Genomic DNA, 72,089 nt, shown 5'->3' with positions numbered 1-72,089 from the left:
GATACATTTAGAGTACCTTATTGTTGCTGTGAGTTATTGGAAGTTGATTGGGAATCTTTTTTGGTTGTTTTAGGCGGAGAAATCTCTGTAGGTGACTTTTCACATCGTTGAAGTGGCCTATCAATTTATTTACACAAGGCACGTACATATCTGTGTGTTTGTGGATGTGTGCTATTATTGAAACCATGTTGAATATGTCTATGAACTTGGTTGTGTTGAAATTTACATATTTAATGTCGTTGGATGAACATGTTGAATATAGAGTTTACACAAGGCATGGATGATTAATGCAAGCATGTCTGTTGGGAACTTTATATTATTTTATATATATTGGTTTAGATCGATTGATCGGTGTTCCCTTTTAGCATTTCACTTCTTTATGAGGGCCGATGACCTTATTTAGTAAGTTGATACTTTACACCTATATAAAGGTGGTTAACCATTGTTAAAGGAAAGGTTGAATTAATTGGAATGAGTTCTTGATTGATAACTTTATGATCGCTTACTTAATTCCAAGATAAAAACAATTGTGAATACTTGTTGATTATGTGATTTATGTGATTGACGAGTCATAATAAAGTATTAATTGGTAAATCATGTAAAGTGAAACTGAATAGCGATTGCTTTAGACTGTGCACGTCTGAAATTGAAGGACAAACAGGAGTTAGGGTTCATGGTGGTAGCCCATCTGGGACCGGATTGATCACCGTGTTCTATTTTTCTTCAAAAGTTCCTCGATATCGCAGGTCACTGAGGTTACGGAGTCGCGCCTGTACCTCGTCTTCCTTAGTGAAGAATTATGGTTAGACAACTCGGTCCATTGAATATTTCAATTAAAATAATATTAATGATATAAACGTCTAGTCTAGTCAAATGTGGTTTTCAAGTTAATATGTTTCGGTCGTCCTTACTTATGCTTTATTAGTATCATGCTAGGAATATCTATTCATTGATTTAGTATGTAGTACTCAGCTTTGCTGATTACGTGCTTTTTTTGTGGGTGTTGATCATGGCTATGCCTTATTGATCATGTGATGACCCATTTTGGTGAACAGTCTCTAAGGATTAATAAGCGTTTCCCATCTACAAGTTTGATGATGATGCATCATTGGGTTCGGGACTAGAGAGCTTGTATTTAGTTTTGATTTGCTAATTTGACTTTGCTTTGTTTAATTGGACTTTAAAACTTGTTGAACTAGCTACATTTACTTTATTTTAGTTGATTGGTTTTGGAATTAACTCTGTAGTTGATTATTTATAAACTTAAAGTTAGTTTAATATTTTCCGCTGCAAAATTCTGAATAACCGTTACGTTTTCATACGGGCGATAATACTTTGATAATTCTCTATATTTGTAAATATTAAAAAGATTATTCTAGAAAAGGGAGAATTGTCGGGGTGTTACACTTAAGTCAAATGTTATCACTCGGGGGCTCGTGAGACCCTCGGTTGGACTTGATCCTAACCAGACTAGGTTCTAGACGCACTCCGTCTACCAATACTTTGATTATCGTCGTTTGCCCAGACTCAATCAAAGTGGGGTCTAACTGTAGACGCCTACATTTGTCCCTAGGCCCGATACGGTGTGTTCGATGATGAAACCAAACACCGCTTGACTAAGTTTTCCTAAATATGCCACGAACGAATCATGACTAACTGATGATCTCGTAAACCGTATTTCCATTTTTAGAAACTACTATTTATAGTAACTGTTATGCCTGAACGCTGCCCAAAATGGTAACTGTACAAGATAAAATATCCGAGTGTTTAAGTTGCATTACGATTTATCGTTGGACAAAGGGTAAGAGTTGCATCTCAACTCATATTCTAAAGGATAGAAACCGTGAGTGAGATTCAGGTAAAAAGCGATAAAACTGGAAAATTGAAGTAAAACACCAACGCTAGAAAATCCTAGCGCTGGCAACGTACGCGCCACAATATTCCAGCGCCCAAATCTAAAGCTCCATTATTTTCCGGCACTGCAATTTTTTTCTCACACGATCACGCAAAGATACAGTTTAATCCAACTGTTACAAAACACATCTGGCGCTGAGGATGTGAAGCGCTAGAAAATAACAGTGCTCCTGATCCAAGCGCTGGAAATTTCTAGCGCTGCACAGATCTAAGTCGAAAAACTCACATTTCTTAGATTTATCTTATTCTGGCCTATTTTACTATAAATAGGGGCTCTAAATTCCGAAAAATAACACATATTCCTAGCCTAAAACCCTAAGCTTGAGTATTGACCGAAGCTTTTCTCTGTCCCGTATTCGTGTTGTCTGCCGCTGATAAGGCGATTTTTCGTCGTGGAAAAGAAAACCACCTAACCAAACAAAATTTATAAACTCCTAACTAACCGGCTATATGGACTATAGCCGCAAGCATAGGGATCGTCCCAAGAGAGTGAATATGTTTGACTTTTCAATCTAATGCGTTCAAAAGCTAGTTCGGATGGAAAATGAGTTTTTGAATTAATCTAATGAAAGCAAGAAAAGCACGAAATACAAACAAATAAAGAAATTCTAGAGATTTTGGGAATCGGCTATGGAAATTGAATTAATGGAAGAACAAGGTCAAAACAATCATGATTATTCAACGACTTAGTGCATAGGGGAATAGAAACTAATGACGTGCTCGTCACCTCTCGGATGGAGCACGCGAAGCATCTAATCTATGGAAAAGCTTTCGCCTAATCCTAAACTAGATAACTTGCATATAGGAACCACTATTCACTTGCATAAAATAGGCTCACAATGTCTTGGCAAACCTAGACTATGCAATCCAATCAATTCCAATCAAATAGCATTTGCAACTGCTACTCAATTAGTCATGGATATCCTATCACCAAATCACATTTAATCACAACATCAATCATGAATTTCCCTAAAATTTCCCAAATTCAATCCCAAGGCTTCAACGCTAACCTCTACACTAAAACTACTCAATTAGCATGATTAACATCAAAATTATACTAAAATTAATCCTAATAATGAGTCTAATTGAATTAAAGAAACTAATTGAATCAAGAAAATTCAGAAAATTCAAACCTCCAAAAATTGGGGGAAAATCAATGAAATTCAAAGAATGAAACTAATTCTAGAATTCAACAATAAAATCAAAGCAAGAACGAAATTAACGAAGCATGAAAGAATTGAAAGAACAAATCAAAAGAAGAATTATAATTATACCTTGAATTGTAGAAATTGCATCAAACTTGAAGAACAAAATTGAAGAACAAAACTCAAATGAAAGAGAAAAAAAATCTGAAATTTAGAGTTTGAATCAACTAAGAATTAAGAATTTGATGCTAAGAATCCTAATCCTAACCACTAATCTAAGCCCTAATCTAGTTCTCTATCTAGAATTCTAATTTTGAAATCCTAAAATGAAATCTAAAAATAATTACGTAATTTTTCGAACTAATGAACTTCGCTGCGATTTAAGTTTTTATAACATCAGTCCCGCGCACTTGTGTGATCGAACAAGGGTATGTTCTGTCGCACAAGAGCTGGTCGCTCGCACAGCAAATTATGTTCGGTCGCACAAAAAAATTCACGAGCTTCTGTTTGTAAACTGCAGTTTGTGCGCTCGAGCACTGTTAAACGATCGCATCAGGTCTTGTGCGACCAGACAGACAAGCTGTGCAATCGCACATCACTGCAGCTGGCAGTTCTACTGCTGTTCTTCTCACGTTGTTGCTGTTCTGATTGCTGCGTGTTGCTGCGCTGTTCTGCTCAAGCTATAGCTTCTGCAAGGTTCTCAAGTGAGCACTAAGGGCTGCTGTAAAGAGCTCGAATTTGGGCTGCAACGAAGCTGAGTGCACAGCTACTGTAATTGCGGTGTTGTTGCTGCACTGTTCTGCTCGAGCTGTTGTTGTGATGCTGCTATTAAGGTACTTCCATGGAGCTAATGTGAGCACAAGAGGCTGCTCGTGTGGCAGTACTGTCGTGATGCTACAAGGCCTGAATCAAGGCACTAAAATGGGCAGCAACGAAGCTCAAACAACAGCATAGCAACTGTTCTTGTGCACAGCTCGAGTGTACCACTTGGGCCGTTGATCGTGAGGTAGCTCGAGTGTTGTTGGCCTGCTTGCGTGTAGTTGTTGTTGTGTTGGTCGTGTGGGCAGAAGCTAAGTTAATTACTTCGTCGCTACACATAGAAATCGTAAAGCATTTTATTAACAATCGAAAATCAAAATATTAATTCGTTAATCATTTTTACAAATTGTAAAACATATAACTCGTCGACAAGCATAATGACACAATATTAACACGTTAATACTCAAAATGACTCTTACGCAATCAGAATGCGCACAAAAGGCACATTTAGAGCAAAAACGATTAAAATATACGCAAGACGAGAAAATGTTACGATAAATGCAAAAATGCAATAAACGAACTAAAAACGATAAAACTAAGCAAAAATAATAATAAAATGCTAATAAAATGAACAAAAATCCTAAGCTAAGAGCGACATAAATGTCGCTCATCAGCCGCATTAACACCTCGTTAAGCAGACCTTGCCCGCACGACCACCTTAAATAGTCTGAATACTGCCGAAGCACTGCCGAAGTTTTAAGCTAATCCTTAAGCCTAAAACATACAAAACTCTGGAAGAATCCCGTCTCGAAGTCTGTCAGTCGTTGGAAAGTTCGAAGGTCAAGCGGAAAGCTAGTAAAGTCAAGTGGTAGGTGTTCCTGAGAACCGTAGTATAGTCTACGCCATACTGTAACTTGCGTCTATATTTTACAGCTTTCATCACCATATAAATCTGTTCACTTTAATATGTTATATTATTCACGCCTAAATCAGATAACTCTTGGAAAAACCGGTTTTTTGCTAAGCACCTTAAATTACCTAAATCAGCGTTTTCACATCTATTTAATAATATCTGTGCATTAAATCAATCCAAAGTAGTAGAGTAGCATAATTCATGTCCCATCGTCATCACAATTGAACTAGTAAGGACCGCACTGCGTGGGCTAATGTTGGGCACTCCCCGTATTAGTAAACGTCCCCCCGAATTCCCAATCTCTGCTACGCTGTGTACGTTGAGGGATCTCCACACCAGGGATCACAAGGGAACCTATGGCCGTTGTGAGTCAAATATGTTTGCACTCCAGGAATACCACAAAAACCTGAATGACGACTCCTATATACTAGTAAAAGAGGCTAACGCCCACAGTTAGTTCCTATTTACCTAATATGCTTGCCACATCCAGAGGGGAAAAGTCGTGCGGGCCGTATACTCTCTTTAAAGGCGCCACGTCGTGTTTTTTGATCCCCACACATATGGTTTTATAATTCAGTTGTTAATGTGGAATAAAAACAATATACAAAAGCAAAAAGTCATAAAATTAATGCACTTGTTAATTTCCATCTTACAGTTTTTGTCCAAAATTTGTCAACAATCAAATATTCGCGCTATCCTTCAAAATAAATGTATAAAATAATCAAGTACATGACCTTTCAAGAGATCATCGTTCTAAAATAAGTCATAACTCCATACCTGGGAACTTAATCACACTTGTAAAGAAGCACCTACTGGGATAAAGCGAATGCTCTTTTATAAGAAAAACTAAGGGATTTTTTAATATGGATTACAAGTTCGAAACTTCATGATGCAAGATTTAACTGCCAACACGTCCTAAAAAGATACATAACCCTTGCATATTGAAGCCATGGTATGCAAGGCTAGAGCTCTAGTAATCAATTAAGCTCAAGCTCTTAGTAGTATCATGGTAGCTGAACTCGTGCTTGAGAAAACCACTCCTTTATGATTAAATTTTCTTTATTTTATTTTTCTAAAATACACAATCTCGTAAGTCATGGAATCTCTTAGGCGAGGCTAACCTGAACATAGCACAAGCAGTTAAAACGACATATTGGTTCATTATCAGAAAAGAGAACTAACAGAAACATACATAAATACAAAAAAGTTCAACGACTCAAATAACCAGTCGATACAAAACTACAAACACTTGTATTTAGGTTCTTTCCAACACTATGACAAAACCATACTACAAATAAAATAAATAAATTCCCCTGCCAGATTTATCATTTTATCCATCATCTTGATCAAACTGGACAAAAACATAATTTTAGGCCTTCAAGGATTTCTCAACTGCATCAACACCGTACTCAAACATTAGTTTGCAAAAGTAAAATTGGCTTTGGCCAATTAGTCCATGAACTTCAAATAAATTGCCCAGTATTCCCAAACATTAATTGATAATAAAAAAATGATACATTTGACACTAAAATCAACACAAGTTATTCAAATTTACCCTTACTCCAAACTAAAACTGAAATCTCAGGAGATTCTCTCTCTCCTTGACCCCTCTCCCTCACATCATGTGATTTCGCCACATCAATCCCTAACATAGTTTTATCCATTGCACAAAACCTAATTTAATTCAGAATCAAACAATTCAAGAAATTCAAACAAATACCCACAAAACCAATTCCCAAAACAGCATTAACCAATCAAATAAAAAAAAACCACAAATCAAATATAGGCATGCCGATTATGGAACAAAATAACCATTAAGTTCCTGTTAGGTTATGATTCATATGACAGTTCATAAATCATGCGGAAAAACCATAAAGCCAGGAAACATATTATTTACACATAATCATTTAGCATAGTTTAGATGCATACTCTTTGTTGCGTGCCTTCCCTAGCTGCGCCCGAACCGAACAAGAACAAGTCTTTAGGACTCCAAGTGTCGTCCCTCCGTAGATAGTCCACAGCACGTCCGGATCCGCCTTAAGATTGACCAACTAGAATCGCCCTTAAGGTTCTAATATTTTCGGTTAGGTAGGCAAGAATATTGGCTGATTTTTCTGCTTAAAAATCTTAGTTTTTGAATACTTAAAACTTGTTGTATAAATAATGACCCCTAGGCCTTTATTTATAGAGTTATGGAAAAGGAATCGTAATCCTAGTAGGATACGAATTAATTGAAATTAGAATCCTACATGAATTCTATTTAATTAATTTATCCAATTAGGAATAGAAATTTAATCATACACTGACTCTTGTAGATTTAGGAATCACGCATGAGCACAAACTTGAAGGAAATAATGCCCTTGGTCCAAGTATGCATTCTATGTTAAATAAATGCGGTTCAGTATTAATTAACAAGTTAATAATTCAGTGAGATCAAGTGAGCTGAATGCCTAGCTAGAGGCCGCTTCAGTTCAAGTGGAATTAATGATATTAATCCACAGCTTACTCTTGACTGAACCCGTAGGGTCACACAAATAGTACGTAAACGGATCAAGTATTTAATGGCATTAAATACTCCATCTATGAATATTCGGAACCGACGGATCTTGGTTTCAGTGGGAGCTAAGATCGTCACAGGCAAGAAATGAATACTCCGGAAACGATGATATTGCCGGAAACGGAAATATGGATCGTATCGGAAATATGAATATTATCCAAGTCGTAGATGTTACCGGAAACGGAAACATGGTACGTATCGGAAAATATTATTGGAAATGGAAATATTACCAGAATCGGAAATATTGCCGGAAACGGAAATATTGTCAGAATCGGAAATATTGCCGGAATCGGAAAATAATTCCGGAAACGGAAATATTAAATATTTGTTCGAAACGGAAATTAATTCCGGAATCGGAAATATTAAATATTGTTCGTATCGGAAATAGATTCCGGAAATGGAAATTTAATCGGAAGCGTATCGTACGAATTAGCATCGGACGAGGCCTGCCGGACGAAGGCCCAGCACGAAGCCAGGCCGTCGCCCAGCAAGCACGCACAAGCCCAGCGCGCGCCAAGGCCACGGATGCGTGGGCCTTGCTGCGTGGGCTACAGCTCGCACGCATGGGCAGTCCTTGTGGCTGTCGTGTGTGTGTGAGTTTGTGCTCATGCGTGATTCCTGAATCAGCAAGAGTCAGTGTATGATTAAATGTCTATTCCTAATTGGATAAATTAATTAAATAGAATTCATGTAGGATTCTAATTCCAATTAATTCGCATCCTACTAGGATTACGATTCCTTTTCCATAACTCTATAAATAAAGGCCTAGGGGTCATAATTTATACACAAGTTTCAAAGTATTCAAAAGTGAGTTTTTTGAGAGAAAATCAAACACACATCTTGCTCAAAAGTGCCGAAATTTTCTAGTACCTTAAGGGCGATTCTAGTTGGTCAATCTTAAGGCGGATCCGGACGTGCTGTGGACTATCTACGGAGGGACGACACTTGGAGTCCTAAAAGACTTGTTCTTGTTCGGTTCGGGCGCAGCTAGGGAGGGCACGCAACAAAGAGTATGCATCTAATTATGCTATATGATTATGTGTAAATAATATGTTTCCTGGGTTAATGGTTGTTTCCGCATGATCTATGTAAATGTCATATGTATCATAACCTAACAGTGGTATCACGAGCCCCTTATTATTTTCATAATCTAAATTGCATGAACATGGTTAAATATTACAAATTTGCAAGAATTAAAAGGGGTGATTAATTTTCGTAATTGTTAATTAATTGCAAATTGCGTTTATTTAATTATATGTACGCAGTTTTTCGGCAGTTTCTTCATTACTCATCCGAATTGAGTGATTTTTGTGTCAATTCCGCATGTAAAAGGCATTCTAAAATTTTGACAAAAAAAGTATTTTTCTGCCGAACCCAGAATTCTCAAATTCGAAGCCTAACTATGACTTTTCGAAGGTTTTAGTTTTTCGGATGCAAAATTTCGTAAATTTAAGATGTTAAATTAAATATTTGCGATTCCTGTTGATAAATCTTGAATTTTTGATTGACCTACTGCATATGTTTAACAAGTTTGAATGCCTAGTCTTGTTAATTATGCAATCTAATTTGTAATTATGATTAATTTGTTGAAAATTAGAATAATTTAGAATTAATTTGATTTTCATAATTAATTGTAATTTAATTAGAAACCTATGATTAAAAACCACCATAAAAATTGTAAATTTACGATAAATTTTAAATTTTTATGACCTAGACTTGAATCCATATCAATCGGAAATCAATTGGATAATAAATTTTCGATTTTTCGCCCTAAAATTATGAAATTAATAATATTTATTAATTTGTCATTAATTTTAAATATAAATTTTAAATTTTTATGCGATTCGTTCAAATAACTTGCACGCACGAAGCAATGGACGCTTCGTGTTACCCTTAAGGGGTGTTGTATAATGCGGGCATGCGACGACGAGCAAGGGAGCTCGTCGCCCGTGCGGCACGAATGCAATGAGCAAGGGCGTAGTGCACGAGCGCAAGGCAACAGCCTTGCCTTGTGTCGTGTGCCACGAGCAATGAACGTATGGGCATGGGCGAGGGGCGAGCCAAGGCAGTCGCGTGTGGGCAGCAAGCGAGCTGCGCCACAACGCGCGCTGCCTCGCACAAGTGCGCGCAGCCTCGCGCGCAGCGAGCGCAAGCTCGCGTGCCACGAGCGCTGCGCACAGCATCACTCGCGCGCACAGCGCGCGACGTCGCCCGCCCAGCGAGCGATGTCGCGCACCAGCGAGCGATGGCTCGCGCGCGCGCAGCGAGCGATCGCGCGCGCGCAGCGAGCGATCTCGCGCGCCAGCGAGCGATCTCGCGCGCCAGCGAGCGATCTCGCGCGCCAGCGAGCGATCTCGCGCGCCAGCGAGCGAGCCAGCGCGCCCAGCGAGCGATCTCGCGCGCGCACTGCGAGCGATAGCTCGCGTGCGATGGGGCGCTGTGCGGAGGCTTGCGTTGGGACAGCAGCAGCTATGCTACGAGCGCATGGGCTGCGCGCACATGGCCAGCAATGGCTGTGTGCGTACGGCCCATGGGCGTGCAACGCGTAGGGTGTTTGCGTTACGATTAGATCGTTTTGAATGTTTAATTTGAAAATTTCAGTTCACGTAATTTTAATTAATTTTAAAATTAATAATTTGAATTAATTTCTTGGATTTTAATTTTGAATATTATAATTATAATAAATGGAATTTATTCTAATTATTTTACTAAAATTAAAATCATGAATTAATTTAAATGCGACTGAAATTAAATTAAATTTTTGGATTCAATTATAAATTTATATGAGCTTTAAATTTTAATTAAATTTGTATGTTTCCGGTTAGACTAGAAATACAATTTTATGTTTAAAATTAGTAAAGCATATGAATTTATTGGTTTGAGTGGGAGCGCTTTTTAGTCATAAACTCTTGATTAGGTCTACAAATCCTTAAGGTTAAAACAACTCGATTAGAATTAATAAGGACTGAATAATTGGTAGATTATTGGTGACCTTGATTAATTGCTGCAAATGTTTACGTGATGCATAATGTGTTTTACTAACCAGCTATGTGGGCCATTCATGATAATGAATGGGTGAATGGTATATATTGTATATGTACTGTTTTGCAGGTTATGAAGTGACTAGTATGGCCCAAATAGGATAGAAAATATGGTCTGCGTACCATTAATTTGAATGTAATTGGTCTAAAGCACCAAAGTTATTTTTCAATACAAATATGGTCTGCGTACCATCAAATAGTTGTAATTAGTTATAGCTTATCCTATTTGAAGAAAATGGTGCCTCCCACGGAGATTTTCAAGACGGACTTTGAAGTCAAAGCTTCAAGATGAAGTCGGGCCATACTAGATCACAAATATCTTATGCATGTTTTAAGTTATTTATTGCTTTAAATATGTCTTAAAATGCATGAGATCAAAAGCTTGATTATGTTGCATGATTAAGGATTTTAGTTCACTTAAAATCTAACCAACATAGTAAGAGCCTTAAGTTCCAAACTTAAAAATTGAGTTAAAAGGTGCCATGCCAAAATATACACTTGCTTGGATATCCTTTACATCAATCTAGTAATAGTTTTCGCTCAGCGAGGTGTTACTTATTGGTCCTAAAGGGGCAAGGTACACAAATAATTGTGAGTACATGTTAGTTTTGGTGAAACTCAACGATATAAGTAAGGAGTCCTTTTATGTCGTGGCAAATTCGATAGGTTTACCTAATAAGTTCTTAGACGTACCTATCAACCAAGAATAGTTTCTAGACTATTAGCAAAAGGCTTTTGCTTACCTAAGATGTTCTAGGATTAAGTCGACAAACTGTGCTTAGTTCTTCAATGATTTTAGGATCTTGGAATCATTTTATTCACACCTGCCGGAACACATAACTTGAATAAAATGCTTAATAAACATTGAATTATGCATGTATGCTAGAATTTAAGTTTATTAAGAGAAACTGTGAATGGTTATTTATTTGTTTATTCTTTTCAATTGTAGTTTTAATATGGCAAACAACAATCAAAACATCATCATGGGTTCTGAGCTTATGGTCAAGCTGAACCTGACAAATTTTCTTGAATGGGAAGCTAAGCTAGTTGAAATAGTCAAACTCAATGGACTTGAGTATGTACTATCACATCCCATGCCAAGCTACTATGCCAGAGACATGACCCCTGAGAGATTTTACGCCTGGGATGCGGATCTCAAAAAGGTTATGAGTCTCATGCTGAACAATATCCCTGATGATTGGGCTAGAAGGTTTGTAGCCTATGAACCTTTTACGCTCATCAAGAATCTGAGGGATATCTGTCGTGGAAGTACGGAGGACAGGGACCTGAACGTCCATGAGTTGATTGAATCAATGTCTGGGCTAAAGGTTAGTTCTCCCAACAGGTGTTATAGGATGGAGGTCCAAGAAACACATGTTCAGCTCCTTCGCACTAAACAGAGGGTAGGCGTCCCACTGAGGTTCCATGTGGATCTTATGTGTTCATATTTTGATCGCCTAAGTCTACTAGGAACACCAATAAGCGAAAGGATGGCAGTCTCTGTCTTGCTCAATTCACTACACAGTGGGTTTGGTCGCTTCAAGCAACAATACCTAAGTGAACCAAGAGAAGAAACAGTTGCAGAATTTATTCACCTTGTCAGAAAGGCTGAAATAGTACTGGACTGTGAAGCCAAAGATTTACTCAAGGCTAGAAAGAGACCATTCAAGAAAGGTGGAAAGTCCAAGGGCAATGCTAAATCAAAGCAGGACAAGTCCACATCAAGCTGTCTTTATTGTGATGGAATAGGCCATTACAAAAGAGAATGTCCAAAGCTAAAGGAAGATCAGAAGAACGGAACAGTCGTTCCATCTTCAGGTATTTTCGTTATAGACTGTATACTTGCTAATTCAACTTCTTGGGTATTAGATACAGGTTGTGGCTCACACTTATGTTCCAATCCACAGGGACTAAGAAGAAGTAGAAAGTTAAGCAAGGGTGAAGTCGACCTACGAGTGGGAAATGGAGCACGGATTGCTGCATTAGCCGTAGGAACTTACTATTTGTCGTTGCCCTCCGGGCTAGTTTTGGAACTGGAAGAATGTTTCCATGTTCCAAGTCTTACTAAAAACATCATTTCAGTTTCTTGCTTAGATGCTAAGGGATTTTCCTTTATAATAAAAGACAATAGTTGTTCGTTTTATTTTAAAGAGATGTTTTATGGATCTGCTAGATTAGTCAATGGACTTTATTTATTAGATCACGACAAACAAGTATATAACATAAATACCAAAAAGGCCAAAAAGGATGATTCAGATCTCACCTATCTGTGGCATTGTCGATTAGGCCATATAAACTTGAAACGCTTAGAAAGACTTCAAAGGGAAGGAATTCTAGAACCATTTGACTTAGAGGATTATGGTAAATGCGAATCATGTTTACTTGGCAAAATGACAAAGCAACCTTTCTCTAAAGTTGGAGAAAGAGCAAATGAACTATTGGGTTTAATCCATACAGATGTATGTGGACCAATGAGTACAAATGCTAGAGGTGGTTTCAGCTACTTTATCACTTTCACTGATGACTTCAGTAGGTATGGTTATGTCTACCTAATGAAGCATAAGTCTGAATCCTTTGACAAATTCAAGGAATTTCAGAGTGAAGTAGAGAATCAATTAGGCAAGAAGATTAAGGCGCTGCGGTCTGATAGAGGCGGTGAATATCTGAGCTATGAATTTGATGACCATCTGAAAGAATGTGGAATTCTATCAGAATTGACTCCTCCTGGAACACCACAATGGAACGGTGTGTCAGAACGGAGGAACAGAACCTTGCTAGACATGGTCAGGTCAATGATGGGTCAGGCCGAACTTCCATTAGAATTTTGGGGACATGCACTAAATACAGCTGCACTCACTATAAATAGAGCTCCGTCTAAAGCTGTCGAAAAGACTCCATACGAATTATGGTTTGGAAAGCCTCCAAATGTGTCTTTTCTTAAGATTTGGGGATGTGAAGTATACGTCAAACGATTAATTTCAGACAAACTTCATCCAAAATCTGACAAATGTATCCTTGTGGGCTATCCAAAGGAAACAAAGGGGTATTACTTCTACAATACATCTGAGAACAAAGTGTTTGTTGCTCGAGATGGTGTCTTTTTGGAGAAGGATCACATTTCCAAAATGACAAGTGGGAGAAAAGTAGACCTCGAAGAAATTCGAGTCGAACAACAAACTCTAGAGAATGCTCAAGATGACATTCAGGATGAAACTCAGAGATCTTTAGAAGAATCTGGTGAGAATCATGGTCAATCTAGAAATGTTACCCCGCGTAGATCGCAAAGATATAGATCTCAACCGGAAAGGTACTTAGGTATTTTGACGAACGAGAGCTATGACGTTCTATTACTTGAAAGTGATGAACCTGCGACTTACAAGCAAGCTATGACGAGCCCTAGCTCCAAGCAATGGCAAGAAGCCATGCAATCTGAATTAGACTCCATGTCTGAAAACCAAGTATGGGATTTGGTCGATTTGCCAGATGGCTACCAAGCCATTGGAAGCAAATGGGTTTTCAAACTGAAAAAGGACAAGGATGGGAAACTTGAAGTTTTCAAAGCTAGATTGGTTGCAAAAGGTTACAGGCAAGTCCACGGTGTGGATTACGATGAAACCTTTTCACCAGTTGCAATGCTAAAGTCTATTCGAATAATGTTAGCAATCGCTGCATATTACGATTACGAAATATGGCAGATGGATGTCAAAACTGCTTTCTTAAACGGCGTTTTAACAGAAACTGTGTTTATGACACAGCCTGAAGGTTTTGAGGATCCAAAGAATGCTAAAAAGGTATGCAAGCTAAAGAAATCAATCTACGGATTGAAGCAGGCATCCAGGAGCTGGAATATACGTTTTGATGAAGCAGTCAGTGACTTTGGTTTCATCAAGAACGCGGACGAATCTTGTGTATACAAGAAGGTCAGTGGGAGCAAAATTGCTTTCCTAGTATTATATGTCGACGACATATTGCTTATCGGAAATGACATTCCTATGTTGAACTCTGTCAAGATTTGGCTTGGGAAATGTTTTTCGATGAAGGATCTAGGAGAAGCACAGTACATATTGGGCATCAAGATTTACAGAGATAGATCTAAAAGGATGATTGGACTTAGTCAAAGCACTTATATCAATAAGGTGCTTGATAGGTTCAAGATGGCGGACTCCAAGCGAGGCTACCTACCCATGTCTCATGGAATGACTCTAAGCAAGACTCAGTGCCCAAAAACACTTGATGAGCGTAGACGAATGAATGGGATTCCATATGCATCATTGATTGGTTCAATAATGTATGCTATGATATGTACACGCCCGGATGTTGCGTACGCACTCAGTGCTACGAGCAGATACCAGTCAGACCCAAGAGAGGCGCATTGGACTGCTGCCAAGAACATTCTGAAGTACCTGAAAAGGCACAAAGATGACTTCCTGGTCTATGGTGGAGATGATGAATTAATTGTTAAAGGCTATACGGACGCAAGTTTCCAAACCGACAAAGATGATTTCAGATCACAGTCTGGGTTTGTCTTCTGCCTCAACGGAGGAGCAGTAAGCTGGAAAAGTGCTAAGCAAAGCACCATTGCGGATTCTACAACTGAAGCGGAGTACATTGCTGCACATGAAGCAGCAAAGGAAGCTATATGGCTAAGGAAGTTCATAGGAGAACTTGGTGTAGTCCCCTCCATTAAAGGACCAATAGCCCTGTATTGTGATAATAACGGAGCTATTGCACAGGCAAAAGAGCCTAGACACCACCAGAGAGTCAAGCATGTACTTCGTAGATTTCACCTTCTACGAGAGTTCGTTGAAAGAAAAGAAGTCGAGATAAGCAAAATTGGAACTGATGACAACATATCAGATCCATTAACTAAACCTCTGCCGCAAGCGAAGCACAACTCGCACACTGCAGCTATGGGAATCAAGCATATTGGAGAATGGCTTTGATGTCTCTGTTTAATGTTTTAAAGTTTTAGAGTTTAAATCTTTGTAAAACATTATTGGTTAATCATTCACAATAAATGAAAGAAATTCATTTTTCCATTTAATTTGTGGTTTATTAAATGATGAGTCCCTTCAACTTGACGATATATTCAAGATAGACTGTCAGGACCAGTCCTGTGACTAAGAAATGTCTATCAAGTGAACTTGAATGTCAAAGGTTGAAAATGGTCCCTAATCGGAGTTTTCTATAAAATTGGACGCATAGAAAACGTTAGACGATTAGAATGCAAGATGACTAGTAGTTCTGTTTCTTGAACTATGTGGACATGGCAATGTCATAATCATTTGCATAGATACTTACTTTGGGAAGACTAGTATCGGACAAGACCTATGAAACTTTACTGTAAGAGATGAAAGTCTGTCATAAGTAAATTTCATTAAATTATTAGACACTAAATCCTCAATACCTGAGTGATTTGAGATTACTTGTTTGAGAACTGGTTGCTTTGACGTTGACCAACCGTCGCACCGTAAAAGGAGGCTATAAAGGCAACGCTCAGGTAATCACCTATCAAACGAAGTCTAATCTCAAGATCGCAAGATTGGGATTGTCCTCCCATAAATCGGGATGAGATGCTTAAAAGTTGTACAAGGCCACTCGGAGAGCTAGAAACTGTGAAATGCATGGCCGTGCTCGGATGAATCATAGGCTATGATTATCTGTTTATTTGATCAGTTGAACTCTGAAACCGAGGAACACCTCTGGACATAATAAGGATGACAACTCTTACCTTATGTTCAAGAGCAAGCATCGAGCGACAAAGGAATTAGGAAATGCACACTTGTCCCTAAGGACAAGTGGGAGACTGAAGGAAATAATGCCCTTGGTCCAAGTATGCATTCTATGTTAAATAAATGCGGTTCAGTATTAATTAACAAGTTAATAATTCAGTGAGATCAAGTGAGCTAAATATGAATATTATCCAAGTCGTAGATGTTACCGGAAACGGAAACATGGTACGTATCGGAAAATATTATTGGAAATGGAAATATTACCAGAATCGGAAATATTGCCGGAAACGGAAATATTGTCAGAATCGGAAATATTTTCCGATTCCGGCAATATTTCCGATTCTGACAATATTTCCGATTCTGACAATATTTCCGTTTCCGGCAATATTTCCGATTCTGGTAATATTTCCATTTCCAATAATATTTTCCGATACGTACCATGTTTCCGTTTCCGGTAACATCTACGACTTGGATAATATTCATATTTAGCTCACTTGATCTCACTGAATTATTAACTTGTTAATTAATACTGAACCGCATTTATTAGACTTAACATAGAATGCATACTTGGACCAAGGGCATTATTTCCTTCAGTCTCCCACTTGTCCTTAGGGACAAGTGTGCATTTCCTAATTCCTTTGTCGCTCGATGCTTGCTCTTGAACATAAGGTAAGAGTTGTCATCCTTATTATGTCCAGAGGTGTTCCTCGGTTTCAGAGTTCAACTGATCAAATAAACAGATAATCATAGCCTATGATTCATCCGAGCACGGCCATGCATTTCACAGTTTCTAGCTCTCCGAGTGGCCTTGTACAACTTTTAAGCATCTCATCCCGATTTATGGGAGGACAATCCCAATCTTGCGATCTTGAGATTAGACTTCGTTTGATAGGTGATTACCTGAGCGTTGCCTTTATAGCCTCCTTTTACGGTGCGACGGTTGGTCAACGTCAAAGCAACCAGTTCTCAAACAAGTAATCTCAAATCACTCAGGTATTGAGGATTTAGTGTCTAATAATTTAATGAAATTTACTTATGACAGACTTTCATCTCTTACAGTAAAGTTTCATAGGTCTTGTCCGATACTAGTCTTCCCAAAGTAAGTATCTATGCAAATGATTATGACATTTCCATGTCCACATAGTTCAAGAAACAGAACTACTAGTCATCTTGCATTCTAATCGTCTAACGTTTTCTATGCGTCCAATTTTATAGAAAACTCCGATTAGGGACCATTTTCAACCTTTGACATTCAAGTTCACTTGATAGACATTTCTTAGTCACAGGACTGGTCCTGACAGTCTATCTTGAATATATCGTCAAGTTGAAGGGACTCATCATTTAATAAACCACAAATTAAATGGAAAAATGAATTCCTTTCATTTATTGTGAATGATTAACCAATAATGTTTTACAAAGATTTAAACTCTAAAACTTTAAAACATTAAACAGAGACATCAAAGCCATTCTCCAATATGCTTGATTCCCATAGCTGCAGTGTGCGAGTTGTGCTTCGCTTGCGGCAGAGGTTTAGTTAATGGATCTGATATGTTGTCATCAGTTCCAATTTTGCTTATCTCGACTTCTTTTCTTTCAACGAACTCTCGTAGAAGGTGAAATCTACGAAGTACATGCTTGACTCTCTGGTGGTGTCTAGGCTCTTTTGCCTGTGCAATAGCTCCGTTATTATCACAATACAGGGCTATTGGTCCTTTAATGGAGGGGACTACACCAAGTTCTCCTATGAACTTCCTTAGCCATATAGCTTCCTTTGCTGCTTCATGTGCAGCAATGTACTCCGCTTCAGTTGTAGAATCCGCAATGGTGCTTTGCTTAGCACTTTTCCAGCTTACTGCTCCTCCGTTGAGGCAGAAGACAAACCCAGACTGTGATCTGAAATCATCTTTGTCGGTTTGGAAACTTGCGTCCGTATAGCCTTTAACAATTAATTCATCATCTCCACCATAGACCAGGAAGTCATCTTTGTGCCTTTTCAGGTACTTCAGAATATTCTTAGCAGCAGTCCAATGCGCCTCTCCTGGGTCTGACTGGTATCTGCTCGTAGCACTGAGTGCGTACGCAACATCCGGGCGTGTACATATCATAGCATACATTATTGAACCAATCAATGATGCATATGGAATCCCATTCATTCGTCTACGCTCATCAAGTGTTTTTGGGCACTGAGTCTTGCTTAGAGTCATTCCATGAGACATGGGTAGGTAGCCTCGCTTGGAGTCCGCCATCTTGAACCTATCAAGCACCTTATTGATATAAGTGCTTTGACTAAGTCCAATCATCTTTTTAGATCTATCTCTGTAAATCTTGATGCCCAATATGTACTGTGCTTCTCCTAGATCCTTCATCGAAAAACATTTCCCAAGCCAAATCTTGACAGAGTTCAACATAGGAATGTCATTTCCGATAAGCAATATGTCGTCGACATATAATACTAGGAAAGCAATTTTGCTCCCACTGACCTTCTTGTATACACAAGATTCGTCCGCGTTCTTGATGAAACCAAAGTCACTGACTGCTTCATCAAAACGTATATTCCAGCTCCTGGATGCCTGCTTCAATCCGTAGATTGACTTCTTTAGCTTGCATACCTTTTTAGCATTCTTTGGATCCTCAAAACCTTCAGGCTGTGTCATAAACACAGTTTCTGTTAAAACGCCGTTTAAGAAAGCAGTTTTGACATCCATCTGCCATATTTCGTAATCGTAATATGCAGCGATTGCTAACATTATTCGAATAGACTTTAGCATTGCAACTGGTGAAAAGGTTTCATCGTAATCCACACCGTGGACTTGCCTGTAACCTTTTGCAACCAATCTAGCTTTGAAAACTTCAAGTTTCCCATCCTTGTCCTTTTTCAGTTTGAAAACCCATTTGCTTCCAATGGCTTGGTAGCCATCTGGCAAATCGACCAAATCCCATACTTGGTTTTCAGACATGGAGTCTAATTCAGATTGCATGGCTTCTTGCCATTGCTTGGAGCTAGGGCTCGTCATAGCTTGCTTGTAAGTCGCAGGTTCATCACTTTCAAGTAATAGAACGTCATAGCTCTCGTTCGTCAAAATACCTAAGTACCTTTCCGGTTGAGATCTATATCTTTGCGATCTACGCGGGGTAACATTTCTAGATTGACCATGATTCTCACCAGATTCTTCTAAAGATCTCTGAGTTTCATCCTGAATGTCATCTTGAGCATTCTCTAGAGTTTGTTGTTCGACTCGAATTTCTTCGAGGTCTACTTTTCTCCCACTTGTCATTTTGGAAATGTGATCCTTCTCCAAAAAGACACCATCTCGAGCAACAAACACCTTGTTCTCAGATGTATTGTAGAAGTAATACCCCTTTGTTTCCTTTGGATAGCCCACAAGGATACATTTGTCAGATTTTGGATGAAGTTTGTCTGAAATTAATCGTTTGACGTATACTTCACATCCCCAAATCTTAAGAAAAGACACATTTGGAGGCTTTCCAAACCATAATTCGTATGGAGTCTTTTCGACAGCTTTAGACGGAGCTCTATTTATAGTGAGTGCAGCTGTATTTAGTGCATGTCCCCAAAATTCTAATGGAAGTTCGGCCTGACCCATCATTGACCTGACCATGTCTAGCAAGGTTCTGTTCCTCCGTTCTGACACACCGTTCCATTGTGGTGTTCCAGGAGGAGTCAATTCTGATAGAATTCCACATTCTTTCAGATGGTCATCAAATTCATAGCTCAGATATTCACCGCCTCTATCAGACCGCAGTGCCTTGATCTTCTTGCCTAATTGATTCTCTACTTCACTCTGAAATTCCTTGAATTTGTCAAAGGATTCAGACTTATGCTTCATTAGGTAGACATAACCATACCTACTGAAGTCATCATTGAAAGTGATAAAGTAGCTGAAACCACCTCTAGCATTTGTACTCATTGGTCCACATACATCTGTATGGATTAAACCCAATAGTTCATTTGCTCTTTCTCCAACTTTAGAGAAAGGTTGCTTTGTCATTTTGCCAAGTAAACATGATTCGCATTTACCATAATCCTCTAAGTCAAATGGTTCTAGAATTCCTTCCCTTTGAAGTCTTTCTAAGCGTTTCAAGTTTATATGGCCTAATCGACAATGCCACAGATAGGTGAGATCTGAATCATCCTTTTTGGCCTTTTTGGTATTTATGTTATATACTTGTTTGTCGTGATCTAATAAATAAAGTCCATTGACTAATCTAGCAGATCCATAAAACATCTCTTTAAAATAAAACGAACAACTATTGTCTTTTATTATAAAGGAAAATCCCTTAGCATCTAAGCAAGAAACTGAAATGATGTTTTTAGTAAGACTTGGAACATGGAAACATTCTTCCAGTTCCAAAACTAGCCCGGAGGGCAACGACAAATAGTAAGTTCCTACAGCTAATGCAGCAATCCGTGCTCCATTTCCCACTCGTAGGTCGACTTCACCCTTGCTTAACTTTCTACTTCTTCTTAGTCCCTGTGGATTGGAACATAAGTGTGAGCCACAACCTGTATCTAATACCCAAGAAGTTGAATTAGCAAGTATACAGTCTATAACGAAAATACCTGAAGATGGAACGACTGTTCCGTTCTTCTGATCTTCCTTTAGCTTTGGACATTCTCTTTTGTAATGGCCTATTCCATCACAATAAAGACAGCTTGATGTGGACTTGTCCTGCTTTGATTTAGCATTGCCCTTGGACTTTCCACCTTTCTTGAATGGTCTCTTTCTAGCCTTGAGTAAATCTTTGGCTTCACAGTCCAGTACTATTTCAGCCTTTCTGACAAGGTGAATAAATTCTGCAACTGTTTCTTCTCTTGGTTCACTTAGGTATTGTTGCTTGAAGCGACCAAACCCACTGTGTAGTGAATTGAGCAAGACAGAGACTGCCATCCTTTCGCTTATTGGTGTTCCTAGTAGACTTAGGCGATCAAAATATGAACACATAAGTTCCACATGGAACCTCAGTGGGACGCCTACCCTCTGTTTAGTGCGAAGGAGCTGAACATGTGTTTCTTGGACCTCCATCCTATAACACCTGTTGGGAGAACTAACCTTTAGACCAGACATTGATTCAATCAACTCATGGACGTTCAGGTCCCTGTCCTCCGTACTTCCACGACAGATATCCCTCAGATTCTTGATGAGCGTAAAAGGTTCATAGGCTATAAACCTTCTAGCCCAATCATCAGGGATATTGTTCAGCATGAGACTCATAACCTTTTTGAGATCCGCATCCCAGGCGTAAAATCTCTCAGGGGTCATGTCTCTGGCATAGTAGCTTGGCATGGGATGTGATAGTACATACTCAAGTCCATTGAGTTTGACTATTTCAACTAGCTTAGCTTCCCATTCAAGAAAATTTGTCAGGTTCAGCTTGACCATAAGCTCAGAACCCATGATGATGTTTTGATTGTTGTTTGCCATATTAAAACTACAATTGAAAAGAATAAACAAATAAATAACCATTCACAGTTTCTCTTAATAAACTTAAATTCTAGCATACATGCATAATTCAATGTTTATTAAGCATTTTATTCAAGTTATGTGTTCCGGCAGGTGTGAATAAAATGATTCCAAGATCCTAAAATCATTGAAGAACTAAGCACAGTTTGTCGACTTAATCCTAGAACATCTTAGGTAAGCAAAAGCCTTTTGCTAATAGTCTAGAAACTATTCTTGGTTGATAGGTACGTCTAAGAACTTATTAGGTAAACCTATCGAATTTGCCACGACATAAAAGGACTCCTTACTTATATCGTTGAGTTTCACCAAAACTAACATGTACTCACAATTATTTGTGTACCTTGCCCCTTTAGGACCAATAAGTAACACCTCGCTGAGCGAAAACTATTACTAGATTGATGTAAAGGATATCCAAGCAAGTGTATATTTTGGCATGGCACCTTTTAACTCAATTTTTAAGTTTGGAACTTAAGGCTCTTACTATGTTGGTTAGATTTTAAGTGAACTAAAATCCTTAATCATGCAACATAATCAAGCTTTTGATCTCATGCATTTTAAGACATATTTAAAACAATAAATAACTTAAAACATGCATAAGATATTTGTGATCTAGTATGGCCCGACTTCATCTTGAAGCTTTGACTTCAAAGTCCGTCTTGAAAATCTCCGTGGGAGGCACCATTTTCTTCAAATAGGATAAGCTATAACTAATTACAACTATTTGATGGTTCGCAGACCATATTTGAATTGAAAAATAACTTTGGTACTTTAGACCAATTACATTCAAATTAATGGTACGCAGACCATATTTTCTATCCTATTTGGGCCATACTAGTCACTTCATAACCTGCAAAACAGTACATATACAATATATACCATTCACCCATTCATTATCATGAATGGCCCACATAGCTGGTTAGTAAAACACATTATGCATCACGTAAACATTTGCAGCAATTAATCAAGGGCACCAATAATCTACCAATTATTCAGTCCTTATTAATTCTAATCAAGTTGTTTTAACCTTAAGGATTTGTAGACCTAATCAAGAGTTTATGACTAAAAAGTGCTCCCACTTAAACCAATAAATTCATATGCTTTACCAATTTTAAACATAAAAATGTATTTCTAGTCCAACCGGAAACATACAAATTTAATTAAAATTTAAAGCTCATATCAATTTATAATTGAATCCAAAAATTTAATTTAATTTCAGTCGTATTTAAATTAATTCATGATTTTAATTTTAGTAAAATAATTAGAATAAATAACATTTATTATAATTATAATATTCAAAATTAAAATCCAAGAAAATAATTCAAATTATTAATTTTAAAATCAATTAAAATTACGTGAACTGAAATTTTCAAATTAAACATTCAAAACGATCTAATCGTAACGCAAACACCCTACGCGTTGCACGCCCATGGGCCGTACGCACACAGCCATTGCTGGCCATGTGCGCGCAGCCCATGCGCTCGTCGCATAGCTGCTGCTGCCCTATCGCAAGCCTCCGCACGCATTGGTGCTCGCTGCGCGCCAGCGCTCATCGCACGCGAGCTATCGCTCGCAGTGCGCGCGCGCGACATCGCTCGCTGGGCGCGCGACATCGCTCGCTGGGCGCGCGAGCCATCGCTCGCTGGGCGCGCGACATCGCTCGCTGGGCGCGCGACATCGCTCGCTGGGCGCGCGACATCGCTCGCTGGGCGCGCGAGCCATCGCTCGCTGGGGGCGCGAGCATCGCTCGCTGGGCGCGCGACATCGCTCGCTGTGCGCGCGAGCCATCGCTCGCTGGGGCGCGACATCGCTCGCTGGGCGGGCGACATCGCGCGCTGTGCGCGCGAGTAATGCTGGGCGCAGCGCTCGTGGCACGCGAGCTTGCGCTCGCTGCGCGCGAGGCTGCGCGCTCTTGTGCGAGGCAGCGCGCGCTGTGGCGCAGCTCGCTTGCTGCCCACACGCGACTGCCTTGGCTCGCCCTTCGCCCATGCCCATTCGTTCATTGCTTGTGGCACACGAAACAAGGCAGGGCTGCTGCCTTGTGCTCGTGCACTACGCCCTTGCTCATTGCATTCGTGCCGCACGGGCGACGAGCTCCCTTGCTCGTCGTCGCATGCCCGCATTATACAACACCCCTTAAGGGTAACACGAAGCGTCCATTGCTTCGTGCGTGCAAGTTATATGAACGAATCGCATAAAAATTTAAAATTTATATTTAAAATTAATGACAAATTAATAAATATTATTAATTTCATAATTTTAGGGCGAAAAATCGAAAATTTATTATCCAATTGATTTCCGATTGTTATGGATTCAAGTCTAGGTCATAAAAATTTAAAATTTATCGTAAATTTACAATTTTTATGGTGGTTTTTAATCATAGGTTTCTAATTAAATTACAATTAATTATGAAAATCAAATTAATTCTAAATTATTCTAATTTTCAACAAATTAATCATAATTACAAATTAGATTGCATAATTAACAAGACTAGGCATTCAAACTTGTTAAACATATGCAGTAGGTCAATCAAAAATTCAAGATTTATCAACAAGAATCGCAAATATTTAATTTAACATCTTAAATTTACGAAATTTTGCATTCGAAAAACTAAAACCTTCGAAAAGTCATAGTTAGGCTTCGAATTTGAGAATTCTGGGTTCGGCAGAAAAATAACTATTTTTGTCAAAATTTTAGAATGCCTTTTACATGCGGAATTGACACAAAAATCACTCAATTCGGATAAGTAACGAAGAAACTGCCGAAAAACTGCGTACGTATAATTAAATAAACGCAATTTGCAATTAATTAACAATTACGAAAATTAATCACCCCTTTTAATTCTTGCAAATTTGTAATATTTAACCATGTTCATGCAATTTAGATTATGAAAATAATAAGGGGCTCGTGATACCACTGTTAGGTTATGATTCATATGACAGTTCATAAATCATGCGGAAAAACCATAAAGCCAGAAAACATATTATTTACACATAATCATTTAGCATAGTTTAGATGCATACTCTTTGTTGCGTGCCTTCCCTAGCTGCGCCCGAACCGAACAAGAACAAGTCTTTAGGACTCCAAGTGTCGTCCCTCCGTAGATAGTCCACAGCACGTCCGGATCCGCCTTAAGATTGACCAACTAGAATCGCCCTTAAGGTTCTAATATTTTCGGTTAGGTAGGCAAGAATATTGGCTGATTTTTCTGCTTAAAAATCTTAGTTTTTGAATACTTAAAACTTGTTGTATAAATAATGACCCCTAGGCCTTTATTTATAGAGTTATGGAAAAGGAATCGTAATCCTAGTAGGATACGAATTAATTGAAATTAGAATCCTACATGAATTCTATTTAATTAATTTATCCAATTAGGAATAGAAATTTAATCATACACTGACTCTTGTAGATTTAGGAATCACGCATGAGCACAAACTCACACACACACGGCAGCCACAAGGGCTGCCCATGCGCGTGCGAGCAGCAGCCCACGCAGCGCGGCCCACGCATCCGTGGCCTTGGCGCGCGCTGGGCCTGCCTTGCGGTAGGCCTGGGCGCTGCCTTGGCTGCGCGCGTGCTTGCTGGGCGATGGCCCGGCTTCGTGCTGGGCCTTCGTCCGGCAGGCCTCGTCCGATGCTAATTCGTACGATACGCTTCCGATTAAATTTCCAGTTCCGGAATTTATTTCCGATACGAACAATATTTAATATTTCCGATTCCGGAATTAATTTCCGTTTCGAACAAATATTTAATATTTCCGTTTCCGGAATTATTTTCCGATTCCGGTAATATTTCCGATTCTGACAATATTTCCGTTTCCGGCAATATTTCCGATTCTGGTAATATTTCCATTTCCAATAATATTTTCCGATACGTACCATGTTTCCGTTTCCGGCAACATCTACGACTTGGATAATATTCATATTTCCGATACGATCCATATTTCCGTTTCCGGCAATATCATCGTTTCCGGAGTATTCATTTCTTGCCTGTGACGATCTTAGCTCCCACTGAAACCAAGATCCGTCGGTTCCGAATATCCATAGATAGAGTATCTAATGCCATTAGATACTTGATCCGTTTACGTACTATTTGTGTGACCCTACGGGTTCAGTCAAGAGTAAGCTGTGGATTAATATCATTAATTCCACTTGAACTGAAGCGGCCTCTAGCTAGGCATTCAGCTCACTTGATCTCACTGAATTATTAACTTGTTAATTAATACTGAACCGCATTTATTAGACTTAACATAGAATGCATACTTGGACCAAGGGCATTATTTCCTTCAGTTCCATCCTTGAAAGGAATTAAAACAAACTAGATGACCCTACAACTAATGTAGCAATGTCGTGCTTCATTTTCCACTTGTAGGTCATTAGTGTAGCCTGGCTTCCATTGTTTGAGTTATTACCGAAGTAAGAACCTCAAATGGTATATGATACCAATGAAGTTTGATTTCTAGGTCATTTTTCTTTAATAATAAACTTATAGGTAGAAACGGAATTGTAAATTCATTTCACTTGTTCCTTGTTTTCCTATTTCTTGTACCTTTTCTTATAGTCTTAAGATTTGACTTCTCAAATGTTAACTTTTATACTTTGTTAAACATGTCCAATGTCTTTTCAACAAAGCTCTTACAATTTCATTCATGTTGAATATTTGTGTCAACTAGATGTTCTCACCAGAAGCCTCTAAAGTTGTCTGAACATCAGTCTATTCGATCGTCTAGTATCTAGAATCATTCGAGAATTAAATGGACAAAGATATTTGGTTGTTAACCATTGGTAAAATTGAGTGTTCAACTTAATGCTTTATGATTTCAGAACTGCATTGTATTTTGAATTAACAAGCACCAATTGGTTTTCTCATTCGACCTTAATGGTCGAAAACAACCATAAAAGCCGCTATAAGAAACGTATATTTTAAATTTCTCATTTTCTCTCACTTCCGTGAATCGTTCTTAGATTCACTACCAATCGAGGAAATTTACTGTTACATTTCTAAAATGATTTATTACAGGGAAAGATATTTAATTGTATAAAATAATTAAAACACACATTAAAGCATGCAAAGTCAAAATATTTATCATGAGTAATAAGTTGAAAAGGCAAAATGCAATTTAAACTAGTCATTGAGCATTTTATTCAAATCATTTAGTTCCGACAGGTGTGAATAATATGGATTAAAGACCCTTAAAACCATTAAAGAGTTAAGCATGCTTTGGGTTGTCTTAATCCTAAAACATTTTAGGTAAGCAAATCCTATACTAATAGTCTAAAAACTACTCTTGGTTGATAGGTACGTCTAAGAACTTTTTAGGAAAACCTATCCCATTTGCCACGACATAAAATGACTCCTTACTTATATCATCGAGTTCAATCAAAATCAACTTGTACTCGCACCTAATTGTGTACCTCAACTTTTAGGATCAAGAAATGACATCTCGCTTTGGCGGAAAACTATCCTAATCGACCGAAAAATGTACTCACAATTAATGGTGTACCTACCCTTTTAAGATCAAGAAGTGACATCTCGCTTTGGCGGAAAACTACCACTAACGTGACATAAAGGTAAGAAGGTAAGTGCTATTTTGGAATGGCACCTTTTAACTCAATTTTAAGTTTGGAACTTAAGATTTTTTACTATGTTGGTTAGATTTTAAGTGAACTAAAATCCTTAATCATGCAACATAATCAAGCTACAATCTCATGCATAATAACAAGACATATATAAAGCAATAAATATCTTAAATCATGCATAAGATTAATTGTGATTTAGTATGGTCTGACTTCATCTTGAAGCTTCAACTTCAAACTCCGTCTTGAAAATGGAAATGAACCTTCAATCTCGAACTTCATCATGGGAGGCGTCATTTTCACCAAATAGGATTTGCAAGATTGAATAATTAAACTAATTATTACAACAAGCTAATGGTACACAGACCATATTTAAATAAAACCCATTGTACGTTAGACTATAATTTACATTCAAAATAATGGTCCGCATACCAAATTTTCTATCCTATTTGGGTCATACTAATCACTTTCCGCAACCTACAAAACAATATATTTACAATATACCATTCATTTATCAATGAATGACCCACTTAGCAAGTTAGCAGAAAATATGACATCACATAATATTTGCAACAACTAATTAAGGCTCATAATCTACCAATTATTTGACCCTATTAGTTCTAATCAAGTTGTTAATCCTATGGAAATAAGGACATAACCAAGGGTTTAGCCAAAATATGAATAAAAGCTCCCACTCAAACCAAAAATTATATGCTTTACTAATTTTTTAAACATAAAATTGTTTTTCCAAGTCCAATCGGAAACTAACAAATTTAATTAACAATTTAAAGCTCATATAATAATTATTTTTAATCCCTTTACTTGATTTTAGTTGATTAGAATGATTTAATTATAATTTATTCAAGGTTTTAATTTATTAAATAATTAGAATAAAATTAATTATAATAATTAAACTAATAAAATTAAAGTCCGAGAAAAATTATTAGCACGAAAATAAAATTAATTAAATTCGTCGCTCAAAGGAAATAAAAATAAACAAAACGTGCATAATGACCCAAACAATACCACGTATGCGCGAGAGCCAACGCAAGGTCGATTCCTCGCCAAGGCATTGCAGCAGCAGCGCTCAACATGCACATTCATGGCTGAAGCCATCGCACAACAGTGCCGAGGCCAGCGTTCGTTGGCTTTTTGCCTTCGTTCGTTAGGCAGGCCAGCAACATAGAGACGCGTGGCATGGCACGAGGCCAGTACCCGCTCCCTCGTCGCCAGCGCTCGTTGGTCGAGCATGCTTCGCGCACGCACACACGAGCTCCCTTGCTCTGCGTGCCACTCGCCTAGCTCCTGTCTTCGCCTAGCTTGCTGCTTCCTCTCTCGCTTGCCCACGCACACGATGCATACAGGTCGTAGCCCGCACACCGCGTGCGCCTGTGCCTTGCACATTGCAGGAGAGCTGCATGGGCGACGAGCTCCCTTGCTCGTCGTCGCATGCCCATACCGTTGCAACACCCCTTAGGGCTACACTAGGCTATCCATCGCTTCGTGCGTGCACGTTTTATAAAAATCAAAAAATTTCATAATTTTAAATTTCATGATAAATTCATAAATCATATTAATTTCACGAATTTAGGCAAAAATAGATAATTTATTAATTAAAACAATTTCAGATTACATGAACTTTAGGGATTAAAATTAGAGTTTATAAAATTTTAAAGTTTCAAACTTAACAAATTTCAGGTGGTCTTTTAAACATGAGATCCTATTAAATTATCAATTTATTATGAAAAGTAAAACAAAATCCAATATATTCGAAATTTAACAAATTAATTATAATTACAAATTAGGTAGCATAATTAACGAATTTAAAACTTGAAATTGTTAATCATATGCAGTCGGTCAATTACTAATTCTAGATTATTAAACAAAATTGGCAAATATTGGTTTTTAACATCGTTAATAATTTTAATTATGCATCCGAAAAATTAAAACCCCCGAAAAGTCATAGTTAAGCTTCGAATTTTGGAATTCTGGGTTCGGCTGAAAATTATTATTTTTGTGAAAATTTTAAAACTCCGTTTACATGCGGAATTCACAATAAAAACATATGATTCCGATAAGTATTGACAAAACTGCCAAAAAACTTGCGAACATATACTTAAATAATCGCATGAATTTGCAATTAATTACCACGAAATCAATTCTACTTTTTAATTCCTTGCAAATTTATAAAATTTAATCAATGTTAATAATTGATTATGAAATTAAACAAGAGGCTCGTGATACCACTATTAGTGTAACACCCCGACATTTCTTTCTTTTCTAAAATAACCTTGTAATATAAAACGTGGAGAATTATCAAGGCATTATCGCCCGTGTGAAAATGTATCGGCTTATTCAAAATTTTGCAGCGGAAAACATAAAACTAACTTTAGGTTTATAAATCGTCAACTACAGAGTTAATCCCAAAACCAATCAACGAAAATAAAATCAATGTAGCTAGTTCAACAAGTTTAAAGTCCAATTAAACAAACCAAAGTCAACTTTGCAAATCCAAACTAAATACAAGCTCTCTAGTCCCGAACCTAATGATGCATCATCTTCAAACTTGTAGATGGAGAACGCTTATTGATCCTTAGAGACTGCTCACCAAAATGGGTCATCGCAGGATCCATAAGTTATAGCAATGATCAACACACACAAACAAAGCACGTAATCAGCAAAGCTAAGTACTACATACTAAATCAATAATAATCCTAACATGATTCTATTAAACGAACAATCTTAACATGATACTAATAAAACAAATAAAACATAAGCAAGGACAACCAAAACATAGTAACTAGAAGACAACATTTGACTAAACTAGACTAGACTTTTATAACATCACTATTATTTAATTGAAATAGTCAATGGACCGAGTTGTCTACTAGAAGCCTTCACAAACGAAGACGAGGTACGGACGCGACTCCGTAACCCCAATGACCTGCGATATCGAGGAAATTTTGAATAAAATAGAACCGGTGATCAATCCGGCCCCAGAAAAAGCCAATAGGCGACCCATGACCCCAACTCCTGATTGTCCGTCACTTTAGACGTGCACAGTCTAAAGCTATTGCTACTCAGTTTCACTTTACATGATTTACCAATTAATACTGGGTTATGACTCATCAATCACATAAATCATCCAATCAACAAGTGATTGCAACTTCTTTTATCTTTCAATTAAATAAGTGATCACAAAGTTTCGATCAAGAATTAATTCCAACTATTTCAACTTCTCCTTTAACAATGGTTAACCACCTTTATATAGGTGTAAAGTTTCAACTTACTAAACAAGGTCCTCGGCCCTCATAAAGTAGTCAAATACTAAAAGGGAACAACGATAAATCGATATAAACCAATATATATAATATATAATATAATGTTCCCAACCGACATGCTTGCATCCAACATCCATGCCAACATGTTATAATTCTTATAATAAAATTATATGCTCAACACATTCATCCAACGACATTGAACATGAAATTCCAACATAAACATGTTCATAAATACATTTCAATAAGTTCAACGCATTCATCCAACGACATTGAACATGAAATTCCAACATAAACAAGTTCATAAATACATTTCAACATGGTTTCAATAATAACACACATCCACAAACACACAGGTATGTACGTACCTTGTGTAAACAAATTGTGAGACCACTTTAATAATTCAAGAGTCGCCTACAGAGAATTCTTCGCCTAAAACAACCAACAAGGATTCCCCATGAACTTTTAATCATTCACAACAATAATAAAGCATTCTAAATACATCCTAAACATATTTTGAACTTTCCCCAATATTAAAACTTGGATATTTGATTTTCTAGCATCATAACGATTGAATTAATGATTGAAATTCGTTGAAAACTCTTCAAAAACATCATACTTTAAATTTTCAGCAATATAAACTCGTTTAAAAACTTTTCCAAGACTAACTTACATTCTTAGAACATCGAAACAATAAATTTAATAATCCCAAATCATGCTACCATGATTTAAAACCATTAAAGACGTAAAATTCATGCTTTAAATAATTAAAAATCATTATTTCAATGCATTTATATAATCTAAAGATTAAATTTATTATTTAAACATAATATATAAATCTGAAATTCTAATTAAATCATAAAAATCCTAAATTCAATTCAATTAAAACATACCTTAAATTAATAACATAAAATTAGAATATTTAATTTAATTACTTAGGGTTCAAGAAATAAACCAATAAGGAGGAGAGAGTGGGAGGCCGGCGGTCAGAGTCACGACGGCTCGACAGCGGAGGCTGGACACCGTAGCTAGTGGTTCAGGTGGATGGTGGTTGCGTTGATTGCTTGCGAAGGGGAAATCCACGCAGCGAAAAGAGGGGAAAAGAGAATGGACGAACGATAGAAGGAAGGGCACAACCTTACAGGGAAGCAGCGACGGCTTGCTGCGCCGGTCGGTGGTTGCGCAGCAGTTAGGCGGCAGCATGGTGGTGCGTGCGGCGGCTGAAAACAGAAACAAGCAACAACGATTAAGGGGATGTGCAAGAAACAGAAACCAAATAGTTTAGGGAACTAAAGAGAGAGAAGGGGAAGGGAGAAGTTTCCGGCGGCAAGGGCGGAGAGGGACGACGTGGTCGCCGGTGGGTGGTGGCGGCGGTGAACAGTAGCAAGCAAGGAGGAGGTGAAGGTTTTATTTTCACGTGAACGGAGTAGGAGAGAAGAGGGTTTTGTTTCTTTTTGTTTTTTCTTTTTACGTGAATTGAAAGAGGAGGGAGTAAGAGTTTTGGGTTTTTGTTGTTTGTTATTTGGGCTTCACCCAATTGGGTTAGAATTAGGATTGATATTGTTTGAATCCAAAATGGTTAGGATTGTTTTTCCAAATTCAATCGAACGTGTTTTAGTAATTTGAATTCTTTTCAAAGTAAAATTCTAAAATTATTTTTGATTACATAAATCGTTAAAATATTTAGAATGTAATTAAATAAAATAAACATACGTTAATTATATATTTATTAATAAAATTCGTAAATTCTATTTAAATATAAATAACTATATGTAAAAATATATTAATAAAATATATAAATTTACGGGGATTACAATCTACCCCTCTTAAAAGAAGTTTCGTCCCGAAACTTGACATGAAAATTCACATATTTTTCAACAGTTTTCAACTTATTCTTACTGGATAAGTATTTGTGCCACTCATGTGCACTCTTTTTCGAACTTAAAGATGCTTATGTTACTCATGAACACCTTTTCTTATGCGGAGAATCTATTTACTTGCGTCAACATTCATATATAAGTTGCTAAAAATGAGCATAAAATGCGTAAAAATGCCATAAAAAAGGGAAAAGCGCGAATTTATATCGCATTCTACCCCCCTTAAAGAAATCGAGTTACGCCCTCGTAACTCATCTCTGGGAATAACTTTGCATATTTCTCCTTCAACGAATTCTGTCCTCAATACTATATTTTTGCTTAAATCATTCGAGCAATTGGGGTTTCTGCACTTCTTTTCATATAATGCCTCAAAATTTTTCATCTTAATGCTCACATGATGACTATTGTTGTAAGAACATTCAATCAAATATAGGTGGTCTTCCCAACTACCCTTAAGTTAATAGCACAGGCTCTCAACATATATTCCGTTAGTAATCTCAGTCTGTCTATAGGTTGCAGGGTGGAAAGCAATACTCATTTTCAATGTCGTCCCCAAGATTCACTGGACCTTTTGCCAAAATTTCAGACTTTTATGGTCGGTAAGGATCTTCAATGTTTCCCCATAAAGGTAAAGTCTCCAAATCTTCAAAGCGAACACAATAAAAGTTAACTCTAGCTCATGGGTAGGGTAATTAGTTTCATAAGGTTACAAATGACGCGACAATAGGTGCAGAGGTCAAACGCTCTTATAAAATCTATAAAGCTTCCTTACATTTCTCTCTCCACTTGAATTTTGATTCCTTTTCATCAGGTTGGTCATTGGTCTTGCTATCTTCGAAAATTCTCTCACAAACTTCCTAGAAAAGTTAGTTGGGCCTAGGAAACTTCGAATATTGGACACGTTCTTGGAATAGGTCACTCACTCACAGCTTGGATCTCACGTATTGACCCCAAAATGCTATTTTCTTCAAACGAAAACTCACTCTTAGAGAACTTGACATACCATTGATTCTTTATAAGCGTCTCCAATATAATCCTTAAGTTTTCAATGATCTTTTCATTACTTGAATAAATCGGGATATCATCAATAACAACAACAAACTTATTTAGGAATTCATAGGAACATCAGATCCATAAATATGGCAGGTGCATTGGTTACCCAAAAGGCATTACTGTAACCCAGAATGACCGTAATGAGTCTTAACACTACAAAAAAATACGACTCATATTGACGCTTTTTTGGTCAAAAAGTGACGCCAAAAAGCGTCACAATTTTCTATAATGACACTTCATCAAAGCGTCATTATATTTTGGGCCACTATATAATGACTCTTTTAGTAGCCACTCCTTCAATTTAAGGACGCCTTTAGTGGTGGATTTTTGTCGAGCTACATTTGGCACGAAATCCCGCCAAATCGATTGTGATTCAACAAAGCGTCACAGTTCACCTTCCTGTCACTAGTGGAAAAACAGTCATTTGCGTCGGTCATTTAAGCCCATTTGCGTCACACATTGGTGCGACGCAACTGGCTGCGACGCAAATGAAAAAAGTCATTTGCATCGCACATTTGGGCGACGCAAATAAGAGTTATTTGCGTCGCAGATTAGCTAACCTGCGACGCAAATGAAATTTTTTTTAACATGCTGAAAAGTCATTTGCGTCGCTGTTTAGCTAATCTGCGACGCAAATGACCTTTTTTTTAACATGCTGAAAAGTCATTTGCGTCGCAGATTAGCTAAAGTGCGACACAAATGACTTTTCAGCATATTTAAAAAAAGGTCATTTGCATCGCAGTTTAGCTAAACATGCGACGCAAATGACTCTTTTTATTTAAAAAAATCGAGCTGCACATTTTATATTTTATGCTATATAGTGCATAGAGTATAAAATGTGCAGCTCATTTCTTAATTTTAATTCGCTATAGTTCATGAATTAACATAAATACTCATAACATAGGGGTGCAAAATACCCATCCAATAATAATAGAACAAAAATTATGTTCAGGAAATTACAAAATAAAAAGAGTTAACGTTAAGTCATCAATGATTGCCAACTTCATACATTTCTCTAACATGTTCAAAGTTATTTTTCTCCTCTCATGCCATATTGAAATGTATCCTTTGAGTGCCAGCTGCTCAGATATAACTCCACCCTGCTACAAACAGGTAAAATTCTAATGCCATAGAGCGGTTAATGAAATATTATACTGCTAATGAAAACAATAAAAATGCAATGATTCATACTTCATCACCAGTGAATATCCAAAACGCAACCAAGCAAATGGAAAATCACAACCGAACTCAACACACATACACATTCAGAACTTATTGTAAATCAATCAGAACATCTTAACGTAAAGAGTTTTTAGGGATACTATTCTATTAGTATATACCTAGAGGGCAATTCACAGTCCCTTATACAGTTATACCAGGACCTGTTTTCTTTGTTATTCAGGACCTTTTATAAAAGAAAATCTTAAAAACCAGAATGGCCAAGTTCAAACAGTTGCAAATTTAGTTTGAAGCAGCAGTACAAAGACTTTAGATGTTCACATATTCTTAAATGCTTTATAACAACCAAGATTATATGAGGCTTTTCTTAGACAACTCTAAAATTAAGTAAACTGCACATACACAGTACAAATGACATTTTCTGCAATGACAGGAGCTTTAGTATGACGTATACACCAAACATCCCCCTCCCCCTTCTGTAGTTTTCTCCTTGCTAGTTCTAAGAGTACACAGTCCTCTTTTCTAACCTCCCACATTGAGTTTAAGACATGAAACTAGACAACTAAGCAGCCAAGGGAACTATATATCTATATTTACAGAAATGGAAATCACATCATGTTAAGCACACAAGGGACTATATGGACACGAGAATGGGGCATGCGATGTGAAACAAAAACATTAATTTAACCTTGTTGAGGAGTTGGCGAGCATATTTTTTATCAGTTTTGCGGAAGACAATAGAAGCAGCAGCAATCTCAGTACCAGGTTTATGTTCCCCTGCAGCCTGCAACTGAGACTCATAGAAGATAGCTCCCCATGCCAGGGTTGTCACCTTGAACGCCATCGGTAGCCCGTACTTTACATTGTCTCCTGCATCATAATATCACCCTACCAGGTCCACCTACATTCATAAAATTGATGCTAAACATGAATTTCCACTTAGTGAAACTTTACTTGATAACCTCCATTAATGAAGCACGATTAGATAAGCATAACTGTAGCGGTTACTACAAAACTAAAATTTGAAAAAACAATAATAAAGATAACAATGATCTCTTTTTTGCGTTTCTACTCTTGCTCTTCAGTACAAGGATCATGTTGACCTTCACCCACAACAGGTGAAAACCATGTGAGACCTTTCTCCCACTTTTGCAAGGTTAAATGCATCGTACCATCCACTGACATTCATAAAGATAGTTCAGAAACTATAAACAAAGTAGCACCTAGCAATCTGACACTAAAACAAGACACTTGCACTGATAGAACCAACAATGCACACACAGATAGAGCGAGAGAGAGTCTACTTGTTGATAGCCTGCTGCCTCAAAATGGAAGCTCAGTGGTAGAACTTTTGGAAGAAATAACATAGTTCTAATTAAGCACCAAATTACACAATCAGAAAATCTCCAGAAAAAAAAAGAAGTTTAATATAGTTAACACCCCTGAATTTAAAAAGTATAATGGGTTAAATTACTTTCCCCAAAACACTAATATGTTCCATCTTGTACAGAGATTCTCAACAATTATAACTCCAGAAAATCAAAGTCGACCTGACTTGAAATTGAATCCATCACTCAGCTACAAATCGACACTAAAGTCTAAAACCCCAGCTCATTCTCAAGCAACCTAAATAACTAAAAAAGATTGTAACTTAATGCTAATCGTACGATTCACAAAAATAAAAATCGATAACTAATTAAATCAAACAAATCAACAACACAATAAACCAATTTAATGACCAATCAAAACAAGAGAATTAAATAAAGTAAACCAACCTTGAGAAAGAAAAGAGGAGTAACAGAAGATTTGGTCGGCCAGAATGGAGGACGACAACCTCAGTACCCATGGCAGAGGCGAGTAGGTGGTAGCGGCGGCGAGAAGCGCGATCTACCGGCGAGCAGAGTAGTGCGGTGGATGGTATGGTGAGAGGATGCTTTGAACTGCACAGAATCAGTTCGTACTTGCGTCACGGATCCTTTCCCGACCTTGACCACGAGCACTAAGATGGAGGAGGAGGGTGAACGCGGCAGAGTAGAGGAGGAGGAAGAACATACGACAGTGAGAAGAGGAGGAGGGTGAACGACGGTGAGAGGGTGAACGAAGGAGGAGTTTTGTTTTAGGGTTTTATCTCGATTTAGGGTGAACGCGCGCAGTAATGAGAATTTCTTTGAGTCATTGCGTCGCACGTTTATAAATCTGCGACCCAAATTTAATTCATTGCGTCGCAGGTTTGTAAATCTGCGACGCAGATGACTCTATAATGTTTGGAACAGTCATTTGCATCGCATATTAGCTAAAGTGCGACACAAATGACAAATTTTTAGACTAAAATTTTAAAATTGCGTCACGGATTTATAAATGCGACACAAATTCAGCGATGCAAATGACTGTTTTTCCACTAGTGTGTATTTCCCACCAAAACGCTTTTGATGCAAAAAGCATCACAATTTACCTTTCATTATTTCCCACCAAAACACCTTTGATGCAAAAAAACATCACAATTTACCTCCCGGTCATTTTTTTTAATGCTTGAATTAACAATTATGTTGAAACGAAGAAGAATCAAATATATGAAATTATAAAGTATATCTGATCATAATCGCACTTATTCGTAATCAATTAAAATATATATATATATATATATATATATATATATATATATATAACGGAAGCAAAGAAAGATTAAATAATGCAAGGGGCTTGACCGATTCAAGGCATTATTCTAGCAATACTTAATTTTAATTAAAAAACATCCATGTGCATATTTGAACAGTCCAATAATCAAACTAGTTAAGAACATACCAAAATAACAATAGGATCCTATATTATATATCCATACATCAAATTTTTGCCTTATCAAATCACACTAGAAGTAAAAATAACTTCTTATGACTATCAAACTAACATAGCATTTGTTCCTTTAACATAAAAAAAACTATTTATTCCTAAATCCCTGTGATTGAGATCGGAGCTTCAATATCTTGATCTAATTGTTAGCTTTTCCACCTGAATCATCATTAATCTACATATAAAAAAATTATGTCATATATGTGAAATGTAAAAGGCATTATAACACTATTTTCTTTGAGAAAATACTTTCATAAAAAAATTAGACATAATGGAAAAGTATATATCATCTGGTAGACTTTAAATATTTTTCACAACTCTTCCAGCACAGTTTGGGACTAAAATCTAAAATAGAAAAGGGAGAGTAAAAAAAACAACATACCAGCATCCAACCAAAATAACTAGAAGCATCAAAAGGGAAGCACAAAACTGAAACAACAGTAACAAATGCACAGAAGCAATCTGCCTGCATTCAACATAAATGCAAAACAGAAATAAATAAAAATAAAAAATAAAAAAACGAATCTGAAACAGCAGCAACAAATGCAACAGAAGCAATTTGTCTGCAACCAACGGGAAAGCAAAATAGAAGAATAGAACAACATACCACCTAAGGTACAATCTTTTATTTGGAGAGCTTGTCGTCGTGCTCTTCCCACTTGTGTAGGTTTGAATAGAAGAATTAAGATCATTGGGGTCACCTGTTTGAGATGAAACTGTGGGGATGAGGATGGATTATACAAGAGTGCATGTGGGCTGCTGTTAATGGGAGACAACGGGTTTAGAAAACGTAGCGGACTGCCGCTATTTTTTACATTTTGCTGATTGGTTCAAATGGGTGTTGCAGTGTATAAATAAGGAGCAAGTGTAGGTTATAGTTGTGGTTTTGTGGAACATCTGGTTTGAGCAAAACAGTGTGAGATTAGGTGGGGAGGGAAGAACCCTTGGGGTATTGATTGCGGGCGCACACATCCTGATTGATGCTTTTCACTTGATGAAAGACGAGCTCAAAGTGACAAGTAAGAGATTGCAGGTTGGGCAGGCGCAAGACTGAGCAAATGCCAAGTGGACAACGCCTGATCATGGGTGGCTAAAGGTAATCATTTGATACAGTTGTAAGTGAGGCGGTATGGTGCAGCTTAGGGGTGGTAATTCGTGACCATGAAGGAAGTGTGAGGAGCGCAGCTTGCTTGCATGAGAAGCACTCGTGGCCATAGATGTAGCTGAAGCTAAGGGCATAGCTCTACGTCTCCAGTTGGTTGGGCAATGTCGTGAAAGAAGAATAGTGGTGGAATGTGATAATCTGACTTTTGTGAAAAGAATCTGATGGATGGTCAGATTGATGGATCATATTCAGGTGTTATACTGCGTGAGATTAAGCATTTATCCAGCTTGTTTGATTCAGTTGTTTTTTTTCATGTGTTTAAAGAAGCTAATGAGGCAGCACATACTATGACTCACCTCAATCCAATTAACTACTCTTACAGTTTGGGTTATGAGTGCTCCTAGTGAGGTAGAGGATGTAATAGCTTCGGATTTTTGCATTGCCTATAATACAAACTTCTAAAGCCTTTGGCTGCTTATCTAAAAAAATAGAAGAAAAACACCTAAGGAACTAGGCTAGCAAGGAAAGGACTTTGTTAGACTCCCATATTACTTTACCTTGCAATAAATTTTGAGTTTATTGCAAAGAATTCCATATTACTTTGCACTACGAGTAAGCAAACATTGTGCAACAGGAAAAAAATTCAGGAAGCGAAGGATCACGATTCTGAACAATAACAGGAACAGGACAGAACTCACTAAGATCAACATGTTTACTAGTAGTAAAAATCAACAAAATACTTACATGAAAGCAGGATATCATGGCTATGAGAAATCAATTCACTGTCTTGCTGCACCAAAGAGGAAGACACGGCAAACACACCAGAAATGACCGACTGGAGCAACAAAACTAAGGTCAAATATGTTGGCCGGGAGAGTAATACACTTTCAATTGATAAAGAAACGTTCATCACCGTCCTGCTATATAAAATAGAGATTAAGAACCCACATGGGAAGGATTATATGAAAAAACTAATTAATACATACAACTTTTAGCGGTTTCAAAGTGTAGGCTTATCTATTAAAGCAAGGGAATGCAAAAACTATCGAGAAAATCAATTCATCCACAAGCATTGCCCGATAATAATAACAAGAGGGGTAACTAGAGTTTCAACAGATCTTGCTTTTAAAAGCCAATGAAGGTAAACTGAAAATTAAAGATGAATCACATGGTACCTACTTTAATTGAATTTGATCCAAAAAAATGATGAATTTTAGAAAATAAGGAAATTCAAGAAATCAAGGCCTTAAAGAAGCACATATCAACAAATGAAAAGATAAAAATAAAGTAAAATAACGTCACAACACATGAGCAGGGGAGATGGAGAATGTTACAGGGGTGTTAAAGTGAGATTAGTGTATAAGATGAAAATTTGGATAAGAACATCAATGAGGAAAGCCATAAGCGGTGATCTGACGCCATGTGTAAAATCACACATAATACAGCTCGATGCACTTGGGGGGGGGGGGGGTTGGTGAAATAATGGGGACCCTTGGGTCTTGAAGGACATTGGTACAGGTTATGGGGAATATGCATGGGATATAGATGGACCTCTTTCCAACTTTCATAATTGAAGGAAATAATGCCCTTGGTCCAAGTATGCATTCTATGTTGAGTCTAATAAATGCGGTTCAGTATTAATTAACAAGTTAATAATTCAGTGAGATCAAGTGAGCTGAATGCCTAACTAGAGGCCGCTTCAGTTCAAGTGGAATTAATGATATTAATCCACAGCTTACTCTTGACTGAACCCGTAGGGTCACACAAATAGTACGTAAACGGATCAAGTATTTAATGGCATTAAATACTCCATCTATGAATATTCGGAACCGACGGATCTTGGTTTCAGTGGGAGCTAAGATCGTCACAGGCAAGAAATGAATACTCCGGAAACGATGATATTGCCGGAAACGGAAATATGGATCGTATCGGAAATATGAATATTATCCAAGTCGTAGATGTTGCCGGAAACGGAAACATGGTACGTATCGGAAAATATTATTGGAAATGGAAATATTACCAGAATCGGAAATATTGCCGGAAACGGAAATATTGTCAGAATCGGAAATATTACCGGAATCGGAAAATAATTCCGGAAACGGAAATATTAAATATTTGTTCGAAACGGAAATTAATTCCGGAATCGGAAATATTAAATATTGTTCGTATCGGAAATAAATTCCGGAACTGGAAATTTAATCGGAAGCGTATCGTACGAATTAGCATCGGACGAGGCCTGCCGGACGAAGGCCCAGCACGAAGCCGGGCCATCGCCCAGCAAGCACGCGCGCAGCCAAGGCAGCGCCCAGGCCTACCGCAAGGCAGGCCCAGCGCGCGCCAAGGCCACGGATGCGTGGGCCGCGCTGCGTGGGCTGCTGCTCGCACGCGCATGGGCAGCCCTTGTGGCTGCCGTGTGTGTGTGAGTTTGTGCTCATGCGTGATTCCTAAATCTACAAGAGTCAGTGTATGATTAAATTTCTATTCCTAATTGGATAAATTAATTAAATAGAATTCATGTAGGATTCTAATTTCAATTAATTCGTATCCTACTAGGATTACGATTCCTTTTCCATAACTCTATAAATAAAGGCCTAGGGGTCATTATTTATACAACAAGTTTTTAAGTATTCAAAACTAAGATTTTTAAGCAGAAAAATCAGCCAATATTCTTGCCTACCTAACCGAAAATATTAGAACCTTAAGGGCGATTCTAGTTGGTCAATCTTAAGGCGGATCCGGACGTGCTGTGGACTATCTACGGAGGGACGACACTTGGAGTCCTAAAGACTTGTTCTTGTTCGGTTCGGGCGCAGCTAGGGAAGGCACGCAACAAAGAGTATGCATCTAAACTATGCTAAATGATTATGTGTAAATAATATGTTTCCTGGCTTTATGGTTTTTTCCGCATGATTTATGAACTGTCATATGAATCATAACCTAACAGTGGTATCACGAGCCCCTTATTATTTTCATAATCTAAATTGCATGAACATGGTTAAATATTACAAATTTGCAAGAATTAAAAGGGGTGATTAATTTTCGTAATTGTTAATTAATTGCAAATTGCGTTTATTTAATTATACGTACGCAGTTTTTCTGCAGTTTCTTCGTTACTCATCCGAATTGAGTGATTTTTGTGTCAATTCCGCATGTAAAAGGCATTCTAAAATTTTGACAAAAATAGTATTTTTCTGCCGAACCCAGAATTCTCAAATTCGAAGCCTAACTATGACTTTTCGAAGGTTTTAGTTTTTCGAATGCAAAATTTCGTAAATTTAAGATGTTAAATTAAATATTTGCGATTCTTGTTGATAAATCTTGAATTTTTGATTGACCTACTGCATATGTTTAACAAGTTTGAATGCCTAGTCTTGTTAATTATGCAATCTAATTTGTAATTATGATTAATTTGTTGAAAATTAGAATAATTTAGAATTAATTTGATTTTCATAATTAATTGTAATTTAATTAGAAACCTATGATTAAAAACCACCATAAAAATTGTAAATTTACGATAAATTTTAAATTTTTATGACCTAGACTTGAATCCATATCAATCGGAAATCAATTGGATAATAAATTTTCGATTTTTTCGCCCTAAAATTATGAAATTAATATTATTTATTAATTTGTCATTAATTTTAAATATAAATTTTAAATTTTTATGCGATTCGTTCAAATAACTTGCACGCACGAAGCAATGGACGCTTCGTGTTACCCTTAAGGGGTGTTGTATAATGCGGGCATGCGACGACGAGCAAGGGAGCTCGTCGCCCGTGCGGCACGAATGCAATGAGCAAGGGCGTAGTGCACGAGCACAAGGCAGCAGCCCTGCCTTGTGTCGTGTGCCACGAGCAATGAACGAATGGGCATGGGCGAGGGGCGAGCCAAGGCAGTCGCGTGTGGGCAGCAAGCGAGCTGCGCCACAACGCGCGCTGCCTCGCACAAGTGCGCGCAGCCTCGCGCGCAGCGAGCGCAAGCTCGCTTGCCACGAGCGCTGCGCCCAGCACTACTCGCGCGCACAGCGCGCGATGTCGCTCGCCCAGCGAGCGATGTCGCGCCCCAGCGAGCGATGGCTCGCGCGCACAGCGCGCGATGTCGCCCGCCCAGCGAGCGATGTCGCGCCCCAGCGAGCGATGGCTCGCGCGCACAGCGAGCGAGCCAGCGCGCCCAGCGAGCGATCTCGCGCGCGCGCACTGCGAGCGATAGCTCGCGTGCGATGGGGCGCTGTGCGGAGGCTTGCGATAGGACAGCAGCAGCTATGCGACGAGCGCATGGGCTGCGCGCACATGGCCAGCAATGGCTGTGTGCGTACGGCCCATGGGCGTGCAACGCGTAGGGTGTTTGCGTTACGATTAGATCGTTTTGAATGTTTAATTTGAAAATTTCAGTTCACGTAATTTTAATTAATTTTAAAATTAATAATTTGAATTAATTTCTTGGATTTTAATTTTGAATATTATAATTATAATAAATGGAATTTATTCTAATTATTTTACTAAAATTAAAATCATGAATTAATTTAAATGCGACTGAAATTAAATTAAATTTTTGGATTCAATTATAAATTTATATGAGCTTTAAATTTTAATTAAATTTGTATGTTTCCGGTTAGACTAGAAATACAATTTTATGTTTAAAATTAGTAAAGCATATGAATTTATTGGTTTAAGTGGGAGCGCTTTTTAGTCATAAACTCTTGATTAGGTCTACAAATCCTTAAGGTTAAAACAACTTGATTAGAATTAATAAGGACTGAATAATTGGTAGATTATTGGTGCCCTTGATTAATTGCTGCAAATGTTTACGTGATGCATAATGTGTTTTACTAACCAGCTATGTGGGCCATTCATGATAATGAATGGGTGAATGGTATATATTGTATATGTACTGTTTTGCAGGTTATGAAGTGACTAGTATGGCCCAAATAGGATAGAAAATATGGTCTGCGTACCATTAATTTGAATGTAATTGGTCTAAAGCACCAAAGTTATTTTTCAATTCAAATATGGTCTGCGAACCATCAAATAGTTGTAATTAGTTATAGCTTATCCTATTTGAAGAAAATAGTGCCTCCCACGGAGATTTTCAAGACGGACTTTGAAGTCAAAGCTTCAAGATGAAGTCGGGCCATACTAGATCACAAATATCTTATGCATGTTTTAAGTTATTTATTGTTTTAAATATGTCTTAAAATGCATGAGATCAAAAGCTTGATTATGTTGCATGATTAAGGATTTTAGTTCACTTAAAATCTAACCAACATAGTAAGAGCCTTAAGTTCCAAACTTAAAAAATTGTGTTAAAAGGTGCCATGCCAAAATATACACTTGCTTGGATATCCTTTACATCAATCTAGTAATAGTTTTCGCTCAGCGAGGTGTTACTTATTGGTCCTAAAGGGGCAAGGTACACAAATAATTGTGAGTACATGTTAGTTTTGGTGAAACTCAACGATATAAGTAAGGAGTCCTTTTATGTCGTGGCAAATTCGATAGGTTTACCTAATAAGTTCTTAGACGTACCTATCAACCAAGAATAGTTTCTAGACTATTAGCAAAAGGCTTTTGCTTACCTAAGATGTTCTAGGATTAAGTCGACAAACTGTGCTTAGTTCTTCAATGATTTTAGGATCTTGGAATCATTTTATTCACACCTGCCGGAACACATAACTTGAATAAAATGCTTAATAAACATTGAATTATGCATGTATGCTAGAATTTAAGTTTATTAAGAGAAACTGTGAATGGTTATTTATTTGTTTATTCTTTTCAATTGTAGTTTTAATATGGCAAACAACAATCAAAACATCATCATGGGTTCTGAGCTTATGGTCAAGCTGAACCTGACAAATTTTCTTGAATGGGAAGCTAAGCTAGTTGAAATAGTCAAACTCAATGGACTTGAGTATGTACTGTCACATCCCATGCCAAGCTACTATGCCAGAGACATGACCCCTGAGAGATTTTACGCCTGGGATGCGGATCTCAAAAAGGTTATGAGTCTCATGCTGAACAATATCCCTGATGATTGGGCTAGAAGGTTTGTAGCCTATGAACCTTTTACGCTCATCAAGAATCTGAGGGATATCTGTCGTAGAAGTACGGAGGACAGGGACCTGAACGTCCATGAGTTGATTGAATCAATGTCTGGTCTAAAGGTTAGTTCTCCCAACAGGTGTTATAGGATGGAGGTCCAAGAAACACATGTTCAGCTCCTTCGCACTAAACAGAGGGTAGGCGTCCCACTGAGGTTCCATGTGGATCTTATGTGTTCATATTTTGATCGCCTAAGTCTACTAGGAACACCAATAAGCGAAAGGATGGCAGTCTCTGTCTTGCTCAATTCACTACACAGTGGGTTTGGTCGCTTCAAGCAACTATACCTAAGTGAACCAAGAGAAGAAACAGTTGCAGAATTTATTCACCTTGTCAGAAAGGCTGAAATAGTACTGGACTGTGAAGCCAAAGATTTACTCAAGGCTAGAAAGAGACCATTCAAGAAAGGTGGAAAGTCCAAGGGCAATGCTAAATCAAAGCAGGACAAGTCCACATCAAGCTGTCTTTATTGTGATGGAATAGGCCATTACAAAAGAGAATGTCCAAAGCTAAAGGAAGATCAGAAGAACGGAACAGTCGTTCCATCTTCAGGTATTTTCGTTATAGACTGTATACTTGCTAATTCAACTTCTTGGGTATTAGATACAGGTTGTGGCTCACACTTATGTTCCAATCCACAGGGACTAAGAAGAAGTAGAAAGTTAAGCAAGGGTGAAGTCGACCTACGAGTGGGAAATGGAGCACGGATTGCTGCATTAGCTGTAGGAACTTACTATTTGTCGTTGCCCTCCGGGCTAGTTTTGGAACTGGAAGAATGTTTCCATGTTCCAAGTCTTACTAAAAACATCATTTCAGTTTCTTGCTTAGATGCTAAGGGATTTTCCTTTATAATAAAAGACAATAGTTGTTCGTTTTATTTTAAAGAGATGTTTTATGGATCTGCTAGATTAGTCAATGGACTTTATTTATTAGATCACGACAAACAAGTATATAACATAAATACCAAAAAGGCCAAAAAGGATGATTCAGATCTCACCTATCTGTGGCATTGTCGATTAGGCCATATAAACTTGAAACGCTTAGAAAGACTTCAAAGAGAAGGAATTCTAGAACCATTTGACTTAGAGGATTATGGTAAATGCGAATCATGTTTACTTGGCAAAATGACAAAGCAACCTTTCTCTAAAGTTGGAGAAAGAGCAAATGAACTATTGGGTTTAATCCATACAGATGTATGTGGACCAATGAGTACAAATGCTAGAGGTGGTTTCAGCTACTTTATCACTTTCACTGATGACTTCAGTAGGTATGGTTATGTCTACCTAATGAAGCATAAGTCTGAATCCTTTGACAAATTCAAGGAATTTCAGAGTGAAGTAGAGAATCAATTAGGCAAGAAGATTAAGGCACTGCGGTCTGATAGAGGCGGTGAATATCTGAGCTATGAATTTGATGACCATCTGAAAGAATGTGGAATTCTATCAGAATTGACTCCTCCTGGAACACCACAATGGAACGGTGTGTCAGAACGGAGGAACAGAACCTTGCTAGACATGGTCAGGTCAATGATGGGTCAGGCCGAACTTCCATTAGAATTTTGGGGACATGCACTAAATACAGCTGCACTCACTATAAATAGAGCTCCGTCTAAAGCTGTCGAAAAGACTCCATACGAATTATGGTTTGGAAAGCCTCCAAATGTGTCTTTTCTTAAGATTTGGGGATGTGAAGTATACGTCAAACGATTAATTTCAGACAAACTTCATCCAAAATCTGACAAATGTATCCTTGTGGGCTATCCAAAGGAAACAAAGGGGTATTACTTCTACAATACATCTGAGAACAAAGTGTTTGTTGCTCGAGATGGTGTCTTTTTGGAGAAGGATCACATTTCCAAAATGACAAGTGGGAGAAAAGTAGACCTCGAAGAAATTCGAGTCGAACAACAAACTCTAGAGAATGCTCAAGATGACATTCAGGATGAAACTCAGAGATCTTTAGAAGAATCTGGTGAGAATCATGGTCAATCTAGAAATGTTACCCCGCGTAGATCGCAAAGATATAGATCTCAACCGGAAAGGTACTTGGGTATTTTGACGAACGAGAGCTATGACGTTCTATTACTTGAAAGTGATGAACCTGCGACTTACAAGCAAGCTATGACGAGCCCTAGCTCCAAGCAATGGCAAGAAGCCATGCAATCTGAATTAGACTCCATGTCTGAAAACCAAGTATGGGATTTGGTCGATTTGCCAGATGGCTACCAAGCCATTGGAAGCAAATGGGTTTTCAAACTGAAAAAGGACAAGGATGGGAAACTTGAAGTTTTCAAAGCTAGATTGGTTGCAAAAGGTTACAGGCAAGTCCACGGTGTGGATTACGATGAAACCTTTTCACCAGTTGCAATGCTAAAGTCTATTCGAATAATGTTAGCAATCGCTGCATATTACGATTACGAAATATGGCAGATGGATGTCAAAACTGCTTTCTTAAACGGCGTTTTAACAGAAACTGTGTTTATGACACAGCCTGAAGGTTTTGAGGATCCAAAGAATGCTAAAAAGGTATGCAAGCTAAAGAAGTCAATCTACGGATTGAAGCAGGCATCCAGGAGCTGGAATATACGTTTTGATGAAGCAGTCAGTGACTTTGGTTTCATCAAAAACGCGGACGAATCTTGTGTATACAAGAAGGTCAGTGGGAGCAAAATTGCTTTCCTAGTATTATATGTCGACGACATATTGCTTATCGGAAATGACATTCCTATGTTGAACTCTGTCAAGATTTGGCTTGGGAAATGTTTTTCGATGAAGGATCTAGGAGAAGCACAGTACATATTGGGCATCAAGATTTACAGAGATAGATCTAAAAGGATGATTGGACTTAGTCAAAGCACTTATATCAATAAGGTGCTTGATAGGTTCAAGATGGCGGACTCCAAGCGAGGCTACCTACCCATGTCTCATGGAATGACTCTAAGCAAGACTCAGTGCCCAAAAACACTTGATGAGCGTAGACGAATGAATGGGATTCCATATGCATCATTGATTGGTTCAATAATGTATGCTATGATATGTACACGCCCGGATGTTGCGTACGCACTCAGTGCTACGAGCAGATACCAGTCAGACCCAGGAGAGGCGCATTGGACTGCTGCCAAGAACATTCTGAAGTACCTGAAAAGGCACAAAGATGACTTCCTGGTCTATGGTGGAGATGATGAATTAATTGTTAAAGGCTATACGGACGCAAGTTTCCAAACCGACAAAGATGATTTCAGATCACAGTCTGGGTTTGTCTTCTGCCTCAACGGAGGAGCAGTAAGCTGGAAAAGTGCTAAGCAAAGCACCATTGCGGATTCTACAACTGAAGCGGAGTACATTGCTGCACATGAAGCAGCAAAGGAAGCTATATGGCTAAGGAAGTTCATAGGAGAACTTGGTGTAGTCCCCTCCATTAAAGGACCAATAGCCCTGTATTGTGATAATAACGGAGCTATTGCACAGGCAAAAGAGCCTAGACACCACCAGAGAGTCAAGCATGTACTTCGTAGATTTCACCTTCTACGAGAGTTCGTTGAAAGAAAAGAAGTCGAGATAAGCAAAATTGGAACTGATGACAACATATCAGATCCATTAACTAAACCTCTGCCGCAAGCGAAGCACAACTCGCACACTGCAGCTATGGGAATCAAGCATATTGGAGAATGGCTTTGATGTCTCTGTTTAATGTTTTAAAGTTTTAGAGTTTAAATCTTTGTAAAACATTATTGGTTAATCATTCAAAATAAATGAAAGAAATTCATTTTTCCATTTAATTTGTGGTTTATTAAATGATGAGTCCCTTCAACTTGACGATATATTCAAGATAGACTGTCAGGACCAGTCCTGTGACTAAGAAATGTCTATCAAGTGAACTTGAATGTCAAAGGTTGAAAATGGTCCCTAATCGGAGTTTTCTATAAAATTGGACGCATAGAAAACGTTAGACGATTAGAATGCAAGATGACTAGTAGTTCTGTTTCTTGAACTATGTGAACATGGCAATGTCATAATCATTTGCATAGATACTTACTTTGGGAAGACTAGTATCGGACAAGACCTATGAAACTTTACTGTAAGAGATGAAAGTCTGTCATAAGTAAATTTCATTAAATTATTAGACACTAAATCCTCAATACCTGAGTGATTTGAGATTACTTGTTTGAGAACTGGTTGCTTTGACGTTGACCAACCGTCGCACCGTAAAAGGAGGCTATAAAGGCAACGCTCAGGTAATCACCTATCAAACGAAGTTTAATCTCAAGATCGCAAGATTGGGATTGTCCTCCCATAAATCGGGAAGAGATGCTTAAAAGTTGTACAAGGCCACTCGGAGAGCTAGAAACTGTGAAATGCATGGCCGTGCTCGGATGAATCATAGGCTATGATTATCTGTTTATTTGATCAGTTGAACTCTGAAACCGAGGAACACCTCTGGACATAATAAGGATGACAACTCTTACCTTATGTTCAAGAGCAAGCATCGAGCGACAAAGGAATTAGGAAATGCACACTTGTCCCTAAGGACAAGTGGGAGACTGAAGGAAATAATGCCCTTGGTCCAAGTATGCATTCTATGTTGAGTCTAATAAATGCGGTTCAGTATTAATTAACAAGTTAATAATTCAGTGAGATCAAGTGAGCTGAATGCCTAACTAGAGGCCGCTTCAGTTCAAGTGGAATTAATGATATTAATCCACAGCTTACTCTTGACTGAACCCGTAGGGTCACACAAATAGTACGTAAACGGATCAAGTATTTAATGGCATTAAATACTCCATCTATGAATATTCGGAACCGACGGATCTTGGTTTCAGTGGGAGCTAAGATCGTCACAGGCAAGAAATGAATACTCCGGAAACGATGATATTGCCGGAAACGGAAATATGGATCGTATCGGAAATATGAATATTATCCAAGTCGTAGATGTTGCCGGAAACGGAAACATGGTACGTATCGGAAAATATTATTGGAAATGGAAATATTACCAGAATCGGAAATATTGCCGGAAACGGAAATATTGTCAGAATCGGAAATATTACCGGAATCGGAAAATAATTCCGGAAACGGAAATATTAAATATTTGTTCGAAACGGAAATTAATTCCGGAATCGGAAATATTAAATATTGTTCGTATCGGAAATAAATTCCGGAACTGGAAATTTAATCGGAAGCGTATCGTACGAATTAGCATCGGACGAGGCCTGCCGGACGAAGGCCCAGCACGAAGCCGGGCCATCGCCCAGCAAGCACGCGCGCAGCCAAGGCAGCGCCCAGGCCTACCGCAAGGCAGGCCCAGCGCGCGCCAAGGCCACGGATGCGTGGGCCGCGCTGCGTGGGCTGCTGCTCGCACGCGCATGGGCAGCCCTTGTGGCTGCCGTGTGTGTGTGAGTTTGTGCTCATGCGTGATTCCTAAATCTACAAGAGTCAGTGTATGATTAAATTTCTATTCCTAATTGGATAAATTAATTAAATAGAATTCATGTAGGATTCTAATTTCAATTAATTCGTATCCTACTAGGATTACGATTCCTTTTCCATAACTCTATAAATAAAGGCCTAGGGGTCATTATTTATACAACAAGTTTTTAAGTATTCAAAACTAAGATTTTTAAGCAGAAAAATCAGCCAATATTCTTGCCTACCTAACCGAAAATATTAGAACCTTAAGGGCGATTCTAGTTGGTCAATCTTAAGGCGGATCCGGACGTGCTGTGGACTATCTACGGAGGGACGACACTTGGAGTCCTAAAGACTTGTTCTTGTTCGGTTCGGGCGCAGCTAGGGAAGGCACGCAACAAAGAGTATGCATCTAAACTATGCTAAATGATTATGTGTAAATAATATGTTTCCTGGCTTTATGGTTTTTTCCGCATGATTTATGAACTGTCATATGAATCATAACCTAACAATAATGATATCAAGAAAACCCTCAAACGGTAAGCATTCTTTGTAGTAAATTTTGAGTCCAGTGCTAATTTAGTAAGTTTGTAAAGGTCGTCGTGTAGGTGTGAGTCGTATGACAATAAAAAAGTTGGTCAATTACATAAACTTTCACTTTAGAAATCTCCACCTCGCCAAAAATATCTAGTCACTATATGCATAAAAGAATAAATTATGATGTAGCTTTGACATGAGCTAAAGCTTTTAGCTGATCAGCAGCTATACCACCTATACTAGCCTAAAAATACTCATTGTGAACAGACAAATAGAGACAATATTACATGAAAGGCGAGTCATGTGTAGTCAAGTTGTGGAGTTTCCTCAAGTACAACAACAATACATTCAAGCATCTCTCCCCTTCTTGCAAGGCATTTACAATAGCAAAGTCGCATTTGACAATCATAGCAATTCCTACCAACCACAAAAGACCTGCCGATACATGCACCCCTTGAAACAACAAACTCCTTTGGCTGATAAATTATTCAAAATGCAATCGACTAATTGGAAGTGATATCTGTTGCGAAATATCATGTTCATTGCCAATGCCTGATTACTAAAATTATGTGTCCAGAATTGATTCCCTATCCCTTTATAAGTCTCTCTATAAGCACAACCTATTACTGGTAGGAAAACAGAGCTATCATTGTTGTCTTTAGGACCGCAAATGGAAGCACCCAAAGCTTTCATTGCTGTCTTTTTCTCTCAAACAAGGAATATAATTCAATGCAGTCAAGTTTGTTATTCTTCAAAATAAGACTACTCGTCATACCTTACCTATGCCGATGTTAATTAAAAAAAATTGACATTTACTTTACATCCACCTTTATTACTCAAGTCTATATCTTCACAAGCTTGACCTTTGGTTGTACAAGGGCATATGTTTGTAGTCTTAAGCCACACATAAGCAAGAACGAAAAACAAACAACTGATAAACTGATTTTCCTAGTAACATTGTCTTGCAACAAAGCATAATTTCTTGACACTGGAAAACTACAAAAGAGTGGTAAATTCACAATCCAAGACTCCGCCATTTGATGTATCCAAGAGTCGGGTTGCATTAGGCTGACAATGCCAATGATAACCCTGTGACCAAATACACCTCAGTTTCCAATTCTGACTGAAATTAGTCCATAATTTTACAACCCATACAAAATAAAATCCCGCATAGCTCATATCCACCAAAGAAGCATCCAGAAATTACTTGACTGAGAAATCCAAGACCAAAAATAACCCAACACTGTAGATTATACATTGTACAGATTGTTCATTTTTGGCCAAAAAAACCTAATTTTGTCAGAAATTATCCAAATTCATAAAAATTACCCATCAAAGGTAGTATGAAACCTATTTCAATTAGCAATCACAACTAAAACCCCAATTCAAGACGACATTAAATAAATAGAACCATTTAAAGCTACCCAAATGCATCAATTTATAAAAATGAATAAGATTCCAAAAAAGAAGAAAGCCTTACCAAAACTTGAAGACGTTTATGTGCAGTGGAATGAGTGATGTACTGAGCAGCAATGTCGCAAATACCCCAGAGCACACCAGAACTAAAAATCATGTGAAATCAGAGTAATTCATATATCGAAGAAAAATTTCTACAGCACCAAAAACACTTGCACAAAACATTAAGCCTCCTATTATTAATTGTCAACAAAAATAATGAGATTCACTTAAATATCACCCAAAAAATTGACAAGAGAAAGAGTCATGCACCTGTAGTACAACGGAGACCTTAAATTCTAGGAGGAGCCTAATATTGACAGCAAGTAGAACCACAACCAACACGTTCAAATCCTTCTGTCAAAATCCTCAAAAAAATTCACAAATTACATCATCATTTTCAAATGGAGAAACTTTTTTTTGAAGCCTGGAAATCGAAGTGTTTTTATCTTAATATTTGATATTATAGACCAACTCAACACAAAAAGACAAGACTTAGACATTACCACCCCTTGTAATTCAAAATTAAGAAAGTCTTTCGGAATTCAAGTTTTTCGAGTGCATCCAACACTCTATCAGTTTCACTTTTCAGCAGATGAAGCTCCTCTTCAATCTTAGTAGACGAGTCCAAGATACACACCCCTTCTACTGTACTTTGATCAAGTGCATCCAACACTCCAGGTTCACTTTTACAAGTAAGGCAACAAGAGGTTCAGTACCAAAGTTTCTGGTCTCCAGTCCCTCAATACAAATATTCAGAACAGACTTCAGGATGTTATCTTAACAAGGACATGATCATAGACTTCATTGTCGTATTTTAGGCCAGTCAATACTTTCTCAAAGATCCAGCATAGATGTTGAGATCCTAGATCCTAGATTTTGATAACAGCATTTTCAAACAAAATAAAACAAAGAACATGTCATCCTGCTGTGGACAATCTTAGACGGCCACTGTAGGGATTTGATTTTAGAACATGTTATAGCCGAAACACCATCCTCAAAGACAAATACTAGCTTACAATTATGAAATTCATCTTCTTCGTGCAATAAGGTGAACAATTCCAAAAGATAATTGGCTTACAAACTCCAGAAATGATCATTGGCCTAGAACCCTCATTCAGAGAACAAGATAGTAGCTTATCAGTCTCAAATTCATACTGAATACCTTTTTATTGATCCCTTAATATATGACATTCCTATGATTATTTTTGCTATAAAATCATTGCTTACTGTTTTTTTCTTTGTCACGATCTATAATATTGTGACTCTTCAGTTCAAGTATCTATGTCAGATACTCAATACTTGAACATGGGTGTAACACTTAGAAACTTAATTTGGACCAAAATCACGGCAAATTTTTATAATTTTACCGTATTTGACCTTTTGACCAACACTTACCCATGCTTGACCATTTCTAGCAGTGTGAGAAACATATGACACAATAACTTATTTACAAAAACAACAGATCAATATTGAAATAGTAATCAACTAGCCAATACTCAATACTTACCATTGGGCACAACAAGTTATTATATTTGCCTTCTTCAGGGTCGTGACCTTTAATTTCAAGCTCATCCAATTTCTTCATCAACTTACTAAGTTTATGAGATTGAGGAGGTAAAGCTTCCAGAGGTACTGCACAAAAAGAGCCAGCTAAAGCCATGAATGAATGTCACGATTACAAAAGGGCTATAAAGTCCCAAAAATAAGGTAACAGCAACCAAAGAAACAAAATTTACTTATCACAGCAATTACCTCGTAATTTTTGAACTACACGTTCGTACTTTTTAAACTATATGTTCATCCGGGGACCAGAACACGCATTTTATGTAGGAGTTACACAATTTACGAATTGCTAACTCGAATATAAAATAATAAAATGAAGGAGAAAAAAATATGGGTTACAACCCGAAATTTATATATATATCAAATACAATATGATCCTAATATTTCTCCTTTTTCTTATTCTTTTTTTTCTTACTTTTTTTCTTTACAATGAAAATAAACACTACTTTTATAACTTATGTTTTACTAAATAATAAAAGGATGAAAAACTCTTCTAATTCACAACCTCTCTATATTTTATCAAATGTTATTTAAAGTAACTAATTAATTTTATCAAATGCTTAAAATAGTTTTCTAAATTAAAGTTTGAATTTCAACACGCCCCCTCAAACTTTAATTTTCATTCCAAGTAAATCTCTAAATTTTCTAAAAGCTTCATAAGATAGGGGCTTTGTAAATATGTATGCTACTTGCTCACTTGTATTACAATACTTGAGAATAATTGTTCCTTGCTTGACTTGATCTCGTAGGAAATGGAATCGAGTATCAATATGCTTGCTTCTCCCATGTTGTACTGGATTCTTAGCAAGTTTTATTGCTGACACATTGTCAACATATACTGTAGTAGATCCTTCTTGAGTGTGACCAAGTTCTTGTAAGAGATTTCTCAACCATAATGCTTCACAAACTGCAGACGAAGCTGCTATGTATTCAGCTTCACAACTTGATAGTGCCACAACTGGCTGTTTTTTAGAACTCCAGGTAAAAGCAGTTGAACCTAGATAAAATACATATCCAGTTGTACTTTTCCGCTCATCTTGATCTCCAGCCCAATCGCTATCTGAATAACCGTATAATGTTGCTCCATTAGAATAGAACATTCCATAATCTAAGGTACCTTTAATATACCTTACTATTCTCTTTGCAGTGCACCAATGTGATTCTTTAGGTGTCTCCATGTATATAATGACAAGCCCTATACCATATACAATATCAGGTCTAGTGATGGTTAAATATATTAAACTTCCAACTAAACTCTTGTACAAAGTTGGATCAATTAATCTCCCTTCTCCAACTTTTGTCAACTTCAATCCGGTTGTAACGGGAGTACTTGTGGGTTTGCACGACTCCATTTTAAACTTCTCAATAATCTCTTTGTCATATTTCTTCTGTGAAATGAATATCCCATCTTCACTTTGTTGTACTTCTATCCCAAGAAAGAAATTCATCAACCCACTATCAGTCATTTCAAATTCTTTAAACATTGCCGCTTTAAAATCTTCAAACATACTTTTGTCGTTCCCAGTGAATAGTAGATCATCAACATATAAACTCACTATAATAATATTATCACCATTTTTCTTCACGTAGACAGCATGTTCGTACGGGCATTTGGTAAAACCATTTTATATCAAATAACCATCAATGCGTGCATTCCATGCACGAGCAGCTTGCTTTGAACCATAAAGTGCCTTTTTCAAGCGGAGCACTTTATCTTCTTGTCCCTCTATAGTAAAACCTTTTGGTTGTTCTACGTAAACTTCTTCCAGGATGCCATTTAGAAATGCAGATTTCACATCTAGTTGGTATATCTTCCACTTATGATGCGCTGCAAGTGAAATTAACAATCTCACTGTATCTAAGCGAGCTACAGGAACAAATACTTCATCATAATCCACTCCATATTTTTGCTTATAACCTTTTGCTACAAGCCTTGCCTTGTATCTATCAATGCTTCCATCAGGACCTCTTTTAATCTTATAAACCCATTTTACACCAATAGCCTTATGATCCTTTGGTAATGTAGCCAACTCCCATGTATCATTTTTCTCTATCGAGTGGATCTCCTCTATCATAGCATATCTCCATTCTTTTTCTCCAATTGCTTCTTCAAAATTGATGGGTCCATGGTCTGCATATAAGCAAAATAAATAAACTTCTTCAACTTCAGTTGTATTTTCATAGATGTCTCAGAGACTTCTCATCTTAACAGGTGTTCTTGAAGATGAGGTTGTTCCTTCAGATGTAGCTGAACTTGGCTCATTGTTATTTCTCTGTGGCGAAGGTGTCATTGATTGATTGTTTTCGAAACTCGTCTGTGTAGTCTTGTTATTGTTGTATTCTTCAAATACAATATTTTCTTTTTCTTTTTCTTGGTTGTCCCATTTCCATGATTCTCTTTTTAGGAGAAATATTAGGACCATATATATATATATATATATATATATATATATATATATATATATATATATATATATATATATATATTCCGGGTTGTAACCCATATTTGTTTCTCCTTCATTTTATTATTTTATATTCGAGTTAGCAATTCTTAAATTGTGTAACTCCTACATTTGGTATCAGAGCAAGGTTATTTCTTTAAAAATGTCTACCAACTTTGTTCATCCACAAGTACCCCAATTATCCAAAGACCAATATGAAGATTGGTGTATTAAAATGAAAGAATTATTTGGTTCCCAAGATTTATGGGAAGTTGTAAGCGATGGTTTTGAAGAAACGTCAGATAAGGAAAAAGTCGCATATACCCAAGAAAAGAAAACTGAATTAAAAGAAAATTCAGAAAAAAGATCAAAGGGCATTATTTTTTATATACGCCGGGTTAGACCGAGAAACACTTATCAAAATTTCAAATGCAACTACAAGCAAACAAGCATGGGATACTCTTGTTATAGTATTCAAAGGAGTCGAGCGTGTCCGGAAAATTAGGTTACAAGCTTTACGAGGTGATTTTGAGGAAATCAAAATGACAGATAGTGAGTCAATCTCAGATTATTTTTCTCGTTTGCTTACAAATGTTAACCAACAAAAGCATAATGGTGAAAAGATTGAAGATTACAAGGTCGTTGAGAAAGTACTTTGATCGTGCAATAAGAAATTTATCATGTATTACCTGCAATAGAAGAATCCAAAGACATTGATACATTATCAATAGAAGAGCTTCTTGGATCGCTTCAGGTGCATGAACAAAGAATTATGAAAAATGATGGACTTGCTATGATAGAGCAGGCACTTGAATCAAAGCTGACTTTAAATGAGCAAAGAGGTATCCAACGAAGAGGCGATTTTCGTGGACGTGGTAGAGGTCGTGGAAACTATCAACCTCGTAACTATAATAATGAGAAAAAAATTGGTCGTGGAAGAGGGTCAAACAGAGGAGGAAGAATTTTCAATGAACGTGGTAAAACAAAAGACATTCAATGCTATAATTGTCAAAAATATGGGCATTATGCATCAGATTGTTGGAGAAAACAAAAGGATCAAGGAAATCGATTAAATTTTGTTGAATCGTCGCAAAATAATAAGGATGTGCCTACATTGTTACTAGCACACGAAGAAGCTAGTAATCAACAAGATATGTGGTTTTTTGATTCTAGAGCTAGTAACCATATGTGTGGAAGAAAAGAATTATTTATCGATCTTGATGAGAAGATCCAAGGTAATGTTAGTTTGTGAGATTCATCTAAACTACAAGTTGAAGGTAAAGGAAAAATACGAATTATTCTCAAGATTGGGAATGAAGAATTTATCTCTAATGTTTATTACGTGCCTAATATAAAGAGTAATATACTCAGTATTGGACAACTTCTTGAAAAGGGATATATTGTGCACATGGAGGATAATAATCTTCTTCTCAAAGACAAAGGTGGAGATGATAAGCCCATTTCCGGTCGTTGACGGATACCGCTCAATCAAACAAAATTTATAAACTCCTAACTAACCGGCTATATTAACTATAGGGGCAAGCATAAGGATCGTCCCAAGAGAATGGTTATGTTTTAGTTTCAATCTAATGTGTTCAAAAGCTAATTCGAATGGAAAAAGAATTTATGTAAGTATGAATCTATTGAAAGCAAGAAAAGTATGAAATATGAACAAGTAAAGAAATTTTAGAGATTTCGGGAATCGCCAATGGAAGTTGAATTTGGGGAAGGACGAAGGCTAACACACATTGATGATGCAACGACTTGACAAATAGGGGAAAAGCAACGAATGATGCGCTCGCCACCTCTCGAATAGAACGCGCTTAGTTCTCTAATCTAGGAAGAGCTCTCGCATAATCCTAAGACTAAACAACTAGCAATTGAAACCAACTCTTCACATGCAACGTATAGATTCACAATGTCTTGCCAAATCAAAATGAAGCACTCCATTCTATCCTAGTTGAACTAGCATTTGCAACTACTAATTCACTAGTCATGGAATTCCTAGCATCAAATCAAGATTTAATCACATCAATAATCATGAATTATCCTTCAATTTCCCCAAATTAATTCCCAAGTTATCCCTAAGTAGAGACTACTCACAATTCATAGTTTTCATTAAGGAAATCAAAGATTGAAGGCAATTAGACATTGAATTGGAAGATTGAATTAAAATAATAAAAAACTAAGCATTCAATTGAGAATCAAGAGAAAATAAGAATCAAACAAAAATATCATCAAGCAATTGAACAATCTAGAACTCAAGAAGAATAGTAAAGCATTAAATATTGAATTGAAATTGCAATAAGAATTCAAGAGTTGAAAGAGAATTACAAGTTGAAGTTTCCCCAATTTGAAGTTTCTCTCTCCTCCCAAGCTTGAAGAAACTAAGAACTATGCTCTCTAATTTTCTGAAAATCTAATTATGAATTAAAGTTCTCTAAAATAAAATCTAATAAATCTATTTATATGTTCCTAAAATTAGAATTTTAAACTCGAAAAACGCCCAGCCAGCGCAGCCGTGCGATCGCGGAGACCCAGGTGCGATCGCACCTGGCTACTATTCTGTGCGAGAAGGTGCAGCGACGATTCCTCTCCTTCGTACCGTGCGAACACACGGAAAATACGTGCGATCGCACGCCCCTGAGATAGCAAAAATTCACAAAATCCTCATGAGCTCGCACGAGAATCATGTGTGTGCACACATAAATTCCGTGCGAGCGGGCTGAAATGTCGTGCGAGCGCACGCTAAACTGAAAAGTTCCTGCATCAATTTTGCGAATTTGTGCGAACACACGGATCTGGAACTCGGTCGCGCAACCTGCTTGACTTCAATACCAACTTTTCTAACCCGTGCGAACACACGAAATTCCCGTGCGATGGCACGGGCCTACTTTGAGCAATTTTCCACTTGTTTTTCATCTTTCTCCAATAATTTCCTAAAAGGTTCAATGATGGAATAAGGACATATAAATAAAACAAAAGCTATCTAAAATTACCAAAAATCATAATAAAATACTACAAAAACCTAAGCTTAGAGCGACATAAATGCCGCTCATCAAACTCCCCCAAGCTAGGTGTTTGCTAGTCTCTAACAAACTAAGCATGAAAATAGGGAAGAATTAGCACATTATTTAGATTCTAAAAACTACAAAAATGAGAACTAAGAGAATATACAACCTAAATCACTTTCGTAGGAATCACGGTTGTATGCGCATGTAACAAGCTCTTTAACCCCACAATCGCTCATGAGGGCGAGTGGGATCTCGCAAGGGTTTCCAAAGAGAACAACCCATAACTCTTCCAAAAACTCAATCAAGGCAAGACCTACAAAGAAAACAAACCAAGAAAAGGAGAAGAAAAGAAAAGAAAGGAAAAAAAAAAAAAAAGTAAAGTAAATGAAGCAAAATAAACTACAAATCCATGGAACGGGCTTTTATTATTGAACGCGCACAAAGAATGCTAATATTACTAACTCAATAAACAAATGCACGCTAACAAATTCCTAAGTCGAGTGAAAGATTCAAGTGTGAAGCATAGAGAACTAAGGGTTTGCACTTGCCTATCCCCCTTCAACCGATCTTACTGCGTCAAATCTCTAGATCCTATTCACCCTCAAAGATAGCTTCTCGTGACGCCGCGAAGGCGCCGGAAAAGACAAGAATTGCACGAGAGGAGAGAAGGTTACTCGACATCTTAGCATGACAATCCCATTCCATAAATTTGACCGATTCCTCCCTCCACCGACAATGACTCAACTCAAAAGGGTCAAGAGGGATTTTATGGTGTAACAAAATGGCTAGGGGTAAGGTGTGGAACAAATTTTGAAATTGGTGCTCAATCCTAAAGTGAAGCGCAAAAATGAACTTTACTCAAGCAAATAGAACCAAAACAAATTCATACCACTTATTTGGGACACCCCCAAGCTTATTCAACAACAAAACTAAACTAAACTCTTTTTGAACTTTTCTTGATTTGATTTTCTCTTTTTTGTGTTTCAAATGAAACTTTTCTCATTGCCTTGCTTTTCTCTATTTTTGGCTTTTTAAAAACTTTCCTTCTTCCTCTTTTTGCTTTTGCTCTTTCATTCACTATATACATTGCTATTCCAACCAAAAACCATCATTCCTCATTATGGGCAAAATCATTCAAAACATCAAGAACAATAACACAAAGCTTCACTATCACTTCTAAGAGTGAAAATAAAACAAAGGCTAATCGGCTTGTAATGAGCTTATAAGAAATGAAGGGGCAAGGCTCAAATGGCTAGCAAATGGGAAAATGCAAGCAAAAATATGATGGAAAAATAAAAATAAAGTCCTAATCTACAAAAGAAAAATAGTCACTGAAAGAAATGCCTCTATCGTCCCCTAAAGTAACTCGGTCGCGGTCTCGGGGAGGAAAAAGTCAAATCCGTGATATAGGAAAGTCAAGCCAAGGATCCATGCCACTCAAAAGTATATACTTGTGTTTGGGCTAAAACATGATCCTCACAAATGGGAGCAAATACTACCCTCTCCGGTTTCAAGTCACTAGAGAGAACGACACCGTCTTACCACAAACCAAGGGTTCAAGACTCATGCTACCCAAAGTTCTAACCGACTACCTTAACATCTAAATCCTAGACTCGAACTAAGACATTCAAAACCGTGCACACATCTACCAATTAGGAATAATAGCATTCTAAACTACAAGTTCCATTTTTATTATGCTCAAATCAAGAATGAATCCTGAAAACTAGAAAAAAACTTGCCTTGACGAAGATTGAAAAGGAAAAAGAAAGAAAAATAAATGAAAAAGAAAATAAGGAAAAGAAAAGAAAAGGAAATAAAAAGAAAAAGAAAATAAAGGAAATCAATGAAACTAATCTAGAAACATGCACAAAATCACAAAATATTCACAAAATCAAGCAATCCATCACATGGTGATCAAAGTAGCAATCCATATAATAAAATCTCCCCCCAAGCTTGAATTAGGCCATGTCCTCAAGGCGTAAAACGAAACTAGGAGGGGCACAGCTACCCATCCAACCAATGCCCCACATGAATAATGCCCCGATCCCAAAGAATGCAAGTGACTGAGAATGATATTACCGGAAATGTCGTGGGAGCAAGTCCCGCAAAGAACCGTAATAACGAATAAACTCACCAATAAGAATAACTGGACGTGGCAAAGATGGATGCAAAGATTTCCACATCAAGAAATCTTGAGGCACGAAAACTCAAAAATTAAGAAAAATTAGTATACATGGGTCAAATGGCCAAAACCCACGGGTTGCCTCCCGAGAAGCGCTCTTTTTACGTCATTAGCTTGACGCCTATTACCTCTAGTACGTACCCCCGACAATGATCGCAATAGTTTGTCAAATGCAATGGAAAACATATCTAAGAACATCAAGTAGGCAAGAGTCGAATGAGAAGCAAGCACAAATAGAATGCAACTCTATGCCTACGGGGGTGTGGGGAGCCAAAAATAAGAAAAATCAAAAGGAAAAACAAAAGAAATACTCCCTTTTTATTGCTCCTTTGAGGAAGGAAAATCATTAGGATCAATAGAGGAAAAAGATTCCTCAAGCGGTGGGAGTTGGGATGAAAAGGGAAAAGAGATGGGAAATGAAGGATAAATGTTGAGTTTCTTCTTTCGGAATGGGGTATGAGGGAAGGGAGTGGGAACAAAAGTTTCACAAACAACTTCACCCACATAACAAATAGCACAAGAAATCTCAACAAAGGATCCTTCATTCAAAGATAGGACTTCCACATCCTCAATTCTCTTAATACCTTGAAGAAATTGTTTTTGGTTGGCACATTCACTTTCATCCTCAATTTGAATCGACTTAAGCATTTCAAGGCAAAAGGGAGAAAACAGATTTTCATCACCATCATCAAGGCATTCACTCGAAGAGGAACGAGTAGGAACAAACTCTCCAATACTCAACTCCTCAATGTCATGCATCATAGGTGGCAATATAGCCTCAAACTCATCTCTTCTCCGCGAAACATCCTTAATAGACTCTTGCATTAGGTTAGAGATTCCCAAAAAGCCTTTTACAACTCGTTGGGACATGACCTCAAATGAATTCAAACTAGAATCTATTCTTTGCTCTTCTTGGATTTCAAGATACTTCATGAAAACGAGCATCTCAAACAATGATTCGGTACATTCAACTTCCAAAGAGCTTAAGAAATTATTATGGAGATAGAGAAGATCATCAAGTGTAATCAATTCATCATTTTGAGAAACAAAGGAAGTTGTCAATTTTTGGGTTTTCAAAAATTTGCTCTAAAAGAAAATAAAAAGAAAATGAAAAATGAACTAGACTAGTGAACTAGAATGAAAAATCAAACAATGATGTCATTCCCCAGCAACGACGCCATTTTGATAAGACGATTTCCGGTCGTTGACGGATACCGCTCAATCGAACAAAATATATAAACTCCTAACTAACCGGCTACATTAACTAATAGCGGGAAGCATAGGGATCGTCCCAAGAGAATGGTTATGTTTGAGTTTTCAATATAATGTGTTCAAAAGCTAATCCGAATGGAAAAAGAATTTATGTAAGTATGAATCTATTGAAAGCAAGAAAAGTATAAAATATGAACAAGTAAAGAAATTTTAGAGATTTCGGGAATCGGCAATGGAAGTTGAATTTGGGGAAGGACGAAGGATAACACACATTGATTATGCAACGACTTGACAAATAGGGGAAAAGCAACGAATGACGCGCTCGCCACCTCTCGGATAGAACGCGCTAAGTTCTATAGTCTAGGAAGAGCTCTCGTATAATCCTAAGACTAAACAACTAGCAATTGAAACGAACTCTTTACATGCAACATATAGATCCACAATGTCTTGCCAAATCAAAATGAAGCACTCCAATCTATCCTAGTTGAACTAGCATTTGCAAGTACTAATTCACTAGTCATGGAATTCCTAGCATCAAATCAAGATTTAATCACATCAATAATCATGAATTATCCTTCAATTTCCCCAAATTAATTCCCAAGTTATCCCTAACTAGAGACTACTCACAATTCATAGTTTTCATTAAGGAAATCAAAGATTGAAGGCAATTAGACATTGAATTGGAAGATTGAATTAAGATAATCAAAAACTAAAAATTCAATTGAGAATCAAGAGAAAATAAGAATCAATCAAAAATATCATCAAGCAATTGAACAATCAAGAACTCAAGAAGAATAGTGAAGCATTAAAGATTGAATTGAAATTGCAAAAAGAATTCAAGAGTTGAAAGAGAATTACAAGTTGAAGTTTCCCCAATTTGAAATTTCTCTCTCCTCCCAAGTTTGAAGAAACTAAGAACTATGCTCTCTAATTTTCTGAAAATCTAATTATGAATTAAAGTTCTCTAAAATAAAATCTAAGAAATCTATTTATATGTTCCTAAAATTAGAATTTTAAACTCGAAAAACGCCCAGCCCGCGCAGCCGTGCGATCGCGGTGACCCAGGTGCGATCGCACCTGGCTACTATTATGTGCGAGCAGGTACAGCGACGATTCCTCTCCTTCGTACCGTGCAAACACACGGAAAATACATGCGATCGCACGTCCCTGAGATAGCAAAAATTCACAAAATCCTCATGAGCTCGCACGAGAATCATGTGTGTGCACACAAAAATTCCGTGCGAGCGGGCTGAAATGTCGTGCGAGCGCACGCTAAACTGAAAAGTTCCTGCATCGGTTTTGCGATTTTGTGCGAACACACGGATCTGGAACTCGATCGCACAACTTGCTTGACTTCAATACCAACTTTTCTGACCCGTGCGAACACACGAAATTCCCGTGCGATCGCACGGGCCTGCTTCGAGCAATTTTCCACTTGTTTTCCATCTTTCTCCAATAATTCCCTGAAAAGTTCGACGATGGAATAAGGACATATAAATGAAATAAAAGCTATCTAAAATTACCAAAAATCATAATAAAATACTACAAAAACCTAAGCTTAGAGCGACATAAATGCCGCTCATCAGAAGACTTATTTCTCAATAAAAAATTGCGAAGAATCGCATGTTTCCACTGCAACTTACCACCGAGATACAAAAGTGCTTTTATGGTGTCATAGAAAATGAGTAATGGAAATGGCATATACGTTTTGGACATTTACATTTCAATGGACTAAAACTCTTGCATTCAAAGAGCATGGTTCATGGATTGCATACCATTGAAAACCCTAATCAGGTTTGTGAGATATGCACAATTGGGAAGCAAGCTAGAGTTCCGTTTTAGAAGGGATTTTCATGGAGAGCGAAAGAGCCATTAGAATTGGTACACACAGATATTTGTGGACCGTTGGAACCAGTATCTCTGGGAGGTAATCGTTATTTTATCACCTTTATTGATGATTATAGTAGGAAATTGTGGGTATATATGCTGAAAGAGAAATCAGCTACGTTTGATACATTCACACATTTTAAGGTTCGAGTAGAACTAGAAAGTGGACAAAAGTTGAAAACTCTTAGGTCTGATCGAGGAGGTGAATACACATCCAACATGTTCAAAAACTTCTGTAGAAATACCGGAATTAGACAACAATTTACAACCTCCTATACACCACAACAAAATGGAATTGCCGAGAGGAAGAATCGGACAATTCTAGACATGACACGGAGCATCTTGAAAGAAAGAGGATTACCAAAACAATTATGGGCAGAAGTTGTTGCATGGACAAGTTATATTCTAAATCTTTGTCCTACAAAAAGTGTGAAGAATATGACTCCACAAGAAGCATGGAGTGGTGAGAAGCCAAATGTTGAACATTTTCGAGTGTTTGGGTGCATAGCATATGCTCAAATACCCGAGGCAAAGAGAAAGAAGTTAGATGATCGTGGTGAAAAATGTATCTTCATTGGATATAGCTCACAATCCAAAGATTACAAGATCTACAATCCAATCACTGGAAAATTGATTGAGAGTAGAGATGTAATATTTAATGAAGGAGAAACAAATATGGGTTACAACCCGGAATATATATATATATATATATATATATATATATATATATATATATATATATATATATATATATATATATATATATATATATATATATATATATATATATATATATATATATATATATATATATGTGTGTGTGTGTGTGTGTGTGTGTATTTATCAAATACAATATGATCCTAATATTTCTCCTTTTTCTTATTCTTTTTTTTTTCTTTTTTTTTCTTACTTTTTTTTCTTTACAATGAAAATAAACACTACTTTTATAACTTTTGTTTTACTAAATAATAAAAGGATGAAAAACTCTTCTAATTCACAACCTCTCTCTAATCTATCAAATGTTATTTAAAGTAAACTAATTAATTTTATCAAATGCTTAAAATAGTTTTCTAAATTAAAGTTTGAATTTCAACATTTTAATCCCAAGATCATGATAGAATTTTCACTTTGTCACAATAATAAGAAATCAGCACACTATTTACATATGAGAGTGAACTTAAGAAGTTAGTACCTTTGCCTCTTGAATGCCTGGTTAGTAACCTGAAAACTGCAGCTGGAACACCATCAAGCGATGTTGAGGAGCAACATACTAAGACAGTTGATACTACTCCAAGGCAAGTTAAATTTTGTTATGAAATTACTAAATGGCGCCAATAACTTTTTTTGAAGCCTGAAAATCGAAGTGTTTTTATCTTTGTAACTATTTTTCATACTCAAACATAAGGAATCGAACCATAAGCAGTGGTAATTTTGAGATATAATGCAAATAAGTCTGCTTTACCAATTTTCAGACTAATATAATTTAATTATACTAAGTAAATTATCATTAACACTGCTTCGATAACAGAAATTAACTATTAGGAGAGCTCTTACAAGCACTTGTTATATACTGCAACGACCCAATATGCTCATTCGGCATCAAGAAATCAAATAAAATGAGTATATTAGACAACAAATTCATTCATCAATGTATTCTAAATTTCAAGTAACACAACAATTTCTAAGCAATTTTAAAACTTCAAACATTCCGAAAATCAAACAATTTCTACTGCATTTGTCATACGCATAATTTTTGATATGCTGAACCAGATAATAACCCTACTCCAACTTGAAAAATAATGGTTCACCAGATCATCACGAAGCAGATCCAACCGCGAAGGATTCCACTAAACCAGTAACCCACAACATCCGGAGAAATCAAGTCAAATTCAAAGAGATTCATAAATTATCTAAGACAGTATCATGAAACAGACAGTACATCCAGTTGAAAAACTTCAGTAAAATATACCTTAGGATTTTGTCTTTGTCAACCAAGATTGTCCGGCAACCCTGCAGTAGAAGCAAGAACTTAAGACCCACACACATGCCACGTATATGGCAGTAAAAACAACTAATTTAGTCAATTGGAACCTCGAAGAAATCTTTGTTGACTTCTCCTTGCAAAACATGGCAAACAATCTTAATCTCGCGCAACCCCTTGCTGTCTGCCTTCTCTGATCTGAAAAGATCACAGGATATAAAATACGCAATGTATCAAACTAGTATAACTTAATCAAGTTCAATAGACCCCTACTTCAACAAGTTTAACTTCTATAAGTTCAACTAGATAATAACCCTAATGAAATAGCTATGTGCTTGCACAACCAGGAACACAAGCGAAGCCTATGCTTAATCTGTATATATAACTAAAAAGCCAAAGTCTCATATTCACAATATACACTCAATTCACTATGGAAGTTCACAACAACAATAAAAAATAGCAGAAATTTTAATTAGCATACGTTTTCCCTTAAAATTCAAAAGCCCAAAATCTGTAGAACTTTTGTGTCCCTGGTTCCCGTAAAAGCATCCCCTTCCTTAACCCCGTCCTTGTTCCATCAAAACCTCTCCCCTAAAACTCAATTACAGAAGTTAATTGAACAATCAACTTGATCTAAGATAGAACATTAGTAAATAAATAAAACCTTACCAGTGAAATTTGCTGCGATGGCTATGTTCACGGTGTTGCGTTTGGGTTCAAATGAATCTTCAATATTGCAATTACAAAATCAAATCTTGAAATCCAGAGAAGCTTGTAATTAAAGATGAAATAGCGGTGAAGAGTGAGAATTATGTGCTTCTCCAGATTTCCCATTTACACTTGAAAGGGATGAGAGAGAATTGAGTTGAATAGATTGTTTTGCAGAGAATAGTCTGGGATTATTTTGAGATTAATATGGGATTTTGCTAAAGAATAGCTAGAGACCTAGAGTGAGGGAGGGCGAGTCAGTTAAGAGTAGAGGGAGGTTGAGGAAGATCGTGTAGACACCTACTTTTGTCCCCATTCCTGAAAGGGAAGGTTCGATGATGAGAACATAAATCTCCACTTAACAACGCATCTCCTATAAAATGACGAATCTCAATTCCCCTTTTCATTTCACCCGAAACCTGCTATTTATAGAAACCTGCTAAAAATAGTAACTGTCGTAATGGGCAGTTGTTAAAAGTGGCAAGTCATAAAAGATAGAAACCTGTCAGAATTAGGTGTTGCACTCCAACATAAATCCTAAATGAGATAGAAATTGCGAGAGAATCCTGTTCCTAATACGATTCGAAAATAAGAGTTACATATTAATTAAAATCCTAACGAGCCTAGAGTTCGTAACGGGCCCAGATGCATTCCATCATAAAATTAATACGCACTAAAAGACTCGATTAAAGTCTCATAGACTCCGGATTCTAAGAGTCTGAATCTGACAAAGAAACGGCCCAGACCCTATTTTCAACGCCTGGCTCTGAGCGCCAAAATCTTCGGCGCCCAGCCCTGGGCGCTGAAATTACCTGGGACGTGTTCTTTCCTAATTCCTCGTGGATTAGAGTTCTACAATTCTATCTTTCCACGAACTCTTTTCTATAAATAGGGCCCTAAGTTCGACGTGAAAGAAAACACAACACACAATTATTATTCTGAGTATTGACTCTAAACCCCTAAGCCTAAGCCTCACGCAGCAAAACTGATCACACGTTCTGTCGCAATCGATCCAAACATCGAACAGAACGTATCCTGTCCTATAATTTGAGATTCGTTAAATAAAAGGAGAAATAGCAAAGTCAAAGTGGTTAGTTTTCTGAGAACCGTGACGCACCTCTCAAGGGTGCGTCGTAATGTGTCCCTCCGCATGATTTAATTGCTTTCCTTGCCCTTTTATGAACTGTTAAACTAATTAAATCTGATTGTTCTATCACGCCTAATAAAGATAATATGTTGGGAAATTGGATTATCATGCTAGGTCCCTTAAAACAATCTAAATCAGATAATCGCGTTCGATCTAGTACTATATGTTGCATGTTGTTAAAATCAACTCAGATTAGTTTAATAGTTAACGCATGTCCCTTCAATTATTTATGCTGAGCTAGTAAGGATATCTTGCCTCTGGAGTTATCGAAGAGCGAGTACTCCTCTCGGTAGTTACAGTCCCCCGAACTCTCAATCTCTACCTTGCGGGTGTATGTTGAGAGATCCCCACACCAGGGATCACAAGGGAACCTACGGCCGTCGTGGTCAAACATAATTGCACTCCCTTTATGTCACGATAACCGGGTTTTGTCAGTTTTTCTCATTGTCATTAAAAACTGAATGGCGACTCCAATATTACTAGTCAATTGGGTGTAAACTCACAGGAAATCCAATTACACTTGATTTGACAAAAAGAAACGTCACACCCACGAGGGACAAAGTCACACATTAGCCTCGTGCTTTTTCGACCCCCTCACAGTGGCGACTCCACTGGGGATAGTGAAGGAAATACTCGTGCTTGTAGGTAATCAAAATAGCCGAAGGGTGAAACGATCCTACCCCGCGTTTATTTCCCCATCAAGTTGGGACGACCTGAAAATCAGCATATTAATGTGAACGGACAGAACCGCATAACGAATCTTGGCTCCCTTGGATGTTTCATCTCGGGAGTCGGGACTAAGGATACCCATCGCCAACCGGGGGGTGCATACGCTTCGAATGTTGTCCACTCGGCACTTTCGCTAGTAGTACACCCGTCCCAAACCCAATCGCTCGCCCATTAGGTCCCTCTCATTGGTGCATGCCCCCTTGGCTTACATCGTGATTGGCCTCTTGGGCGAAATTCGTCTGTTGAAGGCACTACCTCGACCGGGGCATGTGTTGGATCTACGATAGAAGCGGTACCAAGCCAGGCGCAAATAACTACCCATAGAAGCCTATCATAAACTACATGACATGTTATTATCGCCTCATGATGAATGTTAGTTATGTGTAGCGAAATATGTGATTGTGTGTGACAAACTATCCTAGAAAACCAACGACCTTAAAAATTGCCCAAACATTCATAAACCAATTGGCCAAAGAGTTATACCGAAATATGTGCTCCGCAAACCCGAACGATCGCCACAAAAATAAGCGACGCTCAGGATGGCCTGTAACGAATCCCACAAACGCTGCACAACGCGTAAAGGATGTTATAAGGCAAGCACGCAAAATTAAAGTCGCAAAGACAAAAGTAGACGTAAACAGAAAACGATAACCAGCCAGGGACGCATTTTCAACGCCCCTGGCTGGGCGCCATAATTTCTCACGCCCTACGCTGGGCGCTGAAGTTGTTGCCTGGCCTTTTGGTCAGGCGCAGCAGCCTCGGTGCCCGGGGAAAAAATATGTAGCAAAAAAAACCATTCGTAAAAAATTGCTGCAAGGGCGTATGAAAAGCACTCGATTCTTAAAGCGACTAAAAAACACATATAAATAACTCTTTGTGTCGTTGTTAGGCCTCCTACGACAACAATGCTCGGCATCAAAACCGGGCATGCTATTAATTATGAATGTCACACGGGCAAAGATTTTCGAAAATATAAAGAGTTCAAAGTGCACACATAGTAGTCCAAATATACTAGTCCGACTTAAGGGTAGTCATAAAATGTCTAAAAACCGACTCATGAAATAAACTAATGTGTCTCCTACTCCACAACAAAAATACAGGGCCCCTGAATACCTACCCGTGATAGCCATCAAGGATCATAATGGAAGAAGCATATCTCGAACATCTATTCCTAGAGGTCGCACAAACCTAAGAGATGCATGCTCTGGGACACGACCCTCTACGTTCTCAAAGGCCACTCGCCTCAAAGAACCACGCTATGCCAAAAACGCTCCCCAAACTCACATGCTTTTGGGGCTATTGTTTGGGTTAGAAAGGAAAAAAACAAGGAACGAAACAGAAATTATGGCATTAGCCCTTCAAGATGAATTGTTCGATCCTACCAAATTGATCGCTCCATCACCCTCAAAAGACGACCAAATCCGACAAGGGTGGCGCAAGACCTTCAAATGGACTAATGCTCGTGGCATGAAGTTCAAGATATCTGCGGGGGAGGGTCCAATGTACGAAGAATTAGAGTCCGAATCCGAGTCTGACTCCGAGTCTGACTCTGAGTCCAAACCTAGCGAAATTGTAACCCCTCCCAAAAATAGTTTAGACCCGAAAATATCTACTCCGGGAGATCTTTTTGATGTAATGCTTCATGACTTTAATAAGATAAACAAAACTTTCGAGTATATGCCGCTTAAAAATCCGAGTAATAATGCAGAATGTCTCGCCACTAATGAGCACAAAAAAGAGCCAGGAGAGGAATATACCGAATTAATAAAAGCTGTAAATGAACAAGAACTCAAAACTCCTATAATTGAGGACACAGAATCAGTAAATATCGGAACAGAGGAAAATCCTAAAATCATTAAAATTGGCCTCACCTTAACTCCCACTGAAAAAACCGATCTAATCTCCACTTTGCGGGAATTCGAGGGTGTCTTTGCTTGGTCCTACAAAGACATGCCAGGAATAGATCGAGAAATTGTTGAGCATAAAATCCCGCTAGATCCCAAAATGACGCCAGTAAAACAAAAGCTACGGCGGCTCAAACCAGAGATAGCCTTGAAAATAAAAGAAGAAGTCACTAAACAATTAGACGCCGGCTTCATAAAAGTCTCCAACTACCCAGAATGGGTGGCCAATATTGTCCCCGTAGCTAAAAAAGATGGACGAGTGCGAATGTGCATAGACTTTCGAGACCTCAACAAAGCCAGTCCCAAAGATGACTTTCCTCTACCTCACATTGACATATTGGTAGAAAACACCGCAGAACACGCGCTTCTCTCCTTTATGGATGGGTACGCAGGATATAACCAAATACTTATGGCAGAAGTGAAGGAAATAATGCCCTTGGTCCAAGTATGCATTCTATGTTAAGTCTAATAAATGCGGTTCAGTATTAATTAACAAGTTAATAATTCAGTGAGATCAAGTGAGCTGAATGCCTAGCTAGAGGCCGCTTCAGTTCAAGTGGAATTAATGATATTAATCCACAGCTTACTCTTGACTGAACCCGTAGGGTCACACAAATAGTACGTAAACGGATCAAGTATTTAATGGCATTAAATACTCTATCTATGGATATTCGGAACCGACGGATCTTGGTTTCAGTGGGAGCTGAGATCGTCACAGGCAAGAAATGAATACTCCGGAAACGATGATATTACCGGAAACGGAAATATGGATCGTATCGGAAATATAAATATTATCCAAGTCGTAGATGTTGCCGGAAACGGAAACATGGTACGTATCGGAAAATATTATCGGAAATGGAAATATTACCAGAATCGGAAATATTGCCGGAAACGGAAATATTGTCAGAATCGGAAATATTACCGGAATCGGAAAATAATTCCGGAAATGGAAATATTAAGTATTTGTTCGAAATGGAAATTAATTCCGGAATCGGAAATGTTAAATATTGTTCGTATCGGAAATGAATTCCGGAATCGGAAATTTAATCGGAAGCGTATCGTACGAATAAGCATCGGACGAGGCCTGCCGGACGAGGCCCAGCACGAAGCCAGGCCATCGCCCAGCAAGCCAAGCGCGCCGCACAAACAGCCACGCCAGGCTCAGCGCAAGGCCAGGCCCAGCAGGCCGTGGCAGCGCGCACAGCGCGCGCGGGAGCTGCGTGGGCTTGCAGCTCGCGCAGGCCTCGCTGCGTGGGATGCTGCTCGTGCGCACGCATGGGCGGCCCATCGTGGCTGCCGTGTGTGCGTGTGTAAGTGTTTGTGTTCGTGCACGTTTCCTAAAACGTGCAGAGTTCGGTTAATGATTAAAT

At 37.7% G+C, this 72,089-nt stretch overlaps 2 protein-coding genes and 1 long non-coding RNA gene across 5 annotated transcripts; 1 reads left to right on the top strand and 2 right to left on the bottom strand.

The window, feature by feature from the left end:
- Nucleotides 1-34,226: 34,226 nt before the first annotated feature.
- LOC110802525 (uncharacterized) lies at nt 34,227-36,664 on the bottom strand. Of its 3 annotated transcripts, none has more exons than XR_008918863.1 (3): nt 36,280-36,663; nt 35,193-35,405; nt 34,227-34,446 (listed from the first exon to the last, which is right to left on the bottom strand). XR_008918863.1 is itself a non-coding variant. In XM_056826839.1 (3 exons), the coding sequence occupies exons 2-3, from the start codon at nt 35,346-35,348 to the stop codon at nt 34,282-34,284; spliced, it is 303 nt and encodes a 100-aa protein (XP_056682817.1). In that variant the 5' UTR covers nt 35,349-35,405; nt 36,280-36,664; the 3' UTR covers nt 34,227-34,281. The 3 variants fall into 3 exon arrangements, 2 of the variants coding, with proteins under 2 accessions (XP_056682817.1, XP_056682818.1); XM_056826839.1 differs by having other exon boundaries at nt 34,227-34,428; nt 36,280-36,664; XM_056826840.1 differs by having other exon boundaries at nt 34,227-34,425.
- Nucleotides 36,665-37,277: 613 nt separating this feature from the next.
- LOC130459413 (uncharacterized) lies at nt 37,278-53,903 on the bottom strand. The gene is made up of 7 exons (XR_008918799.1): nt 53,704-53,903; nt 53,459-53,583; nt 52,222-52,305; nt 51,974-52,055; nt 39,201-39,291; nt 37,734-37,817; nt 37,278-37,526 (listed from the first exon to the last, which is right to left on the bottom strand). It is a non-coding gene; the product is annotated as an uncharacterized lncRNA (long non-coding RNA).
- Nucleotides 53,904-55,698: 1,795 nt separating this feature from the next.
- On the top strand, nt 55,699-57,429 carry LOC130471562 (uncharacterized). The gene is made up of 3 exons (XM_056841761.1): nt 55,699-55,798; nt 56,654-57,195; nt 57,313-57,429. Exons 1-3 carry the CDS (start codon nt 55,699-55,701, stop codon nt 57,427-57,429), a joined length of 759 nt encoding a protein of 252 aa, XP_056697739.1.
- Nucleotides 57,430-72,089: the final 14,660 nt, after the last annotated feature.

This window comes from Spinacia oleracea, chromosome 4 (genome assembly GCF_020520425.1).
Source record: "Spinacia oleracea cultivar Varoflay chromosome 4, BTI_SOV_V1, whole genome shotgun sequence".
Classification (NCBI taxonomy): Eukaryota; Viridiplantae; Streptophyta; class Magnoliopsida; order Caryophyllales; family Amaranthaceae; genus Spinacia; species Spinacia oleracea.
Note: the sequence above shows the minus strand (reverse complement) of the source record. Positions and strands in the feature narration are given on the sequence as shown.

Bases quoted from the DNA above. Each gene is read 5' to 3' on its own strand.
- LOC110802525 (XM_056826839.1), bottom strand. From the start codon at position 35,348: ATGGCGTTCAAGGTGACAACCCTGGCATGGGGAGCTATCTTCTATGAG. The intron at 34,429-35,192 runs GTTAAATTAATG...ACCTGTTTGTAG, and splicing joins CTCGCCAACTCCTCAACAAG to CAGGGTGGAGTTATATCTGA.
- LOC130471562 (XM_056841761.1), top strand. From the start codon at position 55,699: ATGTCTCAGAGACTTCTCATCTTAACAGGTGTTCTTGAAGATGAGGTT. The intron at 55,799-56,653 runs GTGTCATTGATT...TACCTGCAATAG, and splicing joins GTTATTTCTCTGTGGCGAAG to AAGAATCCAAAGACATTGAT. The intron at 57,196-57,312 runs GTTAGTTTGTGA...CCTAATATAAAG, and splicing joins ATGAGAAGATCCAAGGTAAT to AGTAATATACTCAGTATTGG.